Source organism: Vicia villosa, unplaced genomic scaffold (genome assembly GCF_029867415.1).
Source record: "Vicia villosa cultivar HV-30 ecotype Madison, WI unplaced genomic scaffold, Vvil1.0 ctg.004306F_1_1, whole genome shotgun sequence".
Classification (NCBI taxonomy): Eukaryota; Viridiplantae; Streptophyta; class Magnoliopsida; order Fabales; family Fabaceae; genus Vicia; species Vicia villosa.
In genome coordinates, this window is record NW_026706408.1 from 1 (window position 1) to 72,089 (window position 72,089).

General features: G+C 35.5%; 1 protein-coding gene, 1 long non-coding RNA gene and 2 pseudogenes across 2 annotated transcripts; 3 read left to right on the plus strand and 1 right to left on the minus strand.

The window, feature by feature from the left end:
* Positions 1–39: 39 nt before the first annotated feature.
* Positions 40–2,172, minus strand: LOC131641943 (glutamate dehydrogenase-like; annotated as a pseudogene).
* Positions 2,173–2,508: 336 nt separating this feature from the next.
* LOC131641944 (cytochrome P450 94A2-like) lies at positions 2,509–17,396 on the plus strand (annotated as a pseudogene).
* Positions 3,599–5,664, plus strand: LOC131641945 (uncharacterized). The gene is made up of 3 exons (XR_009295682.1): positions 3,599–3,706; positions 3,810–3,887; positions 5,444–5,664. It is a non-coding gene; the product is annotated as an uncharacterized LOC131641945 (long non-coding RNA).
* A 13,908-nt stretch (positions 17,397–31,304) lies between the features above and the next one.
* LOC131641942 (cytochrome P450 94A2-like) lies at positions 31,305–33,196 on the plus strand. The gene has a single exon (XM_058912238.1). The coding sequence runs from the start codon at positions 31,361–31,363 to the stop codon at positions 32,894–32,896; it is 1,536 nt and encodes a 511-aa protein (XP_058768221.1). The 5' UTR covers positions 31,305–31,360; the 3' UTR covers positions 32,897–33,196.
* The last annotated feature ends 38,893 nt before the right edge of the window (positions 33,197–72,089 follow it).

The following is a 72,089-nucleotide window of genomic DNA, read 5'->3' on the forward strand; positions in this document are numbered from 1 at the left end:
GAGACTTTTGGGTGGTAAAGGTGCCAAGCGAGCGGATCTGATTGAAAACACACCATAATAACAATTAAATTATCTATTGCTCCTCTCTCTTTATTGCTTCACCTACTATTTCCTTGCAATATTGTTTAACATCATTATGCTGTTGAAGCCCCCTCCTTGCAAAATCAACCGCATTTTGGCTACGAAAAACATCCCATTCCATCGCTTCCGATTATCAGAAACTCATCGTCTTTCGTCAATGTCATCAGTTTAAGTTCTGGCTCAGCACTCAATGGACCAGCTCTTCCACTATTCTTTCATTCCTTCAAGTTGCTAGTTTCATGCATAAGGGATTGTGATCTTTGGACATTTCTATAGCCCCTCCAGCCCGGGACAAAACAACACGGCAGTCTCCGGCATTAGCCACGGGTAAAGACCTTCCAAATATAATTGCAGTCAATGAAGTTGTACCAGAAGAAAGGGAAGATTCAGCAGAGCATGTTTTCGCAAACTCTGAATCAGTCTCCAGAAACGATTCACAACAGGCAAAAGCTAATGTTGATGACGACTGGATCACTTCATATAGAGAAGCAGCCCAACAGCAGGTTGCCACCAGGAGATATAACACGGGACTCACAGGAGCCAACACTAATAGAAATCCATCACAATGTTGCAACTGCCAATGCAAGAGAACAAAGATTTGGATCAGTTGGGTGATTGGCTGCTTCTACTATAAAGTGAATTACAAAGTGAATTAGCTTTAGATCTTTCTGTTGTTATCATTTGCATTTTCCCTTCAACAATACCAAAAGAATAACAAAGAGAAATAGCTTTAGATCTTTCTGTTGTTATCATTTAACTTTACAATAGAAAAGCACCACCTGTTGATGACACCCCAAGAGTTGCTGGGATTAAAACATCATAGTCTTATAGCATTATCGAGTTTGTATCAAATGAACCAGCACCATTAAATCCCTTTACTCCCCTGGTCTCTTTGGTATGCTTGAATAGGCTTGGAATGTCTATAGCTTTGCTGTTCTTTATGGCTCCAGTTATGTCACTCACTGCAACAATTTTTCCACCTTTCTCATCAATCAATTGTGCAGCCCTAGAACCAACATTTCCAAAACCCTGTAAAAAGTACACGATTTCGATCAAAGTGCTAAATCCAAAATCGAAATAGTTCTGAAAAAAAGGCGTAACCAGAGAGTCTTACACAATTGATCGGTGCATTGCAGTTATTGTAAACTTGCCGAGTTCGATTCCTAACGATATAAAATAATAGGCATATAAAATACCTAAATAACGAATCGCTGTCCATATATACTTTTCCCATATTCATTCAATAACGCCTCTGTTGCAAAGAGAACTCCTCTTCCCGTAGATGTATCTCCACCTAAAGATCCACCAAAATCCTATTTTGAAAAAGAAAGTAAAATTAGAAAATTGAATGGTTTATTAACCATGGTTTTCTCTAAGCTCAGTTGCCATGGAAATGAAGCTAGAATCACAAACAAACAACTACTTACTATCAGTTTTCCAATCACAACTGCAGGCGAGTATTTGTGAAATTTGGAATATTCAGCAAGTATCCATGCCATGGTCTGCATACATACCATACAATAAGATAATTTGAATTCCAAAAGTTCACATTAAAGTTTCAGAAATTTCTAAGTTTGTGCAGTACTAACCTGTGGTCTTGTTCCCATATCAGGTGCAAGCCCATCCATGTGAGTTCCAATTAGATCAAGTAGAATCATAAGTCTGAACATAAGATCATTCAAAGTAACTTGGAAATTTGAGATGGTATATGTGTTGTTAACCGTTAAAACAGAATCATAAGTCTGTTTAAGCACACTTGGTACTCTGCAGTGAATATCAGTACCCTGAAATAAATCCAAATCAACATCAGTTCAAAAAGATTATTCAAGTCCTGCAAATTCGCACAAGATCTTGCCATAGTGAAGCTCAGAGTCGGATGTCTTTGTTGCGTAAAGAGATGGAAAAGAGATTGATGTATTGTTGTGGAGAGAGATAGAGGTATTTGTTGGTGAGACAATTGGTAGGATTGTGTGTAGGATAAAAAGCAAAACAGTAGCGTGTGAAATGCTTCATGTTTGCAGCCGAATAGTAGCTTTTTGGCAGAAAATATTAGGGTTTCAAGAACAAATTGGGGATATGCATCGGTTTGGATTATCGTGTAGAGGAGAAAAGAGGTTTGGAAAAAATAAAAGTGATCTGACAAAAAGTAAATAGTTAATAAACTGTACAAATTTGGCCACCGAAAATTATTACTTTACAAATAAGAAAAAGACATTTTTTGTCCCAAAATTATTACATTAGACTAAGATATTTAAAGGGTATTTATGAGAAATCCAGAACAGTAAATTTTCTTATATTATAGATATCAGACCCTGTCTGTTATATATAGCTACAATTGTAGAGTGAATTAGAAAAGCAATATAAACAATCTCAATATTTAAGTTCAATATTTGTTTACTGTGACAGCAATCCAAGTCCAATTTAAAGATGGAATTTGAAATTTTGGTTCCTTTGTTGCTTATCCCTGCAACTCTAATTTGGTTCATATTTTCAAGCAAAGCTAAATCATCAACATCTTCAAAAACACCCTCCTCCTCCACCACCACCACCCCAATTTCTAAAGCTTATCCTATCGTAGGTTCTACTGTTTCTTTTGCAGCCAACTTCCACCGGCGCGTGCAATGGACCTCCGACATTCTCCAAGCTATCCCTTCCTCAACCTTCGTATTCCATCGCGCCTTTGGTGCCCGCGTGGTCTTCACAGCAAACCCCGCGGCGGTGGAACACATTCTCAAAACCAACTTTCCTAACTACAACAAAGGTCTCCAATTTCACCGAAGTCTCTTTGAATTCCTTGGCGATGGAATCTTCAATACCGACGGTGAAACCTGGAAGATTTAACGACAAATCTCCAGCCACGAATTCAACACTAAATCTCTCCGCAAATTCATTGAAACCGTTGTTGATGTTGAACTTGCTGATCGTCTTCTCCCTATTCTCTCCCAAGCTCACAACAACAAAACAGTCCTCTCTGATTTTCAAGATATCCTACAACGTTTTTCGCACTACAAGAAATCTTTGAAATAGCCAGGGGAATTAGCCGGGGTAAATCTTCACGCAAATAAATGACTTTGCTTGGGGTAAAGCCCCTCGCAAACCACAATTTCAAAAAAAAAAAAACAGCATTTGTATACCTAGGGGATACCCGTCGCAAATAGAAGAAGAGGGAAATTTTGATTTTCAAAATCTGCATTGCGAGGGGATACCCCAAGCAAAATAAAGTGGCGCCAAAAAGAAAATTTGGTGGACAGCTAATGCAGCATTTAGCGAGGGGCATCCCCAAGGAAATAGTAGTGTTGATTTTAGCGAGGGGAGGCCCCTCGGAAAAAAGACAGTATTGTCTCATCAACTGTGCTAGCAGTCTGCGCGTGCAGTCCCCAAGTTTCAAGGTTGCAATTTGCGAGGGGTCCCCCCACGCCCCATTGGACCGTTTCATTACCGACGGGTCCCCCCTCGCTGATATCTGAATTAGATCCGTTGCACATTAATTGGACCGTTTAACATTATTATTATTTATCTTTCTTCTTCCTTTTAACAACACAATTCCATTCCTCAACTTTTCAATCTCATCCCTCTCAATTTCTCTCAAAACTCCATTCCTCTCAACTTCTCAACAACACTTAAGGTAAAAATTCTCCTCAACTTACTCTCAACAATAGTATACATTCTTTTTGATTTCATATATAATCTAATTTTCGTTTTTTTTTTTTACAACAATTGAATCTTAGAAGGCAGAATCTTGGAATAAAGCTCTGATATTTTGAAGGAAATTTTCAAAGTCTACACCAAAGTTGTCTTCAAATAAGGTACATATAAAATTTATGAACTTTTTTATATGTGTTTATGATAGAAGTGTATATATATAGTGTGTATGTTGTTATATATAAATTTTCTGTGTGTTTGTTATATATAGATTACACTTTAGATTTTTTTTTGTATGTGTTTAGAATTTTTTTTTTTTTTTTTTCGAAATTAAATTCTATAGTTGCTGATTTTTGAAATTAATAGTTTAAATATAGTATCAATATAAATAATATAATTTATGTTTAGTATTAAAAATAAGATTTTGTTTGGTATATTTTTATGTGTGTTAGTAAATATTATAATCTTTATTTAGAAAATTATTTAAATATTAAATAAAAAATACGAATTTTAAATATTATACCAATATTATTTAAAAAATATTAGCTTTTTTATTTTGTATTAATGAAAACAGTCTAATTTTTATTTAAGTTTAAAAACAGTATGTATACTTAATAATATTATAACAGTACTATGTATAGTTTAAAAATATTAAGTATATTATAGTTTAAAATCAGTATATAATAGTTTATAATCATTATATAATAGATTATAGTCAGTATATTTAAAATAAGTATATAATATTAAAATCAGTATATTAAAATCAGTATGTATAGTTTAAAAGGAAGAAGTATTTAAAAAAAGAGTATATAAATTTTGTATAGTTAATATTATTATATAAAAATACAGTATATAAATTTTGTACTTTTGAAATTAATAGTATATATAAACAAGTAATATCAAGTAAATATATTTTAAAAACAAATATTTTTTAGGACTAAAAACAAGTATATAGTTTATGTTTAGAAAAAGATAAATATTGAAGATAGTTTTATTGTATATAATAAAAAATAGTATCTAAAAACAATATATTTATTAGAACGGTATATAAATAAATAGTATATATGTGTTCATATCTAACAAATTTGTGTGCTTTTGTATATATATATATATATATATATATATATATATATATATATATATATATATATATATATATATATATATATATATATATATATATATATATATTTTTAAAAGCAAGTATGTATGTTTAGGATTAAAAACAAGTAAATATATTTTAAAAACAAATTTTTTTTAAGACTAAAAACAAGTATATAGTTTATATGATCACATGTATATATTTTTTTAGGACTAAAAACAAGTAAATATATTTTAAAAACAAATATTTTTTAGGACTAAAAAATATTTAAAGACAATATATTTATTAAAACGCTATATAAATAAATAGTTTATATATATGTTCATATCTCACAAATTTGTGTGCTTTTGTTTATATATATTTTTTAAAAGCAAGTATGTATGTTTAGGACTAAAAATAAGTAAATATATTTTAAAAACAAATATTTTTTTAGGACTAAAAACAAGTACATAGTTTTTATATGATTCACATGTATATATATTTTTAGGACTAAAAACAAGTAAATATATTTTAAAAACAAATATTTTTTTAGGACTAAAACCACGTAAATATATTTTACATAATATGTTTAGAAAAAGACAAATATTGAATATAATTAAACATGATTCACATGTGCAGTATGGAACATTACCAATTTTATCGTAGTTGGATGTACGATAGAATGTTTCCTGGACGACGTGGGCTTAAACCACTTTTTATGGAAGGAGTTGCCGCGTTTCTCTCGTATGCGTTTGCTCAAGAATGTTGTCGCAGGGAAGGAGGGGTAAGGTGTCCGTGTTTAAAGTGTGGTTGCAGAAATATTATCAGTGACCCTAGTGAAGTGAAGCGTCACTTGGAGAGAGTGGGTTTTAGGCCAAATTATTGGGTTTGGACATCTAATGGGGAAACAATGCAGGAGATGAATAGAGAGGCTTCTAGCAGTCAAACTCATATAGAACCAGATATAAATAGAGTTGATCCAGGGAGTAGTTCATCACATATGCAGTGCCAGGAGCAATTTAATCTTGTCGAGGAGATGTTCACTGACGCATTAGGGGTGAATGTGGTGTATGATGAACCACAAGACTTAGATGGAGAAGAGCTCCCGAATGAGAAAGCTCAAAGGTTTTATCAGCTGTTGAAAGAAATAAATATACCATTGTTTGAGGGGTCTTCTGACTCTAAGCTATCAATGTGTGTGAGACTTTTGGCTGCGAAATCAAATTGGAATGTTCCTGATCAGTGTTTAGAATTCTTTGCGAGATTGATGTTGGACGCGACTCCTGTGAAAGAAAACATGCCTACAAGTTATTATGATGCAAAGAGGGTGGTGTCGAAGTTGGGATTAGAAGTTAAAAAGATTGATTGTTGCATTAGAGGTTGCATGTTGTTTTATGACAACGAATTTGGTACAAATGATGGGGAATTGGAGGAATGTAAGTTTTGCGAGAGTCCGAGGTATTTAGTTAGCAGTAAAGGAGTTGACCAAAGACAAAATCGCATTGCAGTGAAATCTATGTTCTATCTACCAATAATACCTAGGTTGCAAAGAATGTTTGCATCAATGCACAGTGCAAGCCAAATGGCATGGCACCATACAAACAGAATTAGTTCAGGCATGATGCGACATCCATCTGATGGCGAGGCATGGAAACACTTTGATAGAGTTCATCCTGAATTTGCACTTGAACCTAGGAATGTCCGACTTGGATTATGCTCAGATGGTTTCACTCCTTATAATTTTTCAGGAAATGCATATTCTTGTTGGCCAGTTATTGTTACCCCGTACAATCTCCCTCCTGAGATGTGCATGACGAAACCTTACATGTTTTTGACATGCATCATTCCGGGACCGTCGAGTCCAAAGGCGGGAATCGATGTTTATTTGCAACCTTTAATTGATGATCTCAAGAGGCTGTGGGTGGGAGCGTGGACTTATGATGTGTCTCGTAAACAAAATTTTAATATGCGAGCGGCTTTGATGTGGACAATTAATGACTTTCCTGCATATGGCATGTTGTCTGGATGGGGTACACATGGTAAAATGGGATGTCCGCATTGCATGAATCACACAAAAGCGTTTACTTTGGACTTTGGTGGGAAAAGTTCGTGGTTTGACTGTCATCGTAGGTTCTTACCTACCAACCATGAATTTAGAAGGAATAAAGATGCTTTTAGAAAAGGAATAAAAGTAAAAGATCTACCTCCCCCTCGATTGTCATCGACTCAAGTATGGAATAATGTTTGTGACCTACCAAAATTTACAGACTATGGTGAAGCACGTAGAATTAAAGGATATGGGGTTGACCATAATTGGACAAAAAGAAGTATCTTTTAGGACCTCCCATATTGGAAGGATAATTTGTTGCGTCATAATCTTGATGTTATGCATATTGAGAAGAACTTTTTTGATAATGTGCTTAACACGGTGATGGATAATGAGAAGACAAAAGACAATGAGAAGGCTAGGAAAGACATGGAACTTTATTGTAATCGAAAAGAATTGGAGTTGAAACCTCGACCAAATGGAAAATTATTAAAACCCAAGGCTTGTTACACTCTTACTCCCCAAGAAGCAAAAGCTGTATGTCGGTGGTTAAATGAATTGAGGATGCCTGATGGTTATTCTTCTAACCTGGCAAGATGTGCTGACGCCAACACTGGTAAATTGCATGGAATGAAAAGTCACGATTGTCATATTTTCATGGAACGATTACTTCCAATTGCATTCAGTTCACTGCCCAAGAATGTGCTTAATCCACTTACTGAGATCAGTCAATTTTTTAAAGACATTTGTGCTTCAACTTTAAGAGTAGACGACATCATTAAATTGGACCGAAATATTCCTGTCATTCTTTGCAAGTTGGAGCAAATATTCCCGCCAGGTTTCTTTGATTCTATGGAGCATCTCCCTGTGCATCTTGCTTATGAAGCTTTTCTAGGTGGACCTGTTCAATATAGATGGATGTATCCATTTGAACGATTCATGGGTGATTCAAAGCGATCAGTTAAAAATAAGGCACGAGTTGAGGGATCAATTTGTGCACATTATATACATCGCGAAACATCACATTTTTGCTCTCATTATTTCAATCACATGATGTTGTCTCCAAGAATCATAAGGAATGAAGTTCACTTTAGTGAAAGAAGTCAATTTACCTTATCAGTTTTCGGTCGTCCAGGCCGTCCCGCAGGGAAGAAGAGTGAGCATTGGCTTTCACAAAAAGAAATGCAGTCTGCTCATGTTCATGTGCTGATTAACTGCGTTGAAGTTAAACCATATCTTGAGTAAGTATATTTTAAATTAAGTGTATATGTTTAATTGGTTAAGATTTACCTTCTCTAACCTTTTTTTCTTTTCGAAATAGGGCATTTGGTACCTACTATTATCAAAGCACAGGCGAACAACCATCGACTGGTTACACACATGCCTATTTTCCAACATGGTTTAAGCAACAATTATCATGTATTGTTACACTAAGTCCTGACTTAATACATTTGCGAAATTTGTCTGAAGGCCCTAGTCAACGTGTAAATGAATGGCACACATATTTTGTAAACGGTTACAAATTTCACACTGAGGAATGGAGTGTAGGGAAGAAAACCGTAAACAGTGGTGTAGTCGTAAAAGGAGTTACAGAGGGTGGTGAGGACGACTTCTATGGGGTTATCACACATATTTACGAGTTGGTTTATAATTATATGGACTCGGAAAATAAAGTTGTCTTATTTTATTGTGATTGGTATGATCCATCTTCTAGAGGAACAAAAATTGATAAAAAGTATAACATTGTTGAGATTCGAAGAGATAGAAAGTACAAAGAGTATGACCCTTTCATTATGGCACATAATGTTAGGCAAGTTTATTATGTACCTTATCCTTCAATTACCCCACGGAAACGAGAATGGTGTGTTGTAATCAAATCCAACCCAATGGGTCACATTGAGACTGATGAGTTAATGGAAGATGTTGCATACCAACATGATGAGATTTCACCTGTTAATGAGGTAATTGAAACCGAGGAGATTGTAAGTTTGTGTGATACTGCAGTTGATGGTCAACAAGTTGACGCAAGTATCTTGTTGTCAACAAATCCTATGGAAGAAGAGCATGAAGAGCTGGGAGAGTCTGAAGACAATAATATCAGATGCGATGAAGACAACGAAGATTATGATGATGAATAAATTGAATATGTAATATTATCTTGAGTATTTCACATATTATCTTGTGTAATAGTATCTTGTGTAATATTAACTTTTAAATAGTATCTTGTGTAATATTAACTTTTAAATATTATCCCGATACAGGATCGTAAGTCTTTGTGTTTTTATATTATATTTTAAATATGAGTTTTATTTAATCAATACTAACTCAAGATTTTTGTTGTTTAGAATTGTTCCCTCACATCAGGCAGTATCGATCATAACAAATATTATTAAAGAGAAGTACACACAATTCTGGCCGTCTTATGGAGCTGTACATGAAGATGATAAGGGAAAATGGTTTCAGGCATTTAAGGTATAATTTACTTATTCATTTTGACATTTCCTTTTTAATTTTTGTGATATTCATGATTCTACTTTATTTAATATTTTTAAATTCATATAACAATGTAGGAGTATTGTATTTGGGATGTTAGAGATGAGGCCGCGATTAAAGAAAACTTTCACTCAAAATGTGCTGCTCGATTTTCTGATACTATGAGGAATGTTAGACTGAAATGGGAAGCAAAAGGGACACGTCCACGTTGGATAGGAGAAGATATATTCCCAAAGCTTATTGATCATTGGAATTCTGATAAGTTTAAGGAAATATCGGAGCAGGCAAAGAAAAATAGAGCATCTGAAGTTGGTGGCTGCAACTACGCAGCAGGAAGTATTAGTGTGGCTGAAGTTGCGCGAAGAATGGTATATAAATTTATTAATTTTTTATTAAATCTATTATTTAAATGTTGCATTATGTATGATTAATTTTTTTTACTTATTTAGCGTGAAGAATTAGGCAGAACTCCACTTCTTAATGAGCTTCACATGGAGACTCATCTCAAGAGAAATGGAGAGTTTATTGACGAGCGCGCAAAAATCACACAAGTAAGTTATTTTTATATCAAAGATATTTTATTTATAATTTTTATATGTACATAGTTTATTTGAATCATGATAACATTTAATTTTTTTATAGGAGAATTTTGATAAAGAACTTGCCCTAAAGTTGTCAGAGCATCCTGAAATACCTGAACCACCACCGGGGTATCCTGTTGACCCTAGTATTGGTTTTCAAACTTGGTATAAGGTTTCAGGTGGAAAGAAGAAAAATGGGAGAGTGTATTGTGCTGGAGGGTATTCCAAAAATATCAAGCGGCGTAGTAGAGATTTCAAAATGAGATATGCTGATGGAGAAGGATCATCCACTCCACCTATATTAACCGCCGAAATGCTTGAAACTGTGAGAAACTTGGCAAATACTGAGGCAGCACAACAAGTAGCAGCAAGAAATTTGGAAATTGAAGAGATGAAGAGAAAACAATTAGAGATGCAGGAGGAAATGCAAAGAAGAGAAAGAGAATTACGGGAAGAAATGAGGAGAGAATTTCAGGAAGAATTGAGGAGGCAGACACAAGAGTATCAAGAAGCAATGCGAATTGCAAATGAGCGGTCACAAAGGTTTGATCAATTTTTTGCTTCACAGAATATGGGTGGTGGTGGATTTGGAGGAACTAGTGGATATGGAGGAGCTGATGAAGAAGAGGAGGAACAAGATGGGGGGAATAATTAAACTTTCATATTTATGTTTATTTTAATTTGTATGGAACAATTTGTGTTAACTATTTTAAACTTATTTTTAAATATTATTGTAATTTTGTATGGAATTTAATTTTTAATATATTTGTTTAAATATTAATTATTATATGTATTATAATAATTTTATTTTAATTTGAATTATTATATATATTTTTTAATAAATTATATTATAATTATATATATATATATATTTTAATTGTTATTTACGGTTTTGAAAATTTAATTTTTTTTTAAACATAGAACAGTTTGCGAGGGGCTTATCCCCAAGCAAAAAAAAAATATATTACAATTTGCGAGGGGCTTAACCCCAAGCAAAATTTCTGACGCAGTCTGCCCCATTGCAGACGGCTAGCTGGTGCCTATTTCTGTAGGGTGCAGTGCAGAATTTTGAATTGTCATTTAGCGAGGGGTAAAGCACCTGGCAAATTAACGTGGTGGAAAGCCCCTCGGTAATGGATTTGCGACCCCCTGTTTTGCTAGGGGAGTTGTCCCCTCGCAAATTGTGCATTTGTGAGGGGTTTTTGCCTTTAGTGAGGGGTTTAACCCCTGGCAAAATGCAGTATTTCTTGTAGTGTTCATTCGATAACATCTGCATAATCGCATTTGGATATGATCCAGAGTATCTCCTCCCTTCTCTTCCCGAAATCCCGTTTGCAAAAGCCTTTGACGACAGCTCGAAAATCAGCAGCGAGAGGTTAAGCGCAGCGGTTCCATTACTATTATTAAGAGTATAGTGGGTGTATTATCATCTATTTTTGTACATACTGTGGGTATACAGATTCTTTGTATTTCTAGGTATGTATACAATTAGTTAGTGAGTTGTTAGAGTCTTTGTTAGGTGTACAGGGTATTTAAAGCCATCCTGTTGCATTTGTAAAGTAACATTATTCATTTTTCTTAATTCAATATGAAGAATACACTTTATTTTTCGTCTTGTCCTCAGATTCTCAAGATGGTATCAGAGCTCACATGAGTTCTGGTTCATCGCTTCCGATCAAACCCTAACTTCCTCTTTCTTCTTCGTTCAGAACTTCGATTGATTTCTGCGAATCTATTCCACTGTTTGCTTCGTTTTCGTTTTCGAAGACTTTTTCCGATTTGCTTCGGTTTGATTTCTGAATCGCGATGACGACTACATTTTCCGATTTCGCCACCAACAATGGCAATCCTTACTATCTTCATCCCAGTGAAACACCTTCGCTTACTCTCGTTTCACCTGTTCTTGAAGGAACAAAGAACTTTCAGCCTTGGATCCGTTCGATGCGCATCAGTTTGATTTCGAAGAACAAGATTTCGTTCGTTGATGGAACTTTTGGCGTTCCTGTGAAGACGGATCCACTTTTCAACCAGTGGACGCGATGTAACAGTATGGTGTTGTCCTGGATTCAACGTTCTGTTTCACCAAATGTTCTGAAATCCATAGCTTACTTTGACAAGGCTTTCGATGCTTGGAAAGATCTTCATGATCGCTTTGATCAAGGAGATATATTCCGTATTGCAGATCTTCAAGAAGACATTTGTTGTTTCTCTCAAGGTAATCTCGGTGTCTCTGAATATTATACTGAATTGAAATCAATGTGGGATGAATTGGAAAATTTTAGGCCTCTAGTTGCTTGTAGCTGTGCAATTCCTTGTACTTGTGATGCGACTAGGTTTACCAAGGTTTATAGAGATCAGGATTACACTATTTGGTTTCTTAAAGGATTGAATGAGCAATACTCTCATGTGAAGTCTAATATAATGATGATGGAACCACTTCCTATTGTTTCTAAGGCTTTCTCTATGGTTATACAACAAGAAAGGCAATTTGATGCTCCTGTTGCTACTGATCTGGATACTAATAAGAATAATTTTGTGAATAATGTTCAAGCCAATGCTGTTAATGGTAATGGTTCTCAATTTCAAAACCGTAGAGGTGGTTTTAGTGGAAGATTTCGTGGTGGTAGAGGTGGTAGATCACAGGGAGGAAATAGGCTTTGTACCAATTGTGGTAAGACAAATCATACAGTTGAACACTGCTATTTTATTCATGGATTTCCCCCTGGTTATCAGTCAAAGAATAATTCCAACAACAACTCTGCAAGTGCTGCAAATGTGACTGCAAAAACAGGAAGCAGTCATACTGAGGAGGAAAAGGCAGCCACTACTGATTCAAGGACTGGTAACATTTCTCTTTCTAGTGAGCAATATCAAGGACTACTCGAGTTGCTTCAAGCATCAAAGCTGCAAGCAAGTTCTGGATCTCACTCTGCCAACACAGCTCTTGTTCCTTATTATCCTGCAAACTCTGCAGCAGTATTCAATGCTGATGCCTCTGGTAATGTCTATACCTATAACAGTGAATTAGATATGTGGATTGTAGATACAGGAGCCACTGACCATATCACCCACAATTTAAGTATTTTACAAAATTGTTTTTCCATCAAACCAATCCACATTAGTTTACCTAATAATACCACTGCTGTAGCTATTTTAGCTGGCAGTGTATATTTTTCAAATGGTTTATGCTTGCATAATGTTTTGTATGTTCCTCACTTCCATGCAAACTTAATGTCTGGTCCACAACTTGCTCAGTCAAGCAAGTGTTCTGTTTTTTTTTACTCTTCTGCTTTGTCCATTATGCAGGCAAATACAAGGAAGATTATTGGTATAGCTAGTCTCATTCGTGGTCTCTACATAATAAGTCTACCTATAGCTAAGTGTAATTCTGTTCTTAGTGACATTTCCCTCTCACATGACAATCATTGTATCACCCTTAGTAAGTCCACCATTAAAAATACTATACACAATTCCACTTCTCACACAAATACTACTTCTGTAACACCTCATACACTTGCACCATGTAATGAAACTTCAACATTTAATGAAATTGATATTGCTGTTTGTACTGAATCTGATTTATGGCATAAAAGATTAGGTCATATACCTCTTAATAGACATAGTTGCATGTCTAAACAGTTCCCTTTTGTGAAGTTTCACAACAATAAACATCCTTGTGATATTTGTCATTATGCTAAACAAAAAAGACTAGCTTTCTCTCACAGTTTAACCAAAACTACCAAACCTTTTGAGCTATTGCATGCCGATATTTGGGGGCCTTATTCTCAACCTTCTACCCAAGGCCATAAGTATTTTCTTACCCTTGTAGATGATTTTTCTAGATTTACTGGGGTTATTCTAATGAGAACAAAAGCTGAAACCCGTTCTCATCTCACCAAATTCATTACTTATCTTGAAAACCAATTTCAAACTACACTCAAATGTCTAAGAAGTGACAATGGACCAGAATTTTTGATGAATGATTTTTTCTCTTCCAAAGGTATCATACACCATAAATCTTGTGTTGAGACACCTCAACAAAATGGCATTGTCGAACGTAAACACCAACATATCCTTAATGTCGCTCGAGCTTTGTCATTTCAAGCCAATTTACCTCTTAACCTCTGGAATTTTGCCATCCAACATTCTGTCCATTTAATAAACAGAATACCAACCCCTCTTTTGAAAGATCAAACCCCATACCAAGTTCTTTTCCAACAACCTCCCACCCTTCTTCATCTCAAAGTCTTTGGTTGCCTTGCTTTTGCATCTACATTACATTCCCATAGAACCAAATTTGAGCACCGTGCTAGGAAAACTGTGTTTCTAGGTTATACTGATGGTGTGAAGGGTTTCCTTCTTTATGATCTTAAATCTCATCAATTACTTACCTCTAGAAATGTCATTTTTTATGAAGCTCAATTTCCTTTTAAAGTTCAGAATATTGATAAAGTTTCCATTGATCCTTCTCCTCTTCCTACTTCTGCCCTTGAACCATCAACCATTGACACAATTTCCCCACCTATATTACCTAATCATACTGATACTTCTCTTCCTAGCTCACGTGTTACACCAGTTTCTTTATCTTCTCCTGTTCCAACCAACTCACCTTCTCCTACTCAAATAAACTCACCTTCTCCCTCACCAGACCTATCTCCTGTTGTCCCACCTTTAAGGAAGTCAACATGAACAAAATTCCCACCTAGATATTTGGATGACTTCCATTGTAATTTGACTAGCTCTATTGATAATCTTTCAGGTATTCCTTCTTCTCTTTATCCTTTATCTTCTGTTTTGTCTTATAATCATTTTTCTCCTAGTTATCAAAATTTTTGCTCTTCTATTACTGTTAATTCTGAACCTTCAACTTATCACCAAGCCTCTAAACAAGAGTGTTGGCAGAGAGCTATGCAGGATGAGCTGCATGCTCTTGATCTGAATCATACTTGGTCTGTTGTTGACTTGCCCACTGGTAAGACAACCATTGGTTGTAAATGGGTATACAAAATCAAGTACAAAGCTGATGGTACAATTGACAGGTACAAGGCACGCCTTGTTGCCAAAGGATACACTCAGCTGGAGGGTGTGGATTATTTTGAGACTTTTAGTCCTGTGGCTAAGCTCACTACCGTAAGGGTTTTACTAGCTCTTGCTGCTGTTCATGGTTGGTTTTTGGAACAGTTGGATGTGAACAATGCGTTCCTCCATGGTGATCTTAATGAGGAGGTTTATATGTCTCTCCCCCAAGGATTTTCTGCTCCTAACACTTCTTTTTCAAGTCCTGTTTCCAGGTTACACAAGTCCTTGTATGGACTCAAACAAGCAAGCAGACAGTGGAACCACAAACTTACTACCACTCTGATTTCTATTGGATATATCCAATCTCAAGCTGATCACTCACTTTTCACCAAAACTACTGACAATCTCATTACCATTTTACTGGTTTATGTGGATGATGTAGTTCTTGCAGGAAATTCTATGGAAGAAATTCACTTTGTCAAGCAACTGTTGCATTCTAAGTTTAAAATTAAAGATCTAGGTCCTCTTCAATTCTTTCTGGGATTAGAAATAGCTCGTTCTACGAAGGGGATTGTCTTGAACCAGAGAAAATACACCTTGGATCTGTTGCAGGACAGTGGTGTCTTAGCCGCCAAACCTGTCACCACACCTTGTGATCCTGCAGTAAAATTTTCTGCTACTGACTCTTCTCCCTTTGCAGATGAATCTCGTTATAGAAGACTTATTGGGCGCCTTCTTTATCTCACTACAACACGCCCAGACATTTCATATGCAGTACAACAGCTTAGTCAATATGTTTCCAAGCCACTGCAAGTTCATTTTCAAGCTGCCACTCGCATTCTCAAGTATTTGAAGTCTGCCCCTGCTCAAGGTCTATTCTTCGCAGCAGATACTACTCTACAACTCACTGGTTTCGCTGATTCTGACTGGGCATGTTGTCCAGAAACTCGCAAATCCATCACCGGTTACTGTGTTTTTCTTGGATCTTCTCTTGTCTCATGGAAGTCCAAGAAGCAACAGACTGTGTCACGCTCTTCTTCGGAGGCAGAGTATCGTGCTCTTGCCAACCTTACTTGTGAGATTCAATGGCTTCACTATCTTCTTGCTGATCTTCATTTTCCTCCCAGCAAGCCTGCTGTTGTTTACTGTGATAACCGGTCTGCCATTCACCTTGCTCATAACCCTACTTTCCATGAGCGTACAAAGCACATTGAGATCGATTGTCATGTTGTTCGAGAGAAGATTCAACAAGGAATTATACATCTGCTCCCTGTTCCCTCGGCTTCTCAATTGGCCGATGTTTTCACAAAGCCACTTCATGGTCCATCTTTCACTCCTTTTCTCTCCAAGTTGGGTTTATGTAATTTACATAGTCCAACTTGAGGGGGGATATTAAGAGTATAGTGGGTGTATTATCATCTATTTTTGTACATACTGTGGGTATACAGATTCTTTGTATTTCTAGGTGTGTATACAATTAGTTATTGAGTTGTTAGAGTCTTTGTTAGGTGTACAGGGTATTTAAAGCCATCCTGTTGCATTTGTAAAGTAACATTATTCATTTTTCTTAATTCAATATGAAGAATACACTTTATTTTTCGTCTTGTTCTCAGATTCTCAAGAACTATGGAAAGTGAAGAAAATGCTGAACATCGGATCAGAGCGACGACTGAAAGAAGCAGTTGCTGAAGTAAGAGGACTCGCCACTAAAATCGTTAGGGATAAGAAAAAAGATCTTAAAGAAAGAGCGACGTTGGAATCATTGGATCTTTTATCGCGTTTTTTAAGTTCTGGTCATTCAGATGAATCATTTGTTATTGATATCGTAATAAGCTTTATTCTTGCTGGTAGAGATTCAACTTCAGCGGCACTCACATGGTTCTTTTGGTTACTCTCTAACCATAGTCATGTTGAGAATGAGATTCTCAAAGAGATTACTGGACAATCGGAGACTGTGGGTTACGATGAGGTGAAGGATATGGTTTACACTCATGCGGCGCTATGCGAGAGTATGAGGCTATATCCTCCGGTTCCGGTGGATTCTAAAGAAGCAGCATTCGACGATGTTTTGCCGGATGGAACTGTGATAAAGAAAGGGTGGAGAGTGATATATCATGTATATGTTATGGGAAGGTCTGGGAAAATATGGGGACCTGATTGGGCTGAGTTTCGACCGGAGAGGTGGTTAAGTCGGGATGAGGATGGGAAGTGGAGTTTTGGTGGGATGGATCCTTTTAGTTATCCAGTATTTCAAGCTGGGCCAAGGGTGTGTTTAGGGAAAGAAATGGCGTTCTTGCAAATGAAGAGAGTGGTTGCCGGAGTTCTGAGAGAGTTTAGGTTGGTTCCGGCTATGGCCGAAGGGGTTGATCCGGTGTTTGATGTGAACCTTACCTCGATAATGAAAGGTGGCTTTCCGATACGGGTTGAGAAGTGTAGCCACGCTAGTGAATGAAAATAATAGTAGCTTTGTGATTGTAACAAAAAATAATAAGGTGGTAGACTGGTAGTGTACAACCACTTTGTAGTTTTAGTTTTTTTTTTTTTTTTTCATAAGATGTTCCTTTAAATGATCTTTGTATGATTGTTACTGTTTTCTTTAATTTTATACAAATGAACACTATTATTTTATGATAACTAGGAGTGGGAATAAGGCAGGAACTCAGGCTACAATTTAGTCTACACAACTTAGGTCAGATTTTTTTTTTTAAATAGAAAATGCTTTAAGTTCTTTTATAAACCTATTTATTTAAAAGATTAAGCCTTAGCTCACAAAAAATTGTCCATAAAGACTATTAGACCTACCTATTTAAATAAATAAGAATAAATTTATTATTATTATTATATTTTATTTGTACTTTAAAATAAAATATAAAATAAAATTTTAATTATCTTGAAGAACTAGCGAAGATAAGTTAAAAAAAAAACTTGTGAACAATGTCATTAGTTGTTTTCATAAGTTCTCTTAAATAAATAGTATCGTGAAATTTGTGTTAATAGGTAAACTTGAATAAGTAAATACAAACAACCATTTATTTTCATTGATATTTTAATTTGTTAGTCTATTTAAACATTAGTTGAATTGCTTATTTATAATTTTTCAAATAAAATAAGTTTTTATGTAGTCTAATAGGTCAAACAGACTTTCGAAAAGGTCAGACTCAAGCCTAATAATAAGCCTATGATAGGTCTCAGGTCAGACTTAAATTTTAAAATTTTTAGTAGGTCAGGTTTGAGCTTTGTAAACTCTATCTCGGTTCAGCCTATTTCCACTCCTAATAATGAGTTGGACGGTAAAACATATGTTCGTCAAAATTGTATAGATAATGAAAGTTTCCGGTGAAAACTCTTAACTTTTTTATTTATGGTGTGTTTGGTTGAGAGGTGAAGTTTTTTTTTTTAACCATTGAGAGGTGAAGTTGAAAAGAGGGAAAGATGTAAAAAAGGGTGTGAAAAAAAAGAGAAAAGGAATAGAAATAGAATAAATTTGATGTATTGTTTAATATAAAAGTAAAGAAAAAGGAAATATAAGAGAAAAAAGTGTCAAATTATATAAAAAGACATAAATATTTTTTTGTTGAATTAAATTAATTAATTTTTAAATGATAATTTGTGATAAATAACTATTTAATTTAATTTTTAATTATTTAATATTAATTTAATATTTCTTAATTAAGATTTTATCAATTTTATTATAAAGAAATGTTTGTTAGCTAATATAATGGATTTTGTAAATAATTTTAAAACAATTTTAAATTGTTTGTAATTCATGTGAAATGAATAATATTATTCCATTAACATTTTAAAAAGAACACGTTGAATTCATAATTAAGAAAACAATTATTATAAGATGAAACAATAACAAATACAAAAGTCAACAAATAAACATATATTGGCAAAGGACTTTAATGTTATTGTTCTTACAAGGGGGTGACAAGATTGGAGGTTGATCAAGGTATTGTTTGATTTTGTCAAATGTCTTTTGATGTTCTTGTTTTCATTCGAAACCTCCTTGTTCAGATGCAGAAGGGGAGAGAATACCTGAGTTCATCCACTTAAATTTGAAATAAATCTTCTTAAGAAATTTATTTTTCCAAGTAAGGACTGCAACTCTTTCTTTGTTGAATGCGCTTTTGTATCCATTATGTCATTGGCACAAGTATAAAGACTCTTTGGTAGCATTTGGATGAGGCCAAATTTTCGAGATACCAGATTAGGTTGATAACCTCTAAACCCGTAGCACTTGCCAGTCGATTCTATTCTATGATATAGAAGGGTCGGAGTCTAAAATGCTGCCCAGATAGCATTCAGATGAGCGTGTGTTGTCGGTGTCTTTCCTGGAAAAACAACCCTGAACCAGTTGGGGCCAAAACAACTGTTAGAAATTGGGGCCATATACGAAAGGAAAACCTTACAGTCTAGGAAAAGTTTGACGAACTTCATGAAGTTCGTTTTGTTAGATTCACATTGGGGAGTCTGCAGAGTGAGTTTGATGCCTTCGACACTTTGATCATGCATGACTTCCATGATAGCTGGTGATATAGTGAAACCTATGTGTGACTCAAATGTGGCATTTATCTAGTGCTGTAATAACCAGTAAGGTCCTGACAAAGATAGCTGTTTTGGAGTCAAATGAAGGTGTTTTATCCTTAATGAGGCTAAACCTAGTGCATGATAGAGATAGGTTAGTAGAAGTTTGCCTAAAGAAATCTTTTGACCTTCGTGTATCTGAATGGACATAGGTATATAGGCTTTTGCTACCTGAAGGGACCCATGGCAAAACAGGAAGTATGATAGCCAAAAAGTTAAAAAGGTTACATGTTCTTCGTCAGAGACTTTAGCATTGTCTGTGACATGATGTTCCATAATATATTAGGTGATGGTGGCATTGTTGAAATTGAATTACATTTTTGTCAGGAGTGTGGCGTCGAAGGTTTCTCCTAAAGGCGAAATCCCTGTAATAGCTGCTACTTCAAAGAGCGTAGGTGTCATCATTCCACAAGGGAAATGGAAGGTGTTAGTCGAACCTTCCCAGAAGAAAAGGGAGGCGAGCAGCATGCAGGAATTGGCCCTATGGCCATTTCTTGAAAGTTGAATAGCATCAATGATGCCTAATTCTTCCCACCTTTGTTGTTTCTTCGCCTAAACCTTGTTAATCCAAGCTAAATAGTCATTGTTTCCATGTGGTGGAGTCGAACGGAATACTCTTATCGTCGGATCCATGAACTTTAGGTCAAGTTGACGGTTTTTCTCAAACGCAACAAGCATAGTGGAAGAAAAAGAAGGAAAGAACGAGTTTACCTTGCTAGGGTGTGATCGGTGGTCAGGATACGGTCCCGTGAAAGCCAAGAGTTTATTAGAAGCTTGGTAAGGAATCAACATTTGGTTCTTTGAAATAGTAACTTTCATTTCATCAGATGGAGGTTGGGGAGCGAAGACCAGTCCTTTTTCTTCATCTTCGTGCGATATGATTGCAGCTAAGGGATTAGTACCAGTGTCGTAAGTAGTGGAAGTGGCCATTGTTGAAGCTTGAAGAAGGTGGAAAAGAAAATTTTCAAGAGAGATTGATAAAATGCCAGGTGGTAAAAGTGTTAACAAAATGGTAATAAGCTCTTTTTTAGGGGGTGTTTGACCAGTGGAATACTTCATTAACTAAGGGAGTAAAAAGAAACATCTTTTCATTTACTTTGAAAACAGAGTTTTGGGGGTGATGGCAGTTATGAGCCCACTACCTAGGGTTTAGGTGATGATGATTGTTATCTTGGAAGTCGTAGCGTAATCATGGCATTAACGCCAGTTTTGGAAAGTTGAAAGTATAAAGAAGTCAAAACGCTAATCTTCTCCTACAAAGTTTCAGTCGAAAATTGGCCTTTTGAGGGGGCAATTTGTTACCCTTGAATTTCGACTTATTGTTTACAGCGTGATTTGGAAGCATGTCAATCCAAAATAGGAAGTTTTAGGGGTTTTTGTCGAAGAGCGTTCGACTTTAGTAAAGAACATGGTCGATAGCGATAGATTTCACTAGTATTATACTTGGAAGAAAAGACTTGGAAATATTCATGTGTTTTCTAGGCAGAGGTTGGTCGAAGTCGAACTTAAGGAGATAAGATCGGACGGTTTTCCAATGAGACGCGTGGAAGACTGAGGTATGAAAGCTGCATGGTTGGGACGCGTGGTGGCAGAAGCTTAGTCGACCGTTAGGGAAATTATTATTTTAGATGTCTATATAAGTAGTATTGTTTGTAGTTTTTGGAGGTCCGCATTCCTATATTACTAAAGAAAACTCTCAATCTCGGTGCTGAAATGAGAACCAAGCGTTACTTTCTGAAAATGTACGTTTGCGTACCATTTTATATTCATGCAATAAATTTCCTTTATTTCACAAATTCATGTTGCCTTTTATGTCTTTCTTTCATGTCATTTACTTGAATTCTGTGCATTGTTTGTAAAGGGCATTCTTTGTTGGTGAGTAAATATCACCTGCAGGATTGCATGGTCCTGTATTGGCTAGATTCCTATCAAAATTCCTTCTGTCCACATGATTAATCTCCGCCATATAAAAACTTTGATTCGCTTCTATATTTTCAACTATTCCATCTTCCCTCCAAATCGCAATCCTTTGGTGAAGTGAAGATGGGACTACCCCATGCCACAAATCCGTTCACGGCCTAACAATAAGTTATAATTTAGCTCTCGCAGCAATTACCATAAACATGGTGGGTATAGTGATCAAACCCATTGTCAAATCCACTTGGATGACTCCCAGAGTTTGGCCCAATTGCCTTCATAATTCGAAAGCACCATGTTGTGAGGCTTGATGTCTTTGTCAAACATCATGATCATCCTTATCATGAATTGTGGCATCAGGTTCACTGATGCCCCTCCATCTACTAGGATCTTATTGATCCCAACATTTTGTAATTTTCCTCTTAAAATAGGGGTTTCAGGTGATTTTTCATCCTTTGATCTGGGCGTTCGAAGAACGCATTCCGCTCTTCGACTGCACCATTATTCATTATGTAATAACACACATGCCTATGTTTGGCCATCTCGATCTCATCATTTTCTTCATCTTCCTCTACCTTTCTTACTTGGTTGTATTCATAGGGTAATACTGAAACAACATTATAATTTAAGTTGAGGGAAGATTCTCCGCCTGACTCAAAATTTTCACTCAGCACGTCTTCATCCTCCATTAGATTCTCCAATCTCTTCTCATTGATTTTTCATTGTCTTGGTGAAAAGAATTTCCTTCCCAGTGGTAACCTCTCCTCAGTTTTCTTTGGGTTGACATGGTTCTTCCCATTTGAAGGGGTTAACATTTTACAAAGACAAGGTGGACCTTGCTTTAACTCATCCAGGTCCACTTCGCCTTCTTTTAAGGCTAAATGGGTTATTACATATGTCTTGTTCACCCTCATCGGCCTCGACATATGCAACCCTCTCCTTTTTATTACTTCAGTTCGCTCTAGCCTTTTCAGCCTTCAAGCGCTCTACTTGTCAAACTCTGTCCGCCAATTAGGCCATATCTCTATGATAATTGGGATCTAATTTCTTTCTTATAGACAAATATAACCCTCTTACAGCCATATCAACCAATTCATGTCCAGGAACTTGTGTGAAGAACCTTTCCTTTAATAGGTGAAACCTGTTGAGATACTCATCTACGGGTTCACTAAACTTACGTTTCACATTGGCCAATTTTCTCAGACTTATCTTTGACTGGCCTATATATAATTGTTCATGGAATAACATTTCCAAATGAGGCCAATCTTGGATGGAATTGGTTAAGAGGGTGGTAAACCAAGTGAACGCATTCTTAGTTAGTGAACTAGGGAAATATTTTATCCTTATATTTTCGTTATTCGCTATGTCTCCCGCCTCGGTAAGATACATGGCTATGTGTTCGACGGTTGATTCACTGGTGTCACTAAAGACTTTCGTGAATTTTGGGACTTTCTAGTCCCTAGGTAATTCAGTTTGCAAGATGTACTCTAATGTGAGGGAAGTATAATTTGGCCTTTGAAGGCTAACATTTACCCTATTTCGTGCCATTATCCTTTCGATCATGGCCTCCAAGTTATTTTCTCCTAACATCTCGTTTTGTCGAACGCGTTGGATAACCTCATCAGGATTCTGGTTTTTTGATCAACTAACATAACCTTTTGTGGTTCTTTTTACCTAGGCATATCATGTTGATTTCTGGGTGGTTTGACCCTTATTCCCTGATTTTGTTTGCCAATATTTTATGGGACTGGCTGGGCTTGGTTAATTGTTAGATCCTCTTCAAACGGTACACCCTGTTTTTCTCTCATCCAATCACGACGAGGTGGTCGAATTTGTTCCCTGGGAGCCCCAATGAAATATGCAATTTGCCCCATTTGCGCTGCCATTTGTTGGTTCGCTTGGGCATTTTGTAAGTTCGTCTGGGTTGTATTATTGATTAAAGGGTTGAAGATAGTACTCATTTGTTGAGCGACTACCCCTACCATCTTGTGATTACTCTCATATATTTGCTACCTCAAAATCGTCGAGGAATTTGTGGTTAGTGTAGGCAATTGGGTAGAGAATCCTATTGGTCAGATATTTTGACCCAAATTATTAACACCAGAACCTGATCCTTGTAATTGTGAGAATGAGGATGTTAACAGATTCGTCTATGTGGATGTACTACTATGTAAATCTGCCATAAAAGACGTTGGCATGTCATATGGGGGATCTCGCATTGGGATGGAAAATCCTAGTGTATATGGCCTGGATACATTGAATCTTGGGGGTCTTAGGGTCATGGGTTGATCTTGAGTCATTGCAGAGGAGACATTTGGTCCACTCTGAGCATTCGAGGGTATGGCCATCGAACCTGTCGTCGAAGGAATGGTCGTTGTACCTTAACTAGATGGTATGGCTTCGGTCATACTTGCAGCGACCATGGCTTCTACTATCGGAGGACGAATTTGTTTTACATTGTTATTGGGTAGGTTTGCCATCTTTCTATTGTATTCCCTTTTGGTAGTGGTTCGTTGGTGTTGGATAATTTTCCACTCCTTAGTCTCATGCAACAATGTTAATCAGAATGATACTAAAATAAAAGAAAAATATAAACAAATTTGTGACTCAAAAAATAGACACTGATCACTGGGCGTGCCAATTTGTTTATCCTGAAATTTGGTAAACAAGCGCTAGTCTTCCCAAAAAAACTATGTTCTGGTTACTTGCAGGATCGACTAGATTGATCCTAGGACATGTGTTTTATTTTGATGTTTTGATGTCTTTCTGATACACATTCTTTCGATTGTTATGACTAGTTTACAAGTAAAGGGAATGTTTAAAATGAAATAAAGGCAGGAAATTAAAAGACTTTGAATCGAAGGTAACGAAATCTAAAAGACTTTGGTAAAGATAAAAACTGGTAATTTAAATAAATTGTGGTGAATCATATGTGCATTCTCAGAAACTCGTTTCTAGATATAAGTTGGTACTTTGAGTATTATTGAGTGTTTGTACAGAATTGAACACACTAAATCCTAACGCTAAGATTCTAATTTATATTAGTTCAACCATAACGGCCTTTTCCTATCGGAATGCCACGTTCATTGCTTGCATGCTTCTCGATTTCTAAGGCTTCCATGCGTCCTTTCGAGATAACATCGACCATTTGAATTTGAATCTTTTTCCTTTTGAGGTGCCAAACCAACCAATTTGACAGTCGAATCAGTCTCTTTCGAAAGCCTTCAAGAATATTCTAAATTTCATCTGCCTTTCGAGAGTAACTCCCTTCACTAAAGCTTCTAGCAATAAAAACATTTCATAAGCTTAATATTTGAACAACCTTCATAAGCTAGTCTTGAACTTCTCTTCGAAATACCTCTTCTTTTCAACAATTTTTATTTCACCTTAATACTTTCTCATTCGTCGAAATTCCCAGCTAACACGTCCTTATTAAATCAAATAAAACATACAGTACGATATTATAAAACAAATCATACAAAACATTATAGCTTAAGAGAAATCAAATAAAACATACAGTACGATATTATAAAACAAATCATACAAAACATAATAGCTTAAGAGAAATCAAATTCACAAAAATCCTTATTTTAAAATTATCTTTATGTATGAATATGCATGCTCTTATAACTACATGATCGAGATATAATCAACCCGCCACTAAGACACCACACATAATTCATCACATATCAATCGGGAAAATAACCTGCCACTAAGGCAATCCGCCACTAAGGCAACCCGCCACAACGACAAACAATGCATATGCCACGAAATGATGATGCAAATGCAAATCAGACCACTTAAGAAATCATATAATCATATAGTATCACACCATCCAACACGTCATCTTAAAATTTATTTCACATAATCACCCATCTCCAAGTATAATCGATTCACATCACAACCACACATAATAATAACAATCACACACCAAATAAATATTCATCAACATCACATAATCATACTCAAATACACCATATATCAAACTATTATTCACAATTTGAACAAGGAATTACAATTTATGGAATAACACTATACTTCAATTCTCTCTTCTCTTTAGAACAATTATGCATTATATCATTTTATTCTATAATAACTAACTACTAGTTTCGTTATAATCAGTATGGGGAAGCGCCCTTACCTTAGATGTTTTTGTTCACAATTGCATTCCAGGATCACCCCGAGTAAGATCATATCTTTATCATGCTTCCATATACAGATTTGAGTTCACATGTAGAACTTTTACTCTCTTGACTCCTCATCCTCCAATTGTTTCGTTTTCGATCATTTATGAATAAATATTTAAAAATACGATATTAAAATACACTAAAAATACCAATTTCAAAATTTGGTAAAATAAAATTATTCAAAAACAAAATTCAAACTTGATTAAAATATCACTTACGTTCACCCCATCATTTTGACGTTGGTTTCGTGTAAATCAAAGTTACGGTCATGCCCGACTCAAGGGGTAGGCCACCTAGGCTCTCCTGCCTTGGGCCTGTAATTCTTTTCCATTAGTATTAGATTTTTGTATACTAGTTTTTATTTTGTTTTTAGTCATAAGAGATGTTCATGTTGTTGTCAAGTTGCACGACTTTAAAAATATGAAGGCGTAAATATACTTTTGGTCCCCCTATTTTCAAGTTTTTTAAGTTTTAGTCCTCATATTTTAAAACCCAGATTTTTTGTCCTAAACTTTAGCTCACTTGAGATTTATTTGGTCCCCCTCCATTTTTGTATATGTGGCGCCCTTAAAATGACATGGCACTATGCCACGTCAATTTTATGTCATTTTTAATTAAAAATAATTGTTTTTATTTTATAAATTATTACTCTTTTTAAATTCTATTTTAATATAAATTATAAATATTTTTATTTATTTTATAAATTAATTAGTGGCATTAATGACTAAGATAATTTATTATCTAATAATTTTTCACTTAATAAATTAATTTATTAATTAATTAGTTTATATTAATTAATTTTTAAATGTGGCTTTTTTTAAGCCTAATTTATTACAACTTATCTACGACTCACATGTGAACATAATTGTTTGAATATCCTATATAAACTCTAATTGAAAATCAAACAAAAGCTATGTGGGACTCATGTTACTCTATGCACAACTTATTTTCAAGTAAAAGCATGGTGAGTGGAGTTTGAATACCAGCATAAGCATGTTAGTCATCTTGCAATAGTTTTTTTTTTTTTTTGGCTTTATACCACCGGTTTAGTCCGGTTCGGGGGCGAGTTCTGGCATCAAGTGGTTCCATCCCCCTCCCGATCGCAGTTGCGAGTGGTTCTCCCTACCAAGTCCAGCGCCAATCACCACTGGACCAACTATCAGAACAAGGATCAAAATGTATTTAAGCCAAATATAAATTTGTTATGGAGAGAGATTGAAAATAATAAATAGAGAACTATAAATGATACACATATATTTTTATCGTTAAAATTTATTATTATTTACAAAAAAAATTAACATGGACACAACAAACACTATAAATTCAATATATCTTATTTTTTATATAGTATAAATTTACTTTTGATTGTAAAAATGTTTAGGTTTTTTGGTTTTATCATTTATGTAAAAAACTAACATTATTATTATTATTATTATTATTATTATTATTATTATTATTATTATTATTATTATTATTATTATTATTATTATTATTATTATCATTATCATTATTATTATTATTATTAATAAAAATCGAGTAAATTGATTTTATTATCTATAGAGAAAATATCTATAATAATATATAAAGGAAATATTTTGTTTTGGTGTAGCCTATTTTTCTACTACTTTTACACTTATGCAATTGTGTAATTTATATAATAATTTCTATTGAAACTACTACTTTTAACTTTCATATAACTCCTTACTATTGACTTTGACGTGCCGTATTTTTTTATAAAATTAAATTTAAATTCAATCGTATTGGTGGTTGAAATATTTTTTTATGTGTTTCAGAGTTGATTATCATCTTTGGAGATTGGTGTTGTAATAACGTTTTGTAGTCTTTCAAGTATGCCTTGTACTTGAAGCAAGTTTTGTGCGATCGTAATATATCTTTTAACTTCTTCTTCAAAAAAAGTTAAATTTAAATAAAAATTATCATTTATATTTTTATGCGCAATAAAAAGGGTTTTAAGAATCTAAAAATAGAATTAAAATATTTTATTTATTATTTTTTTGAAAAAGAAAAATTTATATTAGATATATTCATACTTCGCTTTAGGTCTCTATATATATTGGGTCGACCCTAGTTACAGTGAGAAAAACACGAACATAACACGACACTAATCAAATTAAGAAAACGATAATTTAAATAAGGTAAAAGAATTTTTTTTTTTTAAATAAATAGAAATATTTAATTTAATAATCAATAGAAATAACATATTGAAATTTGAGACAAATCGAAGAAACTTTTTTGCACCGCTAATTTAACACCAGAACAGAATTTTCATTCCTCTATGCATTTGCCGTTACTGTTGATGATGGCGGAGGAGAAGTTGCTAAATTACACGTACTGTAACATGTTTTTTTTTTGAGAAATAGGTTGATTTTTTTTTTTGTTAGTTATTTAACTCATGACTTGGTCCATTATTTAGTAACTTTATTACACTAAATTATATACACATCTACTTATTTATTTTATTCATTTTTAATTAAAATATTAATATTAAATATTCATATTAAAATTCTATCATGTTTACAAAATTATTAAAATATAAAAAACAAATTGTTGGTAAGGATTTTCAACTACTTTCGAAAATCTAGCCAAAAGATAGATTTAGAAGAGAGTAAGTTTTGAAGACAAAATCTTAAGTCGAACTCTGTTTGGTTGACTAAAAGCTGATAAGGTTTAAATTGTTTATTGGGTCTAAGAAAGACCAAAAGGCCCACACGTGGGTAAAAGCCTATAAGATTTAAATAAAACAACTTGTATCACGCAAGAGATCATTTTTTGCAAGAAAACGATTGAGTGGAGAACGTGAAGTCGTGGGTTGAAGGATACATGGAAGAACGCAGAGTTGATAACCTCTATGAAATAGTTATTTTTATACACTATAAATAAAGAACTTTGTATATAGTTTAAGAGGTTCACAATTTACAAACGCCTACACGCTACACACTAAGAGTACCCAAGCGAAAGAGCAAAATGAGTCAAGCAAAGGCTATGTATGTTTGAACCATCTATCTTTCTGCAAATTTTAATGTTATGTCATGCATTTGAATTCCTGTCGTTCTCTTTCTTTAGTTGGTTTGATTTTCACCAAACATTTTTTACAAAACTATTATTTGTCGATCAAGCGTGTCGAACGCCTCTCTTTATTCTTGTTGGTTTGAGGATTGTGTGTCGGCTATCGTGTGAAGGTCGTGGAAGTGGCTATGATGTTTTAGTAAAAAGGCCGACCCTTGTAATTTTTATTATTGAAATACTCTACCTCTCCTTTGTTTTAGGAAGTAGAAGTTTTTTGTTGTGTTTGTAGCGGTTTAGAGTATCCCTTATACTCTCTTTAATGATATTTATTGCCTATTAAAAAAAATTCTTGTTGGTTTGATTTCGTTAGTGAAAATACCTCTATCAAATCCTGAACGTGTCAGACGTCGTGTCGACGTTATCATAGAATCAAAGGATTTCTCACAAAAAAAACTCTTGAAAACCAAAACACTGTTTTGAGATTCTCCGGTCGATCTTGTAAGTAACCTATAAGAAGAGATTAACGAAGTTTATCAAATTCAAAGGTAAACACAAATATAATATTATCAAGTATTAAATTTATTAAATTTATTAAATCTATAAAATTACCTAAGTACATACATAATTAAGATTAATTTTAATATTATTAATTTATTAAAATAATTATTTCTATAATAAATAATCACAATATAATGATATATAAATGATCAAACCCAATTGTAAATAAATAATAAACTTATTAAAAAATAAATTTATTATATAAAATATATGAATGTTACAACAAACACCTAAATGAATATTAACTAGCCTAACTTACACTAATAAGTAATAACTAACCGTGTTAGTTATAATACTGGTGAACGAAAAATAAGTGTAGAAAGAGGATGAATTTTGAATTTTATTTTTAAATAAGTCATTCAAATAAAATAAAAAAGAAGCTTTTAAAACAAATCAGAGTTTTAATACCTCACAATGTTGGTTCAATTTGAAAACTAATATCTTCTAGAAGAAAGATTTATAAACAGATAATATTTAAGAATTTAAACATAATTTATGATCAAATATACATTTCTAACTTTTTACATATATTTTTGTTTATATTTCACTCTAAACTTAATAAATACTACTAACTAAAGATAATGTTTCCATATTAGTCAATTGGAAATGTTTAGAGAGAGAAGTTCTCCCTTCTCTCTAAACTTAGGGTTTTCTATGTTCCCCTCTTTTGATGGGTGTCACCTCCCCTCTTGTAGGGGTTCCTCCTCTTTCATGGAAGTTATTCACCACCATTATGGTGGTCATCTCCTCTTCAATGGAGGTTTCTCTCCCATTGTAAGTTTTCCCTCCTCTCTTTTCATTCCTTTGAAACCCTCACTCATGTTAGATCCATACATGCTTCTTCCTCCAACCTCCATCAAGCTCCTCCTCCTCTTCACCATCAACCATCAACTGTTTGCAACTCTAAAATCACCTCCACCAACCAATGGCCTAGAGTGGTATCGACATGGAAAACGACCCCCACCGGAGCCGCCACCGCCGGAAGATAAGGAAGCCCGGATTTTATGTGTGTGTTTTCATGTAATAGTTTATTTTATTGTACTTGTTTTGTTGTGTGTTCTATTTTTTCTTGTTTGGTTTGTTTTGTTGGGTGTGTTATTATTAGATTTAGGTTGTTTTAAGTTTGTGCTCAAGGTATTTGATGAAATGCCTCAAAGAAGCTTGGACGGAGGAAATGTGTTTTGGAGTAAGAATCTTACTAGGGATGTGGTAAATCAAACTCCTTTTTTCAGTCAACAATTGTTTCATTCACAAGTGGTGAGATTAATCAATATTGTGAACCCGAATAATCGATTTGAGCGTGATAAAGCTAGTGTCAAAGCTAAAGATATGATCCGTAATTGGATAGATTTAAAGATTGGAGTTCCAAAACTCACATGTCTCTTGTGGAAGAACTTTGCTTGGTTGATTGGATTAAAGTTTTGGTTTGGTACCTTCCTTTTGGTTTCTATTCTCTCAAAGCTTTGTAATGTCCATAGCTTGTTAGTCTTAATTATTAGTGATGTTGTCAATGTGTTGATGGGAAATGCCCTAACACATTTTATTTCTTTATGTTTGTACTCTCTCTTTTTTATCTAATGAATGAAATTGTTTTCTATCAAAAAAAAATAAATAAATACTACTAGTTTCTATAAATGAGTTTCTAGAAGACAGAGAAAAACAATTTCACTTATCTTTGTTATGGAAGTTTAATAATTCACCTTATAGAAATAGTTATAACATAAATAAAATACAGTAATACTCTTAATCGAAAATGATTATCATAGGAGTCACTTTAATGCTGTTCTTTTCCTTAGCAAAGAAAAACATAAACTTCTAGAAAAAACAGAGTTTGATTATGTTAATAACTTAGTGGTTGAATTTCAAAACTAATATCATTCCATTCCTGTAACAGAATATAATCATTAGTTAGTATGAGTTTCTAGAACAAAAATCACTTTTACCTGCATCTCAACAGCAAATATATAGTTATTATTATTACTATTAAAATAAAATTTAATACTACCTTAAATAATTATTATAAATAATGTTTTATGAATTAATTGAACTTAATTTAGTTAGTCTATATATAGCTACTAGGGAATAAGAAAAGCAATATAAACAATCTCAATATTTTCTTCCTGTGATAGCAACCTTGAAGATGGAATTTGAAACTTTGGTTCCTTTGTTACTTTTTTCTGCAACTCTAGTTTGGTTCATATTCTTAGCCAAATTTAGATTATCAAAATTCCCAAAAACTCCCTCATCCACCGCCACCGCCATTCCCAAAGCTTACCCTATTGTTGGTTCCGCGTTTTCTTTTGCAGCCAATTTCCACCGGCGCGTGCAATGGACCTCCGACATTCTCCAAACAATCCCTTCCTCAACCTTCGTATCCCGTCAAGCCTTCGGTTACCGCATGGTTTTCACAGCAAACCCCGCGGTGGTTCAACACATTCTCAAAACCAACTTTCCTTGCTACAACAAAGGTCCCAAATTTCACCAAACTCTATTCGAATTTCTTGGCGATGGAATTTTCAACGCCGACGGTGAAACCTGGAAGATTCAACGACAAATCTCCAGCCATGAATTCAACACTAAATCTCTCCGCAAATTCATTGAAACCGTAGTTGACGTGGAACTTGCCGATCGTCTTCTCCCTATTCTTTCCGAAGCTTACAACAACAAAACAATCCTCTCTAATTTTCAAGATATCCTACAACGTTTTGCATTCGACAACATCTGCATAATCGCATTTGGATATGATCCAGAGTATCTCCTCCCTTCTCTTCCAGAAACCCCGTTTGCAAAAGCCTTTGACGATAGCTCGAGAATCAGTATCGAGAGGGTGAATGTCTTGACTCCATTGATATGGAAAGTGAAGAGAATCCTAAACATCGGCTCGGAACGACGGCTGAAAGAAGCCGTCGCTGAAGTAAGAGGACTCGCCACTAAAATTGTTAGGGATAAGAAAAAAGAGCTTAAAGAAAAAGCAACTTTGGAATCATTGGATATTTTATCGCGTTTTTTAAGTTCTGGACATTCTGACGAAGCTTTTGTTACTGATATTGTAATAAGCTTTATTCTTGCTGGTAGAGATACAACTTCTGCAGCACTCACATGGTTCTTTTGGTTACTTTCTAAGCATAGTGACGTTGAGAATGAGATTCTCAAAGAGATTACTGCAAAATCGGAATCAGTTAGTTTCGATGAGGTGAAGGATATGGTTTATACTCACGCGGCGCTGTGCGAGAGTATGAGGTTGTATCCTCCGGTTCCATTGGATCCCAAAGAAGCAGCTTACGACGATGTTTTGCCAGATGGGACTGTAATAAAGAAAGGGTGGAGAGTGATGTATCATGTATATGCTATGGGAAGGTCTGAGAAAATATGGGGACCGGATTGGGCTGAGTTTCGACCAGAGAGGTGGTTGCGTCGGGATGAGGATGGGAAGTTGAGCTTTGTTGGGATGGATCCTTATGCTTATCCGGTTTTTCAGGCTGGGCCAAGGGTGTGTTTAGGGAAGGAAATGGCGTTCTTGCAAATGAAGAGGGTGGTTGCTGGAGTTCTGAGGGAGTTTAGGGTGGTTCCGGCGATGGCCGAAGGGGTTGAGCCGGAGTTTGGTGTGAACCTTACCTCGATAATGAAAGGTGGCTTTCCGATTAGGGTTGAGAAGCGTTGCCATGCAAGTGAATGAAAAGAATAGCGCTGTGATTGTAACCAAAATAAGAGTTTCCCAAAATAATAAGGTGGTGTAGTATTAGGAGTGGTTCTGGCTTTACTCTGATTCTGGTTTGCTGATCTGATCTGCTATTTTGGTGTAGCCTGTGACCATTATGTATTGGCTGTTGCTGTTGTTCTACTCTATTTTTGTTTGTATCTTTAGTTCTGCATAGGATTGTTTCTTTGTTACTGGTGTATTTGTGCTGTTTCTGCAGCATCAGTTTGTACTGGTTAATGGCATCTATTATGCCAATTTCAATGGATCCGTTTTACTTTTGCCTTTCAAAAAAATACTAGTAATTCATGATGAGTTTGGACAGTATACCTAAAATGTTCCTTTTTATGATGTTAAAATTGTAATGATATTGAAGGGGAGGGGGTGATGTCGTGGAAACTCTTACTTTTTCAATTGAGGAACAAAAACCGACATACTCCTCTCTCTAAGTCTAAGAGCACTCCATTATTTGAATGTGAATAATTGAAATGTTTGATGATTTAAAAACGAAGGGTAAAGAGAATGAGTGTGGTAAAGATTAAAGAGGGGTTATATTAGATGATTGCATATCCCACACAAAAATCATGTCTCTACTGTGAATGTCTATTGTTTTTTATTAATTTATTTAAAATCTCAAGTTACTTCATATTTTAAGTATTATGTATGTTTTATATTAGAGAAGTGTTATATTTACAGCTAATTTTTAACACCGAAGACATACACAATAACCATTAAAGCTTTCTTTTAATTTGGCACGTATTTTAATGAATATAAAAATAATAAATAAAACAAAGAAGTATACTATATCGTATTTTACGGTGTAAATGTTAAAAAATATTGTAAGTCTAACATTTCTCTTTATACTATACTAGTAGTTTGGACAAATATTAATCAGAAGAAAAATGATATCTTGACATCAAAAATGGCACTATACCGTATTATTTTGACTTTTTAATGTTTTTCTTTCTAAAACTACTTTAGTTAATAAAATATTAAAATTTGGTTAATACAATTAAAATTTAGTTGATATTTATTCTGACATAAATTTTATATATATATATATATATATATATATATATATATATATATATATATATATATATATATATATATATATATATATATATATAGAGGCGGATCCACCCTTAAGTGAGGGGTTCACTTGCACCCCCTGGAATCTAAATTTTTACACCTACAATGCTACTTTTTCTAAAGCTTGAACCCCCTGAAATTTATACTTTGCACCATGCTTTTAATTTTGCATTGACGTTCCCCTTTATGACAAAGTATGTATCCATTGTTTGTTTTTTATAGACTAGAAAATTTGTTATGTGTGCTATTTTTAGTCCAAACTTTTTTAATTACATTTATTATTATTACTAAAATTAGAATTAGAATTAAAGCTATTATTATTACTAAAATTAAAAATTAAATTAAAACGATTAATGTATTGACTAAAAATAGACTAACATAATAATTGTTGTTCTAACTTCTACACGAGAAATAATATATATTTATATAACTTTAGCTATAAATTATACAGTATAATTTATTTTCTATTTTTTTAATTTAAATAATATTTTATCATTACTTTGATAAATATCAAATAAATTTAATCAAACAAAACAACACATTCTCTATCAATTTGATATGATAAAAATGGTTTAAGTTCATAAAAAATTCCAAAATTATATTTTATTTAATTTTATATATATATATATATATATATATATATATATATATATATATATATATATATATATATATATATATATATATATATATATATATATATATTGCACCCCCTGGCCCCGGGTCCTGGCTCCGCCACTATATATATATATATATATATATATATATATATATATATATATATATATATATATATATATATATATATATATATATATATATATATATATATATATATATATATATATATATAAAGAGGAGAGTTATATTTACTCCAAGAGTAAGTGTTCAACACTTACTCCAAATCATAACCATTGATTATCATTAATCCAACGGTTGATCAATTAAAACCGTTAGATTAATGAAAATCAATGGTGAAAATTTAGAGTAAATGTTCAACACTTACTCTTGGAGTAAATATAACCCTCCTCATATATATATATATATATATATATATATATATATATATATATATATATATATATATATATATATATATATATATATATATACTTTGGTTAATATTATGTATAAAAATTGGTTAATACAGTTCATAACTTGGTTAACAAATTCTCAAACATAAAAAATACTAAATAGTAAAATTAAGTTGGTTAATGGAGTCTAAAAATTGGTTAATACATTTATAATTTAATGTCAGAACATTAATAAAGTAGTGAAAGTGATTAATAAATTATAAGTAAAATAATTGGTTAATGACGTACATATTTGTGGTTAATACAATTGTGAAATTGATTAATGACACAATCTTATTTTGTGTTATAAAATAAATTTTAAAATATAAATATTTTTTGTAAAAATAATATTATTTTATTAAAAAAAACACAGTTCACCGTATAAATACGGTGAACAGTATATACGGTCTAAGTATTGGTGTAGGTTTTTGATGTTAAGATAGCAAACCTGTAATTAGAATTCAAAGTGACTCTGATAGGAAGTTTCCTATCAAAACTATCAAATTAGGATTTCAACAATAAAAGAGAAAGACATTAAAAGTAAACTAAGAAAATAGAGATAAAAGGATAACTTTGATTTCTTTGATACCCTTAGTTGTGTCAAAGACACTACATATATAGTTCCCATAATGGATGTTCAATTAAAAGCCCAAATACACAAAACCCCAATAACATACTAATAATATAAATTCTATTATTACCCATATCAATAACAATACTAATATTATAAATCCTATAATACTCTTCTATCATTGTCGCGGGGTTCACTTGAACCTTGTCCTCAAGGTTCTAAAATTATTCCAGGATCCCATTGCTTAAGTTGAACTGTCATAACAGGAAATTTACCTTGAGACAAACCAAACAAGAAGATTTTTCTAGTCTCCAATTCATGAATGATTGCGGCTGTGCGCTAGCCTGCCTTTGAGGGTCCTCTAAAGTCACTAAAAAGATGGTCTCCAAAAAATATTACCTCTGGGATTTTCCATTCGGTTTTTTGGAGAAAGGATTTGAGGCATCCATGATAGTAAATTTTATCTGGAAGAATCTTATCAACCTTGGTAAAAGTTAAATCCAACTTCATGAGACACCCCTTTGACTTATCATAGCCTCTAATAGGGAAAATTGGATCGTACATAAAACTCATACAAACATCCGGATACCTAAGCTCATTAACCATATACTCCTTAGCAAGGTCATATATCAAAACTTATCCCTGATGCATCTGGCCATGCTGATGCAAGTGGTTCTATAACTATTTTTATCGCTGCATAATCAAAATTCACAATTTCGGTTTGGTCATTAGTCACAGAACCAGCAAGGTCGTGCAACTCCATTGATATTGAACATCGCTGATCATTTGAATCCACCATATCATTTTGAACCTCATTATGAACTTCACTCTCAAACATTTTTGTCTGTGTAATGTCTACTGGCGTGGGTACCTCTTTCGGCCAAGTTTTTGTAAACATAAGAGTTTCCCTGCGAGGCACAATCGAATTTGCATTAAGTATCTTCTTCATATTCTCACAAGAAGCCCTAAGCTTCAAACAGGCTCTCGCATTCTAAAGCACGTCAATTTTATACTCCTCCTTAAACTTCCCAGCAAAATGATTGAACAAAACCTCATCAAAATCCTTACCAGCAAGAAACCTGTCAAACGTATGAGCCAACACTTTTAGCTAAACATTTTCAGGCATATCTGTTTTATAAATCCCATACACCAATGCAATAGCAGTAGTCTCATGAAGCAAACAAAGCGGGTTCAAACAAGCAATAGTCGCAGCATCCAAAACAGCCATTCTCTGTACATCAGTGAAATAAACCAGAATCCCAATACAAAAATCATTAACATCCGCATTAAGATTCTTCTCGACTATCTCTTTTATATTCGAACACATCATCGCAAACACTTTGGTAGGCGTATACGCCCTAACTTCCCTCCTAGTACCTCACCTGAATCAACGGATATCCATCCGATCCTTCAGTAACATTATAAGGCAGAGACTTAAGATTACACTGCAAATCAACATCCAAAAATTGCTTCCCAATAAGCCTCTTAATCTGAGAAATTGAATTCTTAGGTTTCATCATAGTCGAAGCAGCACCAGCACTACTAATAAAACCTTGCTTATACTCAAAACTCACAATAGCAGGGATTTCACGTTGAGATTCATCGTTTAACACAAAATCAGTCCCTTCATTTTCATCCTCGCTTTCATCCTCTGAGATGTCCTTGTGTATAACGGAAGACCGCCAATAGACCGAAATCCTGAATTTCTCGTAGAAGACACCTTTAAACCTAGCAGAAAAATGGAGTATTGTTTGTGGTTGTCGGAATCTAGGGATTCGTCATCGGTGAATGCAAGTGGAGTGAGAGTGGTGCGGAGAATGGCTTCGGGGATCTGGAGATTCTCTGGTTCCGCAGAAACGAATGATTCAGATTGATTGGGATTAGGGTTAGGATGCCCATTATGGGGGTTCCACTGATTATGATTGTTCCATCGATTGGGACGGATGAGTGGTTGAAAGTTGGGGTTTTGAGAAGGTTGAAAGGGTGAGTTGCGATCAGAGGGTTGTTGTTGGAATCGAACATAGTCATTTAGAAGAGCAGCGATACTCAAGGTTTGGTCGCCATAGATGGTTCGTGGCTTGAAGGTAAAAAAGGAAGAAAGTTTTGTGGATCTTCAACGCTGAATAAAAGTCGCCAATTTTGTTTTCTCAAAACGAGGATAATCATTTTTTTTAGTTTTTCTTAAAAGAGGGACGAGTGACTTGGAGATACTTATCAAAATCTCTTCTATTTTTAGAATGGATTTGATATTGATGACAAATTGTGGAAGAGGTGTTTGTTGGTTGGAGTTGTTGATGATAATTATTGTAGTAATATGAATTAGGAGATGATGAATAGGATGAATATGAGTTAGGATTAAGTGGATGTGGTGAATACCCATGATTTGGATACAAACTTGGTGATGATGATCCAACATGAGTGTAACAAGGTGTAAAAAGTTCCCATGGGAAAGATGGAAAAGAGGGTGTGGTAGGAGTGGTGTCTATGGTGGAATGGTATGAAAATGAAGGTGTATGATAAGGATAATTCATAGGAGGATTTAAGTACATGGATGAAAGCACCAGTTGATAGGAAGTTTCCTATCAAAACTATCAAATTAGGGTTTCAACAATAAAAGAGAAAGACATTAAAAGTAAACTAAGAAAATAGAGATAAAAAGATAACTTTGATTTCTTTGATACCCTTAGTTGTGTCAAAGACACTACATATATAGTTCACATAATGGATGTTCAATTAAATACTCAAATACACAAAAGCCGAATAACAAACTAATAATATAAATTCTATTATTACCCCTATCAATAACAATACTAATATTATAAATCTTATAATACTCTTCTATCAAACTCACATTTTACTATTCAAACATTCACCAATTTTCTTCGTCCCTTTAACAAGTGAAAATTAAATTTAGAAACTGCTTCCACAATATTAAAAAGTTCAAAATATTACATATATTTGCTTTGATGAATTTGAATGCATGTTGTTTTATATACGATGGTGTAGGGCTCTATTCCTCTTCTTCAATTTTATAAGAAACGGATTATAACAATTGGTAAACATTCATTTAAGAAATTTTGTAATTATTATTTAGAAACTTTTCCTTTTTTAGATTTTTTGTATAAGAATTGTTCTTTCTATTAGAATTATTAGTCACACGTTGTACCCAAAAAAAAATTTATTGATCACATTAAAAAGAAAAGGAAAAGAAAATATTAAACTGAAATTGTTTTTTTTTTGTGTAAGCAAGATATTAATATAACTGAGAACTAAATGTTCTCCAAATCTGTTTACACATAAAACGGGAAAATCCCGCCAACAAGAAGAAATTACAGACCAATTAGAATTACGAAAGAAATAACAAAGGATCTTTGTTAAAATCGTAAAAGCAACAAATGGGATGAGTAATTTCTCCTATAAAAGACCACTTCCAAACCAAAGATTTAATATTCCAAACCGTATTATTCACATTCCACACCTCATTGCGAAAACAAATCCCATTCCTACTTAACCAAATAATCCACACGGTCGCCAACCACACTATTCCTAATTTTCTATCTTTCACTTTCTTTTTTTTACAAAAAGAATACCAATCCATGAAACACGAAGTACATTCTTCTTCCACCCTCCCCCAAGGTTTACCAATCCATAGAGAAACCTCCCTCCACACCGCCTCCACCACATTACACCTCAAGAAAGAGTGTTCCTGACTTTCCGGATCAATACTACAAAACACACACTTTAGATTATCCACAGAAAAAGAAATGCCTCTAATCAATAGAAGATCCTTTAGAGGAAGTCTATTCACAAAAAGTCTCCAACCAAAAGCTTTGATTTTGAAAGGAACTTCCAACTTCCATAAAATGGACAAAGCAACATTGTTCTTCTTAAAAGGCCCGAACGGAATGTGCTTACCGGCATAATGCGTATAACAAGAAGCCACAGAAAAATCTCCATCTACCGTCAAATTCCACCTAGTTTCATCCTTTCCTACCATATTCGGACCGACCATCCCAAGCATATCACGGAAAGTAACAAAATTAGAACGGAGAGAAGTAGTTGTAAACTGAAATTGTGTGTATCGTTCATAATAGTGAGAAATTTATTTTTAAATTTTAAAATAAAAATAAAGGAGAAAAAATAATAATAAAATTTATTAAAAAAAAAGTTATGGATAATTATCTCTTTATAGGAATGTAATTTTTCACCCTATAACATAGGGGAAGTTTGTTTCAAGGTATAAAAAATTAATCTCAAAAATAATTTTTTTTCAAGCATAACATTCTAAAAAAATAAAATTTTCTAAAAGATGTTTGTGTAGTAATTTTAAGAATTTTAAAATTTTTAATTAATAATATATTATAATTTTAGATTAAAAAATAATATAAAAATAAAATAATGTGTAGTAGCGGGTAATTAATTATTTTACATAAAATTTGATGGTAAGTGCGGGAATATAAATTTCTCACCCCTATGAGAGGGAATTCGAAAGTCAATTCCCTTCTAACAAACATAAGTATATTTATTTTCAATCTCAAATTCCCAGAAATATATTTTATATCCATGAAACAAACACATCAATAACAATATAAAATGATTAAATTATGCATAGATTAAATTCTTAAGAATAGGAGATGAATGAATGGGCTAATAATCTCCAAGATCATTTCTCAACCTCTCTTAAGAATGCTTAATACTTTCTAAGTCCCAAACCATCCTTCCTTAGTGGTTTTCTTAGGAGTTTATCCTTCCTCTTCTATTTCTCAGACTCTGTCTCTTCTTCCTCTAACTAGTGTGTGCTCTTAGATTTAGGTGACTACTTTATGCTTAAGTGTTCCCCATTTTTCTATCTACTGCTCTATGTTCGTTCTGCTTTCAATTTTGTGTTCTTTTTTCATCTACCTTCTCCCTTTAGACCATGGCAAAATAGTAAATATATTCAGATCTAACCCACTTAAAAAAAAAACTTTTTTAGTGATTGAATCCCTCACAACATCAAAATCCACTTACAATGCCCAATTATATGAGGGGATAAATCACCTTAAAAAACATGTCATCTCAACTTTTGTGCTAGGGGGTTTAACCCCTCACAAAGTTGCTGGAAAATTAACCCCTAACAAAGCCTATAAAAAAGTAGACTATTTTTCTAGGCTACAGATTAGCACGCAGAGTAGCAGGTTGGCGCGACAGAGTGATGTGATATATTTTGCTAAGGATTAACCTATTGATAATATAATATAACGTGTTAAACTTTACGAGAGCTAACCCCTAGCTAGGGGAGGAAAACAGGCCGGGTTGGGCGGGTTCGGGCCCAAAAGGCTCACCTAACCCCCGCGATTGAATCACATAGGCCCATTTCCGCCCAATTTTATTATCGGTTTGGACGGGTTGGGTTAGAACGGTTTGCGGGTTAATATGAAGGGTTTAATCGATTTAATAGGCTATTTTTTTAGCCCAACAACACATTTTGTGCTACAAATTCTTCCAACTTAAACTCAACAAAAATCCAAATTACCAAGAATTTAAATTCAACATAATGCCAATGCAAATCTAAATTCACCATTAATGTAAATTAAAACAAATTACTACAATTTAAATATTAATAGTATCATAACTACTATCAATGGCCTTCCACATTTAACTCCAATCATCTTTCTCATGGCCAAGTTGTTCTTTCTGGCTGTTTCTTGCTGTGTGATTAAGGTCGATCATGTATCCTGGCTCTAGTGATTCTTTGAAGGAAAAGAACAATGAGAAGAGTAGTTAATCTCATTCTCAAATGAGAGTTCAATTTTATCACTCACAATAACAGGAACACAGTTGACTCACAATTGCATCAAAAAAACGGCAAGACGAAGGTGTGTCTCCTGCTGGATGCAAATAGAATTTTGATGAACGCGTCCTTTTAGATGATTGTTATAAATAGACTCAACATTAGAAAGATTACTATAATAGTTACTGTTATTTTCATAAACTCCAAAATGGACTACAAAACATAGCAAGGCACAAGGAGAAAAACAGAATCCTAAAACATTTTCATTATCACCAAAATGGACTACAAAATATAGTTACTGTTATTTTGTCTTTCTGCGCATAATTGATAGTATCTAGCTGAAAGTGTAATAAAGTATGTGCTCACACTTCCAAAATATTTCATTTTGTCCACACAAAACAAACAGAATCTCAATATCAGAATGTAAGTAAATATGGCCTGTTAACGAAAGATACGGTAAATAACCAAAATTTCCAGCTACATATAAGTGAAAAACATAATGAAAAAAATTATAAGCATGAGCTGAACACCAACTACAAAAATAATCTATGACCATAACATAACAACGTTCAGATAATGACCTATACTTTATTAAAAACTAACTAGACAGCTCTGCATACAGTACTAACATGAGGCATGAAACATGTATGAATCTTCACCTTTCAGTGAAGATGTATTTTTGTGCATGTGAATAATCAATTCGCTCTGGGGCATTGCTACCTGAATAATCACTTAGCTTAATGTTAGTAGGTTAAGAAATAAAAGCACTACAACAATAGTAATATACCAGAAGTAGTACCATGGATATAAATAAAATTTAATCTAAATCTAATTCACTACACCAGCCGTAATACACCAGCAGTAATACCCTATATAATCTAAGACCTAAACAGAACATATCCCAAACATAATCTAAGTCACACCAGCAGAACCAGAATATCAGAATCATAATTCTATTGCAAGTGAATTAGAATTTTAGAATCGCAATCTACTATAAGCTTTTACACAGTTTGCATACACTTACCTCATGAATTAGAGCAACTGAGGCAGTAATACATCATGATTAATTACAAGAGTTTCACATATGACTCCAAAATTTGAGCAACTTCAACGCTGCCTAGCCTAAATTTGATGCATACCAAAATCTAACTAGCTTGAGTATTTTCTAAATCCAGAGGACAAAATATATATTCTTTATTTGGCCATTGAGTGGTAACAAAATATAAGTCACATATGACTTCAAAAAACATAGTTGAACTGAAAAAGCAAACAAGAAAATGTTTAAATTTTAAAAAAGCATAGTGTAATAAGTAAATCAAATTAATAAGTACATGTAAATGGAAAAACACTAGCATATAAACTAAGATTTTTAAAGCAATTCTCCTACATAATTTGAGCAATATATAACATAATAGAATACCTAAATTTTTAAGCACAACCAGAAGGTTATGGCTGAAAATATGATGACGAGTCACCTGAATTTTTGGATCCTCCTCTTGCTCTTAAAGACATTTCTTGAAACTCTAAAATAATGACAAACAATTTTTTAGTAAGACACATGAATTTACATCTTATTTCTTCACTATAAAATTATAAATTTACTTGCTACAATATCTTCTAAAAGCTCAAAATCTTCCATGAGGTTCATGTCTTTAAAATAGGTAAATGAAGGCCTTAACCAACTCTGGGTGCAAATTAATGTCTCTGTCATTTCAGCTGTAAGAGAGGTCCTATAGGTTTCTATGATTCTTCCTCCTATGCTGAAAGCACTTTCAGAAGCAACAGTAGACACTGGTGTGTCTAAAATATCTTTAGCCATTGTAGATAAAATAGGATATTCGGCTGAATTGCGTTTCCACCACACAAGAATGTCAAAATTAGGATCCTTTTTGACAAATAGACAAATAGCAACATACTGAAAGAGGGATTATTGACACTATAGAAGTTGGGCTATCAAGAAATATAGAAAACACATAGCAACACTTATGTTATAGGTGTATATATTTAGTCCTTTGGTTTATAGGATTTGCTCTTGTGGCTGAATCGTTGGCGATCGCCCTTGTACTTATTGTTTTTTTGAATTAATCAAAGTTTATTGGTTTAAAAAATATTTATGACAAAAATTGATAAATTCAACCATTTATTCTACAAATGAGTCAATTTTTCATATTTAAAATTTTTAAGTAAATTTCAAAAATTAGTGTTGCGTTAAATTTTTGTTAACAAATGATGATCTTTATATTAGTTTCTTCATATATTCATGTAGATTATATGTATTTAATTTGTTTTCTTTTTTATTATTTTTACATTAAAATGATAGTTAATTTTGTATTTTGAGTCTAATCTATTATTTGTTGATTGTAGTGGATTTGAAGAGTGCACAAAGTTTTTAAATATTTTTTCTTTGATAACATTCTGTATGAGTATTACATTTGTCATTTGTTTTAAATACTGTAACACTCCATGTTTTCTAAACATGAGACAAATAGCATCTATGAGAAGGTAGTAAAAATCATAAGATTGGTTAGGATTGAACCAAATGGCAATTTGGTGATTATTGCATAGTTGGAGGATATTATGGTCAATTCACCCATTAAATGAGAACATAAGGATTTGTTTGGTTACACATTCTCTTATTTTTGATAACAAAAATCAGAATTTATGGGAGAGAGCTAGAGAGAAAACGTGAGGCAAGAGATGAGGAGAAGAAGAAAGTCCATTTTCATCAAACCTCCATGGATGCATGTGTATCAACTTTGAAGATGAGGGCTAAGAAACTTATAAGGAGCATCAAGGAGTTGTGGGATCACCAGCTTCACCTCCAATCCATCTTCATTATCATCTCATGAAGAACTTAGGGCTTTTGGAGAATCAAGAAGATGGATGGATGTTCATAGAGATGAAGATGTGCAAACCCGTAATATGGGACAGCCTCCACTAAATAGGTGATAACTTCTTCCTCACAACTCGTATCAGTGTGATTCTTGATTTTCTGGAAAATAGACGAAATTCCCTTTGTTTTGGTATATAATTTCGTTATGTGCATGTTTGCGATGAGGTCGGAAAACGCTTCTGAAGTTGGAGGTCTGATGCTGTTTTGGTGCTGGAAGTGCATACGGGTTTGGTGATTGGTGAGTTGTTCAAGAGCTTGGAATGCAGAATCAAGCGTGAATTTGAGGTGGGTTCCATTAGGTGGTACGTGGATAGAATTAGTGGGAACAAAATGCATGAACGGGATTTAGGGTTATGAGTAATTGATTGTGATTGCATGACTATATGTGTGGAATGTTCTTAATGTGATTATATGTGTGGTATGTTTACATTGTGGTTTTCTTTAGTAATTGTTATGGATTGGTATTGCATGGTAAATATTGATCATGAATTTACTTGCTTTGTAATACCATCATGCTTATTGTATAATCTGATCTTGTATGTAAATTGTGAATCACAATTTCACTTGTTTGAGATTGTATTACCATGCTTTATGCCTCCGTGGTTATGTGAATCGTGAAGATAATTGATCTTTGATTACATGAGTGTACTTGCTAATTTCTATGTTCTTTTACCTATAAAATCATGTTAAGAATGACTTTGTTATGCTTGGGATAGTTTGGGATGGAACTAGATGTTTTGGAACTGGTTTAATACAAGAAAAATATGATTTTTGCTTCTGGTTCAGTAAGCAATCGATTGCACTAAAGTGTAAATCGATTGCACTGCTCAAAATATGTGATTTTTGCTTCTGGTTCAGTGAGCAATCGATTGCACTATAGTGTAAATCGATTGCACCTGACAGAAAATTGTTCTTTTACTGTTTTGATCATAATTGGAGTTCCGTAACTCGGAATTAGGCGCCGTCGGAGGCATTGGAAAGCTAACGGAAAGGGCTACGAGATGCCTAAGCTTCCATAACTTTAACATACTCTTAATTATTACTAAAATACAAGTGTATATCTTAAATCTTGATTAATAAAATCAAAACTTGGTAAGATGAACCTTAGGAAGCTTAACCAAGAGTCGGAGATGGAAGTTGGCTGCCATTCCCCTTTTTCCTAAGCAGCTACTTCTGGAATTCCACTATCTAATGGAGGTTAACTAACAAGGTAGGGTCACGGACAAGGGTTACATAATGGGCATAAGGGTAGTAACCGGTGCGATGCTTGTTACTTATATATGGTTGTCCTTGAGGTGCGATGCCCAAGGATGCTCCCAAGCCATATATGAAGGTCCTTCTCGGGTGTGATGCTCGGAATTGAATGGCGCTCTGTAGTTCAAGAGTTATTCTTCGGGGATGAACTCCCGAAGATGCGGTCCAATACCTTCCCTTTATCGATCTCATTATGAAGGAGTCGAATTGTGTGATGCGATTCGATGTTGATTCCATGGGTTTAGTGAAGTCGAATTGTGAGATGAGATTCGATGTAGATCCATGTTTCCCTATGGCTTATGCTATTGATGAGTCGAATCGTGTGATGCGATTCAGAGTTGGAATTCCATGGTTTTGATGAGTCGAATTGTGTGATGCGGTTCGGAGTTGGAATTCCATGGTTTTGTGGAGTTGAATTGTGAGATGCAATTCAATGTAAATTCTAGAATTCCACGTAGTCCATGCTAATTGATAATTTTTAGATTGGAAATAAGAATTTCCTCGCAGGTTGAAGTGAGATGCTCTGGAACCGGTAGGAATTAGGATGTCTCATTAACAATGTTATTAGAAAGACCTTGTAGAGCTGAGTGGACCCATAAGATAGGGGAACTCACTGAGATTTAGTAATATCATCCCATTCATCTTATTATTTTTCAGGTACTATGCAAGTTTTGAGGTTTTGCTAGTTGCTTGGTTCGAGAACATCACGGTCGTATGACGTGAAGACCGTACCTGATCTTTCTTCCGCTGTGTAGTTTTATTTTGTAGATATACTTATTGTATCCATTTTCGAGATGATTATGAAATGTATACAACTTATGTCATTATTCCTTTCTTTTATATGTACTCAGTACCAAATTTTAGTATTTTACTGATATGATTCTAGACGCATATTGGTAGGGTATTACAAATACCCCTTTGTTTGATTTTATTTCATAAATTTATTTTTATTTTACCATCACGATGGTTTATTATATTTATTTTGGATTAATAAATATTAGCTCAAATAATATTATGTTTTTTTGTTGACTTGTGCGTGTGTGTGTGTGTGTGTGCGTGTATGTGTGTGTGTGTGTTAACTACTTATACATGAAACATTCTCATTCCTTTCCGATATAGATTTTGATCTTAATATAAATATTTACTACAGATTTAAATTTTTTTATAAATATTTCCAAAACAAAAGTAATTTTAGAAACCGATTAGTATCTCTTTAAAAATAATAAACTATTTTGGTAAGACAATTTTTTCCTTTTTTGATTTTATTTTTATTATATCTTTGAAAACAAATGCGTGTAACATACTAGTACCTGTGCGAAAGCACGGGTAAAACATCAGTGTCGTGTGAACGCAAGGGTAACTAAAAAAAATAAAAATAAATATATTTAAAACAATGTATGTGATTGAGACTTTATAAGTCTATCGGGATACTGAGTGCAAGTATACAATCTAGTCGTTTTAGTTTTAATAGATATCGAACCCATATAGACTGAGGATCAATAAAGTATGATCTTATGTTGCTAAGTTAGCTAAAGCTATCGGTTTCTTGGTTTGAGGGAGAGACGAAAATTAGATATGATTTTAATTAAATATTAGGATGTTAGGATACCGATATGTAATAGTCAGGCGTTAGGGTTCAATAAGTCATTGGCATATATTAAATGTAAAAACACTTTTCAGAATAAGTTATTTGAATTAAAAACCCTTATCTCACACTCTCGTGTTTAATGACTTAGATTATACTAGCAGCACTAAAGTTTGCTCTTGCTAAATCATTTAAAAACTGAAAATACTTTTTAAAAATCAAATAAAATATAATCAACTCTAAAACGCTCTCGTTGTATTTAGAGTTGATGTTTGATAACTACTATCCGATAAAAATCTCAAACTCTCATTGTGTTGATTTTATACCTTAGTTCATAATTTACTCTCGTAACAAAACAATTCAGTATTAGTTTTAGAAATCAAGACCAGAAAAATATTTAATTAATTTTTACTCCAAATCGTTATCGAACCTTTCGGTTCAGTGACCTTATATACCAGTGTTGAAAATTTAGCTAGACATACTATTTATTACGGACATGCAGAAACAATATGAAAAGGTAAATTCAAACATGTCAGCCAATAACAAAATAAATAAGCATGTAAGTAGAAATCTGGAATTTAATTAATAAACTGAAATAATCTTCAAGTACCAAATATCTTCAATACAGGAAGAGACTTCTTTTTCGATTACAACTTGAATTCCGAAAATAAAAGGTCCTAAATCTATGGTGAAATAGCTCCTCAATATGAGAAACTATTGCTTATGGAAAGTAATTAAAAGGCTGGAAACTAAGGTGCAAAGGAAATGGAAAATAGCAGTAAACTGAAACTTGCAGTAAACAGAAAATAATGAAAATTGACGGAAGGGAAGAGAGAAACGGAGGCTTCAGTAACTGCCCCTTTTATAACCCTCCAAGCATGACCTAAGTCTCCCTAGAATCTAGGAAGCACTACTTGATTCGTGTGAGAAACTGTTAAACTTGTGGGCTACTGTTTCATCTATTCGTGAGCTATTATGTTTCAATTTTACTAACACTTGTGTCGTTCGTGGTGTTTATGTGTCGTGGGGCACACTTTCTACTTATGTCGGTCGTCATGGCCCTTTGTGCCGCTCTTAACAGCCTTCTGCCAAATGAAATTTAGCATACACTTCTGCTAAATAGCAGAAGTGCATCCTTTTGCCATTTTTCTTCTTATTTCTTTGCATAAGCTAGGATCAAAGTAAAAACCTGAAATCATAGTAAAAATACCAACGTGAAGTAATATAATCGATGAAAACGAAGAATTAATTCATGTAAATTCAGCTTAATATGTGATACGATTTCACGTTATCAGTATGAATCCAAGCACCAGAAAATGTGTTGTTTTTTAATTATTTATGTGTCTTATATTTTTATTTTCAAATTATTTTTAATTTAAGATACAATATTTTTTAAGATTATATATGAAAAATTTGAATATATATTATTGATGTAAAATAATTTTGTTTTCATTTTAAAAGTATGTCTTCCTTTTAAAAATAATAAATTGTTTTGATAAAACTATTTTGTTTTTCTTATTTACATTTTTATTACATTTTGAAAACAAAAGTGTGCGTATCACGTAGTACTCGTGCGAACGCATGAATAACACATCAGTACCATGTAAGCGTGCGAATAATCATACCAAAATCCGTGCAAACGCATAGGTTATTATATTTTTATACATATAAAGAAAAAAAAGTAAAAATAATGTATTAATCCAAACACTATAAATATTTTGTTTTTTAATTATTTATGTATCTAATATTTTTATTTTGAAATTATTTTTAATTTAAGATATAAAATTGTTTAAGATAATATATGGAAAATTGAAATATATATTATTATTGTAAAACACTTTTCATAAAATCATTATGTTTTTATTTTAAAAATATGTTTTTCTTTTAAAAATTATAATCTATTTTGGTAAATTAATTTTTTTTTTCTTATCAATATTTTAATTATATTTTGAAAACAAAAGGTGCGTACCACACCAGTACCCGTGCAGACGCACAAGTTGAAGGATAGAAAAACACTTAGAAAGGGGGGTTTGAATAAGTGTAGTCTTAAAAACTTGAAAGATAAAAACAATTTGCACAGTTATTTTTATCCTGGTTCGTTGTTAACTAAACTACTCCAGTCCACCCCCACGGAGTGATTTACCTCACCTGAGGATTTAATCCACTAATCGCAACAGATTACAATGGTTTTCCACTTAGCCCACAACTAAGTCTTCTAGAGTATCCTGATCACAACCTGATCACTCTAGGAACAAATGCTTAGACACAAGCTAAGACTTTCTTAGAGTATCCTGACCACCACGTGATCACTCTAATTACAAATGCTAAGACACAAGCTAAGACTTCCTAGAGTATCCTGATCAACACTTGATCACTCTAGTTACTTACAAATTAATGTAATCAAATAAGAGTTTTACAATGCTTCTGAAAAGCTATAATCACAACAGTGATATTTCTCTTAAAGTTTAAGCTTAATCTCACTAATATATTACAACAGCAATGTAGTGAGCTTTGATGAAGATGAAGTTTCTGAGCTTTTAGTTTAAACAGCGTTTCAGCAAGTTAATTGTTAGCGAAATCGTCAACCTTGCTTCTCATCAGAACTTCATATTTATAGGCACTTGAGAAGATGACCGTTGGGAGCATTTAATGCTTTGCGTGTTCCGTACAGCATTGCATTTAATGTTTCACGCTTTTGTCAACTACCTCGAGCCTTGTTCACGCTGTGTCTACTGACGTTGCCTTTAATAGCTTCCAACGTTCCTTTTGTCAGTCGGCGTAGCCTGCCACCTGTACTTTCTTCTGATCTGATGTTTGTGAATAAGATGTTTGAATATCATCAGAGTCAAACAGCTTGGTGCATAGCATCTTCTTGTCTTCTGACCTTGAAGTGCTTCTGAGCGTGATACCATGAGAGCTTCAGTGCTTCTGCTTCTGATCTCAAGTTCTTCTGATGCTTCCATAGACCCATGTTCTGATTCTGCCTTGACCATCTTCTGATGTCTTGCCAGACCATGTTCTGATGCTGCATGCTGAACCTTCTGAGACAAAGCTTCTGAGCGCTGATTTGTGCATACTCTTTATATATTTCCTGAAAGGGAATTTGCAATGTATTAGAGTACCACATTATCTCACACAAAATTCATATCCTTGTTATCATCAAAACTAAGAATATTGATCAGAACAAATCTTGTTCTAACAATCTCCCCCTTTTTGATGATGACAAAAACATATATAAATGATATGAATTTGCGATCAGAAAGAGCAGACGGCTAAAGACAATTACACAGCTATAGCATAAGCATGTGAATATGTCTCCCCCTGAGATTAACAATCTCCCCCTGAAATTAATACTAGAAGAATTTTAATAATAAAAGACTTCCCTGATTATTTAATAATAAAAGATTCCACCTCTTGAAGACAAGGTTGAAAGCCATAAAAGATTGCGACTCCGTTGATTTAGACATCGTTGGATTGTGCCTAGTGCTTGATGTCAAGAGCTGCAAAGGTCATTTATTCTCTCTCTGGATAGTTTAGACATGCAAGCGAAAGTGGTATTCATCTCTTATACATACGTGGAAGTTGCTTGGGGCTCCCGCACGAGGGATAAGCAAGACGTACTCTTATCTTGAGCATTGCGCCATTCGCATTGCTCGAATCCCTTAAAGCATTACAAATTCTTGGGTGACTTCGTCAGAATCTTCTTCCGTGTGATAATCAAGAGTGTTCCTCACAATGCTTCTCATTCTCAAGGTTCTACTTCATATATCAGTTGCCTTTTCTCAGGATCTCCTTCTCAGTGGCCTTGCTAGTTAACAGAGACAAGAAGAATATGCGAAACAAATTGATGTGATTGCCTTGTGCTCATTCGTTTCCTTGTTTGTTGGAATCACAATTGGTTAAGATTCTAGTATTGGGTCTTCTTCACCACAAGTGGCTCTCTTGAGTTGATGATCATACAAGATTCTTCCCATTTATGATGGCGATTACTACTCTAGCAACTATGCTTGGGGCTCCCGCATGAGGGATAAGCAAGACGTACTCTTATCTTGAGCATTGCATCACCCGCATTTCTCGAATCCCTAAAGCAAGGCAAAAGTTTACAACTCATGGATGACTTTGTTGGAGTTCTCTTTTGAAGTAATCTGAAGAGTTTGGAAGGAACTGCAGAAAGTATTCAAGCTCAACGAGTCCAGACGGAGTCAAGTCTCCTCAACAATGGCATTCATTTAGTTTCGTTATTGCATTCTCATTTGTAACATTTCATTGATTGTTTAAACATTGCTAGCGTGTAAAAACTTGTTAATTTCTGAATGAAAATAAAATACATTGTTTATGTTTGTCTTGAAGAAACCCATTCGTTTTCACTCATAAAATGTTTTGGCATTACGATACCAACTTTACTAATTGCTTGCTTAGGCAAAAAAGCTGAGGGAGAATGATGAAAATAAAATGCAAAATCTCTAATCGTGTGTTTTTGAATAAAACCCTACTGAGGATGTACAGGCATTGTTTCAAATCCCCGAACACCGGAGATATAAGGGAGATAGACCCTCGTCAACCCCTTTGAGCCTTGAAGTAGGAGTTTCTTTTCTAATCATAAAAAACCCTTATTTTAACCTTGGGGCAGGGTAGTGTTCATTTAACTTGATGGAGTGTTCAAAACTCACCAAAAGGGTATGCATCTAAGGATACAACAATGGTTATCCTTCAAAAGGTTGAGGAATTTCAAAACCGCAGTGATTATCCTTATTCCATCAAGAGGTCAAAAGAGGACGATGCCACAATGGTTATCCCTCATCAATCAGAGAATGAGGCAGTCACAATATTTCAAACAAATCGAGAGCAACGCGATATCACACGACTTGTTCAAAAAGGAGAATAAAAAAAAGAGAGCCCGCTAAGTCAATAACATGAAAATAAGTGACTTAGGCAAAAGTTAGGGCATCCCGCTGGACTCCAAAATAAAATTCAAGAGAATTTGTCCAGGCAAAAGTTAGGGAAAGCGGAAGCGAAAAATAAGGATTACAAAAATAAAAATCCTTATCAAAAGAACAAAGTCGTGTGATCAGACACCAAAAATGCAAGATGAAGTGACTGCCATGTCCAAAAAACCTCATTGACTCCTCAACCATTTCAAATTCCTTATGAGGGATGAACACTCGTGTCGAGTTAACTGAACATAGGAATGAAGAACATCACGAAGGGGGTGGGTACCAAATAATTTTGAGCCTAAAAATCCTTTGTTTTCTAAAAACCATGAACCTGGCCAAATTACAACCCTTAAAAGACCTAATTGAAGTAGGGTTTATTTTGAAAGCACACTCCCAAGAGATAGCGTTTAACTGACTCCCAATGAAGCGAGACTCATATCCATGCTGGTATCGTACGTTTGCTTTATCTTCCATATGCAAAAAATCGAGGTTGTGTCAACTAGTGATTCGGTCACAAGAGGTCGCAACCTCATTTCAATAAAAAGTTTCTTTAAACTTCAAGACTAACGTACACTTTGCATTAGAATTATCATTCCTAGAATTAACATTCTTTTGCATACAAACATCTGCTTAAACATCAAAGAAATTGTAGGATGAGAATCAGTGAGCAACTTGATCATGTCAAAGCACCAGAGACTTGAGAACTCCGTGGAGTAAAAAGCTAATCATCTCAAATGTTGACCATCAAGAGGCAAGTTATCCAAAAAAAACCCGTTGGGCACGAACAGTTAATGCTTTCCTTGATTACCTTGAGGGGAAGAGTTTGAAGACTTCGTTGAGCGTGGTAAAGTTGTTTCCATATTTGTTTGACTTCAAAACAATGAAAGCTTGAGGACTCTAGTAAGATGTACCTAATCAGGGGCAATTGAATCGAGGTTTGACCTCTCAAAATCAGCATATCTGGGGCAATCATGTCGATAAATCTCTTCGAGCCTTGATCAATTTGGGGCAATCAAGTCGAGGAATCTCTCTTGAGTTCAACCAATCTGGGGCAGTTACGTCAAGATTCGACAAATCTCTCCAAGGACCCTTTGGGGCAAATCCCTCTATAAGTCACGAAGCTTGGGACACAATTCTGAGTTTTTTGTCGCTCCATGACCATAGGAGTTTATTTCTCCTAGAAATTTGGTCTCTCCTCAAGCATAGGAGTTTATTTCTCCTAGGAGTCGTTCTACTTCCCTAATCAAAGCTCCTTATCTGGATTTCTCATCCCCAACATGGTGAATCGAGGGAATCTCCTCGAACTGAAAATCCTCCAACCAGTGGCACATGGTGAGAAGTCAGAAATTATTCTTCAAGTCAAAGAAGGTACATCTTACAAATCAAAGTCCAATATCTATTGGCACCTCCACATGGTCCTTAACACTAAGGGGATTCTCCCTGGTGTTTACCTCACTAATGCCTTTATTTGGCACTCTGCATATAGTATCCACTGCATATAACATTGCATCCTCAAAAGCGTAGCATATCCGTCAAAGCGGATCATTACGCCATAGAAAATTCAAACATGCATACAAAGCATAAGCCAGATAATACAAATCAATGCTAAATCAAGCCAATGGCGCATCCCCACAGAAGTGTCATCTGTATAAACTTCACTTGATATCTGCTACTCCATTACAAATCTCCTCCAGCCATGGTGCCAATACCCGGTGTCCTCAACCCCAAAAGAAGTCTCCCCAATATGGATCGGGTGCAATGTCTTTCTTCTTCAGAATTGTTGTCTCCGAGGTTATTTCCCGTGTGCCGCGCGAAGATTAGAGTGCGAATGAGGATGGGCATTCAACCCATCTCATTTTTCAATCGTTTGAATAATCATACTTGGTGTGTGGCGATTCAAACGATTGCCACTCTTGAAGAGTTACACCCCGCCTTTGGCCTGAGGGATTAATGTAATTCTTATGCTTCGTAAGCATCAATATCCCCGTAACCCCCCGTGGTTACTGTCATCTTATTGCCGAGCCTAGTCGTCCCTAGCCTCCGTGATTCCCTCCCTCGTACGGGAAATTTTTTCAGATCCAACCCCTGTGTTGTGCATCCCCTGCCTCTCGTCCAGGCACACCATTTTCAAAACTAAATTCCAATCCCCAGTAGGTCCATCTACCAAGCTTCTCAAACACTCGTCTGTGTCATTCTTTCGATACTCGTCTGTATCTTCTTTTGATGCTCGTATGTGTCATCCCTTTGGTACTCGTCTGTATCTTCTTTTGATGCTCGTCTGTGTCATTCTTTCGATGCTCGTCTGTGTCATTCTTTCGATACTCGTCTGTATCTTCTTTTGATGCTCGTCTGTGTCATTCTTTCGATACTCGTCTGTATCTCCTTCTGATGCTCGTATGTGTCATTCTTTCGATACTCGTCTGTATCTCCTTTTGATACTCGTATGTGTCATTCTTTCGATACTCGTCTGTATCTCCTTTTGATGCTCGTATGTGTCATTCTATCGATACTCGTCTGTATCTTCTTTTGATGCTCGTCTGTGTCATTCTTTCGATACTCGTCTGTATCTCCTTCTGATGCTTGTATGTGTCATTCTTTCGATACTCGTCTGTATCTCCTTTTGATGCTCGTATATGTCATTCTTTCGATACTCGTCTGTATCTCCTTTTGATGCTCGTATGTGTCATTCTTTCGATACTCGTCTGTATCTCCTTTTGATGCTCGTATGTGTCATTCTTTCGATACTCGTCTGTATCTCCTTCTGATGCTCGTATGTGTCATTCTTTCGATACTCGTCTGTATCTCCTTTTGATGCTCGTATGTGTCATTCTTTCGATACTCGTCTGTATCTCCTTTTGATGCTCGTATGTGTCATTCTTTCGATACTCGTCTGTATCTCCTTCTGATGCTCGTATGTGTCATTCTTTCGATACTCGTCTGTATCTCCTTTTGATGCTCGTATGTGTCATTCTTTTGATACTCGTCTGTATCTCCTTTTGATGCTCGTATGTGTCATTCTTTCGATACTCGTCTGTATCTCCTTTTGATGCTCGTATGTGTCATTCTTTCGATACTCGTCTGTATCTCCTTTTGATGCTCGTCTGTGTCATTCTTTCGATACTCGTCTGTATCTCCTTCTGATGCTCGTATGTGTCATTCTTTCGATACTCGTCTGTATCTCCTTTTGATGCTCGTATGTGTCATTCTTTCGATACTCGTCTGTATCTCCTTTTGATGCTCGTATGTGTCATTCTTTCGATACTCGTCTGTATCTCCTTTTGATGCTCGTATGTGTCATTCTTTCGATACTCGTCTGTATCTCCTTTTGATGCTCGTATGTGTCATTCTTTCGATACTCGTCTGTATCTCCTTCTGATGCTCGTATGTGTCATTCTTTCGATACTCGTCTGTATCTCCTTTTGATGCTCGTATGTGTCATTCTTTCGATACTCGTCTGTATCTCCTTTTGATGCTCGTATGTGTCATTCTTTCGATACTCGTCTGTATCTCCTTTTGATGCTCGTATGTGTCATTCTTTCGATACTCGTCTGTATCTCCTTCTGATGCTCGTATGTGTCATTCTTTCGATACTCGTTTGTATCTCCTTCTGATGCTCGTATGTGTCATTCTATCGATGCTCGTCTGTATCTCCTTCTGATGCTCGTATGTGTCATTCTTTCGATACTCGTCTGTATCTCCTTTTGATGCTCGTATGTGTCATTCTTTCGATACTCGTCTGTATCTCCTTTTGATGCTCGTATGTGTCATTCTTTCGATACTCGTCTGTATCTCCTTTTGATGCTCGTATGTGTCATTCTTTCGATACTCGTCTGTACCTCCCTTTGGATGCTCGTATGTGTCATTCTGTCGATACTCGTCTGTATCTTCTTTTGATGCTCGTATGTGTCATCCCTTTGGTACTCGTCTGTATCTTCTTTTGATGCTCGTCTGTGTCATTCTTTCGATGCTCGTCTGTGTCATTCTTTCGATACTCGTCTGTATCTTCTTTTGATGCTCGTCTGTGTCATTCTTTCGATACTCGTCTGTATCTCCTTCTGATGCTCGTATGTGTCATTCTTTCGATACTCGTCTGTATCTCCTTTTGATACTCGTATGTGTCATTCTTTCGATACTCGTCTGTATCTCCTTTTGATGCTCGTATGTGTCATTCTATCGATACTCGTCTGTATCTTCTTTTGATGCTCGTCTGTGTCATTCTTTCGATACTCGTCTGTATCTCCTTCTGATGCTTGTATGTGTCATTCTTTCGATACTCGTCTGTATCTCCTTTTGATGCTCGTATATGTCATTCTTTCGATACTCGTCTGTATCTCCTTTTGATGCTCGTATGTGTCATTCTTTCGATACTCGTCTGTATCTCCTTTTGATGCTCGTATGTGTCATTCTTTCGATACTCGTCTGTATCTCCTTCTGATGCTCGTATGTGTCATTCTTTCGATACTCGTCTGTATCTCCTTTTGATGCTCGTATGTGTCATTCTTTCGATACTCGTCTGTATCTCCTTTTGATGCTCGTATGTGTCATTCTTTCGATACTCGTCTGTATCTCCTTCTGATGCTCGTATGTGTCATTCTTTCGATACTCGTCTGTATCTCCTTTTGATGCTCGTATGTGTCATTCTTTTGATACTCGTCTGTATCTCCTTTTGATGCTCGTATGTGTCATTCTTTCGATACTCGTCTGTATCTCCTTTTGATGCTCGTATGTGTCATTCTTTCGATACTCGTCTGTATCTCCTTTTGATGCTCGTCTGTGTCATTCTTTCGATACTCGTCTGTATCTCCTTCTGATGCTCGTATGTGTCATTCTTTCGATACTCGTCTGTATCTCCTTTTGATGCTCGTATGTGTCATTCTTTCGATACTCGTCTGTATCTCCTTTTGATGCTCGTATGTGTCATTCTTTCGATACTCGTCTGTATCTCCTTTTGATGCTCGTATGTGTCATTCTTTCGATACTCGTCTGTATCTCCTTTTGATGCTCGTATGTGTCATTCTTTCGATACTCGTCTGTATCTCCTTTTGATGCTCGTATGTGTCATTCTTTCGATACTCGTCTGTATCTCCTTTTGATGCTCGTATGTGTCATTCTTTCGATACTCGTCTGTATCTCCTTTTGATGCTCGTATGTGTCATTCTTTCGATACTCGTCTGTATCTCCTTCTGATGCTCGTATGTGTCATTCTTTCGATACTCGTCTGTATCTCCTTTTGATGCTCGTATGTGTCATTCTTTCGATACTCGTCTGTATCTCCTTTTGATGCTCGTATGTGTCATTCTTTCGATACTCGTCTGTATCTCCTTTTGATGCTCGTATGTGTCATTCTTTCGATACTCGTCTGTATCTCCTTCTGATGCTCGTATGTGTCATTCTTTCGATACTCGTTTGTATCTCCTTCTGATGCTCGTATGTGTCATTCTATCGATGCTCGTCTGTATCTCCTTCTGATGCTCGTATGTGTCATTCTTTCGATACTCGTCTGTATCTCCTTTTGATGCTCGTATGTGTCATTCTTTCGATATTCTTTCGATACTCGTCTGTATCTCCTTTTGATGCTCGTATGTGTCATTCTTTCGATACTCGTCTGTATCTCCTTTTGATGCTCGTATGTGTCATTCTTTCGATACTCGTCTGTACCTCCCTTTGGATGCTCGTATGTGTCATTCTGTCGATACTCGTCTGTATCCCCTTTAAAACACTTGTCTATCTTACCTTCCCACCAGACATACTTCTGCTCCGACCACTTCCATGTAGTAAACATTTCCTTTGAGAACCTTGTATTGGCACCTTGGGCTACGTTACAAGCTATCACCATTCATCCAATAACTCACTGTAAATATTTCCACCAAAAAAAAAAAAGAAAAATATTCTCTTTCCCCAGCAGATATCAAAACAAAAAATAATAAGAATAACGTTTCACCATCGTTTCAGGACAAATTTCAGGTCTTGATATTTAATCTTCTTCTACCTCGAATGTTCGAAAGGCTAACGCCAATCTCACCTTCAGGTTTAAGATGATTAAATAGGGGCAGCTGTCATACCCCAAATTTGTCCTACCCCTAATTTATTTCTATCTGGCTTACGCTTTGCATTCATCTGCATCTTTCCATTAGGTCATTGACATAACATGTGTCATTAATCAATAAAATTGGCAAGGGATCGAGGTCGTAGATAAAGCTGAGGCTTCACATGGCTTGAAGTTCATACTTTGTGCAGGCTTGTTTCTATTAAGGTTTTCAACTAATAGTGGGGTAAGGTTCATTCCGTTGTGCTTGTGTCAACTGGTGGATTCTCAGGGTTGTTCCTATGATCATCTTATTGTTAGGGTGTCATCTGGTTTATTTTTCAATCCAAAGTTTGGTTCATTTGATTTCTTGGAATACAAGCCATTCGTTTGAAGCTTCGCCAAAAGAGTGTGTATTCATTCATTTGAAGAAAGGAGGGAAATGCATTCTTGAATTCAAAAAGAAAGCAAAATGGATGGAAGAACATATTCAAAGGCTATTTAAAGAAGGAAGAAAATTTCATTATTTCATCTCATCATATCAAATATTGTTACAAAAAGGAACCATCTCATTACATGTCCAAGCTCATTATCCATTACATTTCAAGAGCCAAACATACATTACAGCCAAGCCATGTCTATCTACACTTTCAACCATAGCAAATCCATAAACCATAAAAACCCCTAAACTTACATCAAAACCAAACCCATAAACTAAAAGTCCATTACAAAATTCAGTCGAATTCTATTACATCATTCCCAAAATCCATACATTACAAAATTCGACCTCAAATCCATTACAAAAACCCATTTGAAACTACAAAGAAAAATACCCTAACCCTTTCCTAGACCTATCCCTTCAGTTTTCAATTTCATTCCAATTGCCCAGCCAATCTCCACTTCATAATGTATACTCCCTTGCTTGACATGACCAAAAGCTCCATGAAGCTTGCCTTCATACACTTTCACAATTTAATCCATGGATTCATAACAGACCTGCCGAGATCAATAAATAAATTTAAACAAGTCAGTACTCAATAACGCATCCGGTTCAGAACAATAAAAGAACATATCCTGGCAACACTCCAAACCACATAACATATTAAGGCAGCCGTATTCCAATTTACCAATAACTAACCCTTAATTGTCCAATAACGTTTTGTTCTAACCACCTGCAAAACCTGAAACCATAAAGCCTATCCTAACTTCCTAACAGAATTTATTTTCATTTCACAAGTCATGGGTTTACCTCTAACTAGTAGCTACAACCTGTTAAACCAAATTCAAATACATCCATCAAACCTGCAACATACAAATCCAGTTTCAAAGTTCAAACAATAACAGCTCACCATTTCTTGCTTTCATGAAACCACCAGCCCTGCATTCACAATTACCAACAACGGAAAAACCAGCTAACAGTAGCTACTTAACAATTTCTTACAGCTACCTACACCAACTGTCAATAACAGAATGACTTTCTACTAACTTCCATAAACCGCTCTAATAGATTAAACATCACCGTTCAGCCTGATCTGTACCTACAAATACAAAGCAAACCAACACAGTCATATACTTCATTCGCAAAGACATTGCATACACATTGTTTACTCTACTAACATAGCTTAACACCTTCCAAGCTTATACATGTACAAAAGTCCCAGCACACCATTTATAAACCGAACCAGTCCCAAACCACTTTACTTCTAACCCATTTTTAACAGTTTCCAACTAACAAATAGTTAACAGACTTCTAACCAATTTCACTTCCCTAACATGTCCTAACTGTCACTAACAGTTCTGTTACCAACCTATTCATTTCTAACTAACCAACATCATATAACTGCCAAGCCTAACTGCCATAACATCCCTTTTAACCAACTTTTAACTCAATAACAACCAAAACTGAAATAACCACCGATAACCGATTCTCATTCTAGTTACAAGCCTAACAGATTCATAACAGAATTCAACCGAAACTATAACAGAATGGGAGAGAATCGGGATAAAAATAACTAACCTTGAGAACCGATTATCTTCATCCCTATATAACAGATTTCTTCTTCATCCGTCAGCTTCTAGCCACCCCTTATCCATAACAGAACTCACGCCTCATTCACAGACCACACTTCATCTTCTCCATCTTCAATCCTCTCTCCCATCTTCTTCACTTCAATTCACCTTCTTCAATCTCCATTTTTCTCTCATTTTCACCACCTTCATCTTCACTTCACTCCACCATCTTCACTCTTCAAACTTCAAGTTTTCTCTGAATCTTCATCATCATCACCATTCTCACTCGGCAATCCCTACCCTCCATCTTCAATTCTCCAAATCTTTCTCTTCACCTTCTTCACAAAATTCAACACAGTCAACAATCATCACTTTCTATCTCCTTCATCGATCTTTCATTCAATCTCGGTTCCTCACGATCCTTCAGAAAGTCACAAAACATTCTTCAAAGCCGCGAGCAACAGCACTGTGTTCATCATCATCACCGATTCGTCATTGAGTCGCCCCTGCATCACCTTCAACCACCGCGTTCGTTCATCATCATAATCCTCAATGCTTCGCGACAACGTCAATCGTCCATCAACAACGAATAACAACATCACCACTGCATCGGCTTCACATCCACAACGATCTTCATCGCGGACGAAGAGGGGAGTGAGAGTTGAGTCAAAACGGAAATGAGGTGAAGCTTGAACCGAGAGGTAAGTGGGCCAGAGAGGTTGATCGGTGACGGTGGAATCAGAGAGATCTCCGGCCGCCGTGCACGAGTGAGAGGAAAGAAGAAGACTCGTTCAGAAAATCTCAACAGCCACAAGTTCGTAACCCTAACTTCCTCTTTTAATTATTTTCAATTAACATTAGTGCTAACCACGTTTAATTAGGAATAATTGAGTTTAGTTAAGATTAATAGATGCATTAAGTTTAATCATACAATTGGAAATTGATAAAAAGAAAACATTAATAGAATCTGATAACAAATGAAACCAAAGTCTGAATGCCATTGGATTGAACTCTTTGGGCCTGTACCGAAACTCCTCATTCACACTCCCCTTAAGCCCATATCACGCCATTTTTGCTGATTGAAAACTGAACAAAAATCTGTTTGGGCCACTAGCCTGGGCCCTGCGCCCTATTTTCTGCTTACAGCATTATTTTCAATTCTCACCCCCCTTGGCTTCCCTTAAATTCATATGTAGAATTAGTTTTATTGCATATTTTTGTTGATTAAAAACATAATAAAAATCCTCATTTTTGCCAAGTAGAGTTTAGGTTATTTGTTTAGAATACAATCGTTAGATTCTTTTAGAAAACCTTGTAAAAAACGCCATAAAAATAGTAGTGTTTTTAGTTTAATTTTGCATTAATGCTTGAATCGTTTTTGCACTATTTCCATGTTCGTTTTGTATAATTGTTGTGTGACTTTGTTGCTTAGCTTTTGGCCATATTTTTGGCCTATTTTGTTGGTACCACTTGTATGCTTCTCTTAGAATCCATTAGCATGTTCACATTAGGATTTAGACTTGTATAGACAACTTAGAATAGAATTTAGATATAGTTCCCTATTGCATTCTTTTTCTTTTTCAACTCTTTAAAACATTAATAAAAGGAAGATGCGAATCACATTAAGCAAGTGATAGAGAAATGAGTGGGATTCATTCCCTAATCTATTTCTCAATCACTTAGTGACATAGAAGCGAGTGGGATCCATTCCCTAATCTGTTTCTCGGTCACTACTTAATGGGAGAGAAACGAGTGGGATTCATTCCCTAATCTGTTTCTCAAACATTAATTAATGGGAGAGAAATGAGTGAGATTCATTCTCTAATCTGTTTCTCAAACATTACATAATGGGATGGAAGTGAGTGGGATTCATTCCCTAATCTGCTTCTCGATCATTATACATTTTATGTGATTCGAATCGCAGAGTAATTTCCCTAAAAAAATACACAACCAAAAACACTTTAAAACATCTAATAATGGTTCAGACTAAAGCAAAGTAGAGAAAGTGGTGAGTGGCCCGGTATTGGGAACTGTTCACCCCTCATCTACGCTAAAAGATACAAACCAATCATTTCTTTTTCTTTTGCCTCGTTGGCACCTAAGGGCAATGTCATTTCCGTTCGTACGCATCGTAGGTCGTCCCTTATGCAAGAACGTGAACGTTGACTCCGCCCAACTAAAAAACACAAAACAAACAGAAAATCGTGAGCCGAGCTACGGTAACTCTGATTCCTGAAAAGGATACGTAGGCAGCGGGGTAGGGCCCGTGCGAGTACAATTCTTTATTTTCCCTACATTTTGCATTCATTTCGCATTTAGACATAGACATAGTACACACCCTTTAGATAGAAACCAACATAGGTGGATACCATCGAGTACGATGGGCGCGAGGGGTGCTAATACCTTCCCCTTGCGTAACCGACTCCCGTACCTTGATTCTCTGGTCGCAAGACCCTGTTCCTTTTGTTAGGTTTTCTGATATTCCTTTCCCTTATGGGATAAATATATTGGTGGCGACTCTGTTCCTTTTTCGCGAGCGTGCGACAGCTGGCGACTCTGTTGGGGATGTTGCTAGACCTGTTGCTGGTCCATCCTTAGTGAGTCGATCCTAGCCTGCGTTTGTTTGTTTATTTACTGGGTGTTTATTTGTTTTTATGTCTATACCTTGTATATATGTTTGCATGTTTACTTTTCTGCTTGCATAGCATGTTTATTTCTGTTTGCACATCATGCATATGGATTATATTCTGTGTTCCTTGGGGTCTTCTGTTCTGTTTTGCAGGTTGGGTGGGATGTTCTATGAGGTAAAAGGCCCAATACCCAGGCCAGAGTGACACATAGGATACCTAGGATAGAGTGGATAGTCATGACGCCAACAGAATGTCAGGTTCTGTTGATTGCGATCATGAGACCCACGACCAGTCGAGGTTCAAATGAGATACCGTTGTTGGCATGTATTTGCGACAATGATGGTGTTTCAGGAGAACTGATAACGCTGGAAGCCATTGACCTACCTTGACTTAGATTCACCTGTGAGTGGGGTGGGATATACATGACAGGTACCGTTGGTGACTATTCTGTTCTGTTGATGACTATTGGTTTTCTTGGTATTCAAAAAGGTGTCGGACCTTTGATCTCATGACATTTGACCTGTATCAGTTATTCAGAAGATTGTACAGTGGTTATTAAGATTATATGGACCTTGATCCCATGCTGTTGCATTGCATAACATCATTGTTTTATCCACTTCATTCATGAAAGATCCTAAAGTCTATTCCCAAAAAAAAAAGAAGGAGAAAAAGAAAAAGGAAATAGAAAAGGAAAAAGAAAAGAAAAGATACTTTATACCAAAAAAGAAGCCTTGATTCCAAAAAGAGATAAAAAAGAAAGGAAATGAAAGATTGTGAAAAGACTTTAGGATCTCTCATAAATGAAACATGCATTCATACTATCATGCATTTCATGGTTCTTTCAAAGACTTATGGGACCATTTCTATTCACATTCCAAGATCAACAAAAGTGACTTCTCACCGTTAAGTGCTCGAAAGTTAACAATGGAACAACTCCGTGAGGTTTTGACTGAGATAAGAACGGAAGTGGGGACTGACATAAATCTGTGTATGAAGGTTATTCAAGCCTTTTCTCTTAGACAAGAAGATTTGAGAACAGTTTCTTCAGAGGCCAAATGCAAATGTTAATCTCACACATGAGAAGTTCTTATGAATTAGAGTGTCTGAAGTGTGTTGAGGTTCCTATTACTGTTAAAGAGGCTCCACATCATAAGAACAGTTTGGGAATTGAAATCTTCAAGTTTCCGATTATTGAAATTGACAAAAAGATTCCACCTCTTGAAGACAAGGTTGAAAGCCATAAAAGATTGTGACTCCGTTGATTTAGACATCGTTGGATTGTGCCTAGTGCTTGATGTCAAGAGCTGCAAAGGTCATTTATTCTCTCTCTGGATAGTTTAGACATGCAAGCGAAAGTGGTATTCATCTCTTATACATACGTGGAAGTTGCTTGGGGCTCCCGCACGAGGGATAAGCAAGACGTACTCTTATCTTGAGCATTGCGCCATTCGCATTGCTCGAATCCCTTAAAGCATTACAAATTCTTGGGTGACTTCGTCAGAATCTTCTTCCGTGTGATAATCAAGAGTGTTCCTCACAATGCTTCTCATTCTCAAGGTTCTACTTCATATATCAGTTGCCTTTTCTCAGGATCTCCTTCTCAGTGGCCTTGCTAGTTAACAGAGACAAGAAGAATATGCGAAACAAATTGATGTGATTGCCTTGTGCTCATTCGTTTCCTTGTTTGTTGGAATCACAATTGGTTAAGATTCTAGTATTGGGTCTTCTTCACCACAAGTGGCTCTCTTGAGTTGATGATCATACAAGATTCTTCCCATTTATGATGGCGATTACTACTCTAGCAACTATGCTTGGGGCTCCCGCATGAGGGATAAGCAAGACGTACTCTTATCTTGAGCATTGCATCACCCGCATTTCTCGAATCCCTAAAGCAAGGCAAAAGTTTACAACTCATGGATGACTTTGTTGGAGTTCTCTTTTGAAGTAATCTGAAGAGTTTGGAAGGAACTGCAGAAAGTATTCAAGCTCAACGAGTCCAGACGGAGTCAAGTCTCCTCAACAATGGCATTCATTTAGTTTCGTTATTGCATTCTCATTTGTAACATTTCATTGATTGTTTAAACATTGCTAGCGTGTAAAAACTTGTTAATTTCTGAATGAAAATAAAATACATTGTTTATGTTTGTCTTGAAGAAACCCATTCGTTTTCACTCATAAAATGTTTTGGCATTACGATACCAACTTTACTAATTGCTTGCTTAGGCAAAAAAGCTGAGGGAGAATGATGAAAATAAAATGCAAAATCTCTAATCGTGTGTTTTTGAATAAAACCCTACTGAGGATGTACAGGCATTGTTTCAAATCCCCGAACACCGGAGATATAAGGGAGATAGACCCTCGTCAACCCCTTTGAGTCTTGAAGTAGGAGTTTCTTTTCTAATCATAAAAAACCCTTATTTTAACCTTGGGGCAGGGTAGTGTTCATTTAACTTGATGGAGTGTTCAAAACTCACCAAAAGGGTATGCATCTAAGGATACAACAATGGTTATCCTTCAAAAGGTTGAGGAATTTCAAAACCGCAGTGATTATCCTTATTCCATCAAGAGGTCAAAAGAGGACGATGCCACAATGGTTATCCCTCATCAATCAGAGAATGAGGCAGTCACAATATTTCAAACAAATCGAGAGCAACGCGATATCACACGACTTGTTCAAAAAGGAGAATAAAAAAAAGAGAGCCCGCTAAGTCAATAACATGAAAATAAGTGACTTAGGCAAAAGTTAGGGCATCCCGCTGGACTCCAAAATAAAATTCAAGAGAATTTGTCCAGGCAAAAGTTAGGGAAAGCGGAAGCGAAAAATAAGGATTACAAAAATAAAAATCCTTATCAAAAGAACAAAGTCGTGTGATCAGACACCAAAAATGCAAGATGAAGTGACTGCCATGTCCAAAAAACCTCATTGACTCCTCAACCATTTCAAATTCCTTATGAGGGATGAACACTCGTGTCGAGTTAACTGAACATAGGAATGAAGAACATCACGAAGGGGGTGGGTACCAAATAATTTTGAGCCTAAAAATCCTTTGTTTTCTAAAAACCATGAACCTGGCCAAATTACAACCCTTAAAAGACCTAATTGAAGTAGGGTTTATTTTGAAAGCACACTCCCAAGAGATAGCGTTTAACTGACTCCCAATGAAGCGAGACTCATATCCATGCTGGTATCGTACGTTTGCTTTATCTTCCATATACAAAAAATCGAGGTTGTGTCAACTAGTGATTCGGTCACAAGAGGTCGCAACCTCATTTCAATAAAAAGTTTCTTTAAACTTCAAGACTAACGTACACTTTGCATTAGAATTATCATTCCTAGAATTAACATTCTTTTGCATACAAACATCTGCTTAAACATCAAAGAAATTGTAGGATGAGAATCAGTGAGCAACTTGATCATGTCAAAGCACCAGAGACTTGAGAACTCCGTGGAGTAAAAAGCTAATCATCTCAAATGTTGACCATCAAGAGGCAAGTTATCCAAAAAAAACCCGTTGGGCACGAACAGTTAATGCTTTCCTTGATTACCTTGAGGGGAAGAGTTTGAAGACTTCGTTGAGCGTGGTAAAGTTGTTTCCATATTTGTTTGACTTCAAAACAATGAAAGCTTGAGGACTCTAGTAAGATGTACCTAATCAGGGGCAATTGAATCGAGGTTTGACCTCTCAAAATCAGCATATCTGGGGCAATCATGTCGATAAATCTCTTCGAGCCTTGATCAATTTGGGGCAATCAAGTCGAGGAATCTCTCTTGAGTTCAACCAATCTGGGGCAGTTACGTCAAGATTCGACAAATCTCTCCAAGGACCCTTTGGGGCAAATCCCTCTATAAGTCACGAAGCTTGGGACACAATTCTGAGTTTTTTGTCGCTCCATGACCATAGGAGTTTATTTCTCCTAGAAATTTGGTCTCTCCTCAAGCATAGGAGTTTATTTCTCCTAGGAGTCGTTCTACTTCCCTAATCAAAGCTCCTTATCTGGATTTCTCATCCCCAACATGGTGAATCGAGGGAATCTCCTCGAACTGAAAATCCTCCAACCAGTGGCACATGGTGAGAAGTCAGAAATTATTCTTCAAGTCAAAGAAGGTACATCTTACAAATCAAAGTCCAATATCTATTGGCACCTCCACATGGTCCTTAACACTAAGGGGATTCTCCCTGGTGTTTACCTCACTAATGCCTTTATTTGGCACTCTGCATATAGTATCCACTGCATATAACATTGCATCCTCAAAAGCGTAGCATATCCGTCAAAGCGGATCATTACGCCATAGAAAATTCAAACATGCATACAAAGCATAAGCCAGATAATACAAATCAATGCTAAATCAAGCCAATGGCGCATCCCCACAGAAGTGTCATCTGTATAAACTTCACTTGATATCTGCTACTCCATTACAAATCTCCTCCAGCCATGGTGCCAATACCCGGTGTCCTCAACCCCAAAAGAAGTCTCCCCAATATGGATCGGGTGCAATGTCTTTCTTCTTCAGAATTGTTGTCTCCGAGGTTATTTCCCGTGTGCCGCGCGAAGATTAGAGTGCGAATGAGGATGGGCATTCAACCCATCTCATTTTTCAATCGTTTGAATAATCATACTTGGTGTGTGGCGATTCAAACGATTGCCACTCTTGAAGAGTTACACCCCGCCTTTGGCCTGAGGGATTAATGTAATTCTTATGCTTCGTAAGCATCAATATCCCCGTAACCCCCCGTGGTTACTGTCATCTTATTGCCGAGCCTAGTCGTCCCTAGCCTCCGTGATTCCCACCCTCGTACGGGAAATTTTTTCAGATCCAACCCCTGTGTTGTGCATCCCCTGCCTCTCGTCCAGGCACACCATTTTCAAAACTAAATTCCAATCCCCAGTAGGTCCATCTACCAAGCTTCTCAAACACTCGTCTGTGTCATTCTTTCGATACTCGTCTGTATCTTCTTTTGATGCTCGTATGTGTCATCCCTTTGGTACTCGTCTGTATCTTCTTTTGATGCTCGTCTGTGTCATTCTTTCGATGCTCGTCTGTGTCATTCTTTCGATACTCGTCTGTATCTTCTTTTGATGCTCGTCTGTGTCATTCTTTCGATACTCGTCTGTATCTCCTTCTGATGCTCGTATGTGTCATTCTTTCGATACTCGTCTGTATCTCCTTTTGATACTCGTATGTGTCATTCTTTCGATACTCGTCTGTATCTCCTTTTGATGCTCGTATGTGTCATTCTTTCGATACTCGTCTGTATCTTCTTTTGATGCTCGTCTGTGTCATTCTTTCGATACTCGTCTGTATCTCCTTCTGATGCTCGTATGTGCCATTCTTTCGATACTCGTCTGTATCTCCTTTTGATGCTCGTATGTGTCATTCTTTCGATACTCGTCTGTATCTCCTTTTGATGCTCGTATGTGTCATTCTTTCGATACTCGTCTGTATCTTCTTTTGATGCTCGTCTATGTCATTCTTTTGATGCTCGTATGTGTCATTCTTTCGATACTCGTCTGTATCTCCTTCTGATGCTCGTATGTGTCATTCTTTCGATACTCGTCTGTATCTCCTTTTGATGCTCGTATGTGTCATTCTTTCGATACTCGTCTGTATCTCCTTCTGATGCTCGTATGTGTCATTCTTTCGATACTCGTCTGTATCTCCTTCTGATGCTCGTATGTGTCATTCTTTCGATACTCGTCTGTATCTCCTTCTGATGCTCGTATGTGTCATTCTTTCGATACTCGTCTGTATCTCCTTCTGATGCTCGTATGTGTCATTCTTTCGATGCTCGTCTGTATCTCCTTCTGATGCTCGTATGTGTCATTCTTTCGATACTCGTCTGTATCTCCTTTTGATGCTCGTATGTGTCATTCTTTCGATACTCGTCTGTATCTCCTTTTGATGCTCGTATGTGTCATTCTTTCGATACTCGTCTGTATCTCCTTTTGATGCTCGTATGTGTCATTCTTTCGATACTCGTCTGTACCTCCCTTTGGATGCTCGTATGTGTCATTCTGTCGATACTCGTCTGTATCCCCTTTAAAACACTTGTCTATCTTACCTTCCCACCAGACATACTTCTGCTCCGACCACTTCCATGTAGTAAACATTTCCTTTGAGAACCTTGTATTGGCACCTTAGGCTACGTTACAAGCTATCACCATTCATCCAATAACTCACTGTAAATATTTCCACCAAAAAAAAAAAAAGAAAAATATTCTCTTTCCCCAGCAGATATCAAAACAAAAAATAATAAGAATAACGTTTCACCATCGTTTCAGGACAAATTTCAGGTCTTGATATTTAATCTTCTTCTACCTCGAATGTTCGAAAGGCTAACGCCAATCTCACCTTCAGGTTTAAGATGATTAAATAGGGGCAGCTGTCATACCCCAAATTTGTCCTACCCCTAATTTATTTCTATCTGGCTTACGCTTTGCATTCATCTGCATCTTTCCATTAGGTCATTGACATAACATGTGTCATTAATCAATAAAATTGGCAAGGGATCGAGGTCGTAGATAAAGCTGAGGCTTCACATGGCTTGAAGTTCATACTTTGTGCAGGCTTGTTTCTATTAAGGTTTTCAACTAATAGTGGGGTAAGGTTCATTCCGTTGTGCTTGTGTCAACTGGTGGATTCTCAGGGTTGTTCCTATGATCATCTTATTGTTAGGGTGTCATCTGGTTTATTCTTCAATCCAAAGTTTGGTTCATTTGATTTCTTGGAATACAAGCCATTCGTTTGAAGCTTCGCCAAAAGAGTGTGTATTCATTCATTTGAAGAAAGGAGGGAAATGCATTCTTGAATTCAAAAAGAAAGCAAAATGGATGGAAGAACATATTCAAAGGCTATTTAAAGAAGGAAGAAAATTTCATTATTTCATCTCATCATATCAAATATTGTTACAAAAAGGAACCATCTCATTACATGTCCAAGCTCATTATCCATTACATTTCAAGAGCCAAACATACATTACAGCCAAGCCATGTCTATCTACACTTTCAACCATAGCAAATCCATAAACCATAAAAACCCCTAAACTTACATCAAAACCAAACCCATAAACTAAAAGTCCATTACAAAATTCAGTCGAATTCTATTACATCATTCCCAAAATCCATACATTACAAAATTCGACCTCAAATCCATTACAAAAACCCATTTGAAACTACAAAGAAAAATACCCTAACCCTTTCCTAGACCTATCCCTTCAGTTTTCAATTTCATTCCAATTGCCCAGCCAATCTCCACTTCATAATGTATACTCCCTTGCTTGACATGACCAAAAGCTCCATGAAGCTTGCCTTCATACACTTTCACAATTTAATCCATGGATTCATAACAGACCTGCCGAGATCAATAAATAAATTTAAACAAGTCAGTACTCAATAACGCATCCGGTTCAGAACAATAAAAGAACATATCCTGGCAACACTCCAAACCACATAACATATTAAGGCAGCCGTATTCCAATTTACCAATAACTAACCCTTAATTGTCCAATAACGTTTTGTTCTAACCACCTGCAAAACCTGAAACCATAAAGCCTATCCTAACTTCCTAACAGAATTTATTTTCATTTCACAAGTCATGGGTTTACCTCTAACTAGTAGCTACAACCTGTTAAACCAAATTCAAATACATCCATCAAACCTGCAACATACAAATCCAGTTTCAAAGTTCAAACAATAACAGCTCACCATTTCTTGCTTTCATGAAACCACCAGCCCTGCATTCACAATTACCAACAACGGAAAAACCAGCTAACAGTAGCTACTTAACAATTTCTTACAGCTACCTACACCAACTGTCAATAACAGAATGACTTTCTACTAACTTCCATAAACCGCTCTAATAGATTAAACATCACCGTTCAGCCTGATCTGTACCTACAAATACAAAGCAAACCAACACAGTCATATACTTCATTCGCAAAGACATTGCATACACATTGTTTACTCTACTAACATAGCTTAACACCTTCCAAGCTTATACATGTACAAAAGTCCCAGCACACCATTTATAAACCGAACCAGTCCCAAACCACTTTACTTCTAACCCATTTTTAACAGTTTCCAACTAACAAATAGTTAACAGACTTCTAACCAATTTCACTTCCCTAACATGTCCTAACTGTCACTAACAGTTCTGTTACCAACCTATTCATTTCTAACTAACCAACATCATATAACTGCCAAGCCTAACTGCCATAACATCCCTTTTAACCAACTTTTAACTCAATAACAACCAAAACTGAAATAACCACCGATAACCGATTCTCATTCTAGTTACAAGCCTAACAGATTCATAACAGAATTCAACCGAAACTATAACAGAATGGGAGAGAATCGGGATAAAAATAACTAACCTTGAGAACCGATTATCTTCATCCCTATATAACAGATTTCTTCTTCATCCGTCAGCTTCTAGCCACCCCTTATCCATAACAGAACTCACGCCTCATTCACAGACCACACTTCATCTTCTCCATCTTCAATCCTCTCTCCCATCTTCTTCACTTCAATTCACCTTCTTCAATCTCCATTTTTCTCTCATTTTCACCACCTTCATCTTCACTTCACTCCACCATCTTCACTCTTCAAACTTCAAGTTTTCTCTGAATCTTCATCATCATCACCATTCTCACTCGGCAATCCCTACCCTCCATCTTCAATTCTCCAAATCTTTCTCTTCACCTTCTTCACAAAATTCAACACAGTCAACAATCATCACTTTCTATCTCCTTCATCGATCTTTCATTCAATCTCGGTTCCTCACGATCCTTCAGAAAGTCACAAAACATTCTTCAAAGCCGCGAGCAACAGCACTGTGTTCATCATCATCACCGATTCGTCATTGAGTCGCCCCTGCATCACCTTCAACCACCGCGTTCGTTCATCATCATAATCCTCAATGCTTCGCGACAACGTCAATCGTCCATCAACAACGAATAACAACATCACCACTGCATCGGCTTCACATCCACAACGATCTTCATCGCGGACGAAGAGGGGAGTGAGAGTTGAGTCAAAACGGAAATGAGGTGAAGCTTGAACCGAGAGGTAAGTGAGCCAGAGAGGTTGATCGGTGACGGTGGAATCAGAGAGATCTCCGGCCGCCGTGCACGAGTGAGAGGAAAGAAGAAGACTCGTTCAGAAAATCTCAACAGCCACAAGTTCGTAACCCTAACTTCCTCTTTTAATTATTTTCAATTAACATTAGTGCTAACCACGTTTAATTAGGAATAATTGAGTTTAGTTAAGATTAATAGATGCATTAAGTTTAATCATACAATTGGAAATTGATAAAAAGAAAACATTAATAGAAT

Bases quoted from the DNA above. Each gene is read 5' to 3' on its own strand.
- LOC131641942 (XM_058912238.1), top strand. From the start codon at position 31,361: ATGGAATTTGAAACTTTGGTTCCTTTGTTACTTTTTTCTGCAACTCTA.